A 72,089-nucleotide genomic window follows, 5' to 3' on the forward strand; every position below is an offset into this window, starting at 1 on the left:
TGGACAAAAAAATAAGAAAGCGTGGAATCCGCTATTTTTCCTTTTCATCAGGTTTCTGTATGTGGGTTGAGGAATTAAGAATAGTATAATGAGTTACTGGGGGATGGGTGTGCTTCCAGGGGACTGACAGAAGCTCCTTTTGAATGTGATGGAGTCTTAGCAGGATGAACTGTGATTCTCACTTTGGAAATGTTTGGTCATGTGCATCTTTATCCGTGGCACTATATGCTATCAGCTGAGTCCTTTTTCATACAAGATAATAACTACTTCCCATTTTCACAAGGGAGTCGCTGTATATTTGTACTGTATTATATTTCTGATTAACATCTTAATACCAGGCTCTCTGGAAATTAAAATTTTCTCTACATGCTACAGAATATTCACCCTTGTATACAGGTCAATACAAATGGGACATGACACCCAAAAAAGTGATGTATTTTTCTTGAAGGATAATAATGGCTTTCTCTCAATAATTTTGGTCTTATTTTATTTTTTCGATAAACATTAACTTCAGTGTACCTCTGTGCAGAAGAATATTCTTGTATCTAAAAAATGGAATTACTCATAGGGTTAAAGTGAATGTCTTAGTTTGTGTCCTGGCCTAATACAGAGCATAGCGCACTGATTTCCTTCTCTTCTATTTTCTGGCTCGCTTTCTAGTTCTCTGGTCTTTCTTTTTGCTTTCCTTTGGGGGTTTATCTTCTTCTGTCCACCTTTTAAATATTGGCCATTCTAAAGATACTGTTCTTGTCCTTTCTTCTCACTGAAACTGCTCTCCTTAAACACTCTTTTTTTATTATCATGGCTTTAACTATCACCTCATGCATATGATTCCCAAATCCATGTCTTTGGGCTAGATATCTCTAATGAACTCCAAAACAGTCTGGTTAATTCCTTATTAGTCACTTCTACCTATATGTGCCATAGGCACATCAGACACCTCGTATTAAAAATGATGTAAAAACTCTTTTTCAGCCCTTACCGTAATTCTCCCCCAGGTATTCTCTGTACAAGCGAATGAGACCATCTATATACAGCCACGTAAGCCGGAAACCTGGGAAGAACCCAAGATCTGCTTTTTGCCTCAGCACACACACGACATCACTAAATACTGATAATCAGATTTCACATGCATTCTCTCTCCCCATCCCCTTGGTTATCTCCCTAACTCAAGTACTCATTGTCTCTCACTAGAACATACCAGCTCTTCAGATAGCTTGGCCTCATGGTCTCCAATCACCTTCTTTTTTTTTTTTTTTTAAGATTTTATTTATTTATTTGACAGAGAGAGACACAGTGAGAGAAGGAACACAAGCAGGGGGAGCAGGAGAAGGAGAAGCAGGCCTCCTGCTGAGCAAGGAGCCTGATGCGGGGCTCAATCCCAGGACCCTGGGGTCATGACCTGACCCAAAGGCAGCCACTTAATGACTGAGCCACCCAGGCACCACCAATCATATTCTTTTTTTTTTTTTTTAAGATTTTATTTATTTATTTGACAGAGATCACAAGTAGGCAGAGAGGCAGGCAGAGAGGAGGAAGCAGGCTCCCCACTGAACAGGGAGCCGGATGCAGGGATCGATCCCAGGACCCTGGGATCATGACCTGAGCCGAAGGCAGAGGCTTAACCCACTGAGCCACCCAGGTGCCCCAGCAATCATATTCTTTTAAACAGACTTATACACTAAGCAAGAAGTAATCTTTGCAACTACATATTTAGTCATTTAATCCTACTCTTTATTCAAAAGGAAAACCAAGATCTTTGACATGGTGTAGAAGCTTGTTTGTGAACCCCCTTTCCAATTTTGTTTTTTGCTTTTTCCTCCTTATGCCTTCACGGACCTCCTGGCATGTCCTACACACCTTACATCCTCCTGAAGAATGCTTAAGTATCTCATTCATGGCAAAGCCTGTACCAGTTCCTTTTCAGAATGATCTAGCACACCTTCCTTCAGTCCCAGGGTATACTGTGCACACTTCTGTCACAACTCCTATATTGCTTATTCACATGGCTCGCTCTGAAGGAGACTGGAAAGCCCTTGAAGGTCAAGGGAGTATCTCATTAGTGTTTGCTTTTCCAGTGTGTAGGACAGTGCCCTCATATAACAGAAGCTCAGTAAATATAAACTGAATGAGTGCTTGAATAAAAGAATGACTTAAATTATTAAGTATCTACATGTAGGTAATTATGGATATAAAGTATCCACATATGGATACTATATAGAAGCTAAAAATCCTCTTGGCAATATATTATTTAGTTCTCCAGTTTCAGGTAGTCAGTAAATTTATCTTAAATGCTTCAGTTAATTTTCTAACCACTTTATAGAGCTTCTCACTCCTTTTCAGGATATTTATCCCTTGAGCTTCTTTTTTCTGCCCATGGAAATCCTGGGCTTTGAATCCTTGACTAGCCTGTCAGTCAAAATCCATAAGCATATATTCTTTCTTCCCTTATTAACAGAGAACTACATTGTTCACACTTAAACAACCCACTTCTCCTAAGTAAGTAACCAAATGTGATCTGGTAAGTGAGTTTTGGATGTTTCTCTCCAAAACTTTGTCCATTGAGAAAATAAACACACATAAATACACACACATACACATATAGGACTGACACACATAAGAGGGAAAATCAGAAAAATTTTCAAGAAATTCTGTGTTTATGTTTTATCCTGTGAATCTAAAGTCAGCACCTCAGTCCAAGGCATTACTACATTAGAAGATTCACTGAACTTCATGAGTATATCATAGTAAAGACGTGCTGCCCCCAAACCTCAAAGCTTCAATCAGACACCTCTTCAAGGTCAGATTTACTTTGGTTTCTGTTTTCCCTTACTTCCAACACCCCATATCAAATCTCAGGTACCACATGGAGAGGACTCAGCACAGTGTGGGAAGGTGGACAGAAGAGTTTTCTTTGTGTACCATCACCCAACTTAGAATTATCTAGGGAGGAAAGAAAAAAACATTAATGCCAATTTTCAACCCATTGCCTCATGAAGATGAGGCTCTGCCTCCTCCAAGCTCCACAAATCCATCCGGGACAAGATAAAGATCCAAGAACCTATCACCATCCAAATACTTGGGGGGTATAATTTGCAATGTGGTCCCAGGAGTATGTTTGTTCTTATTACTATACAAGTTTCATGTGTATGGATTCGGCTGGGTATTAAGTCATCATTTGCCAGCTCTTTTTTTTCTGAATGGCCATCCCCAGGGCCCAGAGAAATGGAAAGAGAAAGACAAACAATTTTGGTTCTCCTGATAGAGGTGTGTGTCCTTGTCTCATCACCCCCAGGGACACTCAGAGACAGTCTGGGTGGGCTTGGGTGCAGATGAGCTTGCTATAAAACCTTTACTGCTGGTGCTCACGATGAGCAGGCCCCAGTACCTGCATCAGCCTGTGTCAAGGGAACGGGGACAAGCCCTGCACTTCAAAGTCCCTCTTTCAGAGACAGTTGGAGGTGCAGGATCATCCAGTCTCACCTTCAAAATCTGCTGACTTCCGTGCAGTTTCTTCTAAATCTAATCCTATCTCTAAGATAAGACAAAGGCCGGTATCACAGTGAGTAAGGGGCCTTTTTCAAAGTGTGTTAGTTGAGAGAACCTGGGGTCTGGAGGAAAGAAGAACTCTAGAAATTAGCATCCTGAACAAGAGGCACGTGGTCAACGTATGGACAGGCAGCTTTCTGCTCTTAAACAGGGCTGAAATTGGGGACGCCTGGGTGGCTTAGTGGGTTAAATAGGGCTGAAATTTTCAGAGTTGGAATCATAAGCTGCTTATTGAGAATGACCAAGTATACCATGAATTGTCATATGATAGGTGTCTATAATTGGTTCTATGGAACATTTCAGGACTCCCTCTCTGTCATCCCTGTGGCCATATGGCTGGTGGAATGGCAGCCAGAAAAAAATGAAAGAAGAGTCAAAAGCCTTGATTAAATTCTGGGATAGGCACTTTGGGTGTTATTCCTAATGTAACGCCTTCCATCCATCCATCCATCCATCCATCCAACAAATGGGTGCTATATTGGGTACTGTCCAAATGCAGGGGGACCCAGAAATAGCATCTACACAGAACCAGGGAAGCAGTCCTGCAAGAGAGTGGGGGTGTGGCAGATATAGAAACATTATATAGCTAAGTCTTCACATGATAACCACTTTCCCTGACCCTATACCATAAATTATGTCTATGAATGTTGGCCAGATTCATGATGTTGCTCTACCCATGCTCAAAAGGGAAACAGTCAGATTTTCCTATGTAGCATCAGGAGTAAAAAAAGTCAGTGCCAACTTCATTTGCCAAAGCCCTAAAGCTAGTGAACAGAGAGAGAAATAATCCTCCTTGAAGTTATATTTATAAATCTTATTCCCTAATTCATTCATTCATTTATTTATTCTATCATTTATTGAGCACCTGCTATGTGCAATGTACTCCACAAGTTATAAAATAAGAGCAAACCAAATGATAAAGAGAAAGTGGAAATGAAATCTTAAAACTAAACCAATTAGAACATAAACATATATGACAATATGGCTATGGAACTTTCCCCCAAGTGAAATAATTGGTCATTTCTGGAAAACAAATTATTCTGTGACTGCCATCATGAGAGTAAATATGTGGATCTTGCAATCAAAGTCAAATAAAATTCTGTAGACAACATCAAAATAGTACATGCAATCTTGCGCTCACTTACACTCCTTAAATAGGTTTTCTTCCTGCGTTACTGTGGATTAAGGATTTGACATAATGGCTCTGAAAAGGATCGCCAGCTGAGGTAACACACGGGATATACTTTAACCCCCTCTTTCTGTTTGAGAACTAACCCAGATCTGTGTTCACTCCTCAGCACACAGCCTCCCGCAGCAGCAGAGACTGGTACAGATACTGTTGCCAGGGAATGACGGAAAACCAAACATGGGTCACAGAATTCATTCTCCTGGGATTCCCGCTCAGCCCAAAGCTGCAGGTGCTCCTCTTTGGGTTCTTCTCCCTGTTCTACGCCTTCACCCTGTTAGGGAACAGCATCATCCTGGTGCTCATCTGGTGGGACTCCCGACTGCACACCCCCATGTACTTCTTCCTCTCCCATCTGGCCATCATTGACATAGCCTATGCTTCAAATAATGTCCCAAAGATGCTGGCAAACCTTCTGAGCAAGGAAAAAACTATCTCTTTTGTCCCATGCATAATGCAGACCTTTTTATACATGGCTTTTGCTCACACTGAGTGTCTCATCCTAGTAATGATGTCCTATGATCGGTACGTGGCCATCTGTCACCCCCTACATTATTCTGTCATCATGAGCTGGAGAGTGTGCACGGTTCAGGCAGTCACTTCCTGGGCATGTGGCTCCCTGCTGGCCCTGGTCCATGTGGTTCTCATCCTGAGGCTGCCCTTCTGTGGGCCTCATGAAATCAACCACTTCTTCTGTGAAATCCTGTCGGTCCTCAAGCTGGTCTGTGCTGACACGAGGCTCAACCAAGTGGTCATCTTTGCTGCTTCTGTGTTTATCTTAGTCGGGCCCCTCTGCTTGGTGCTGGTGTCCTACTCACGCATCCTGTTGGCCATCCTGAGGATCCAGTCCGGGGAGGGCCGCAGGAAGGCCTTCTCCACCTGCTCCTCCCACCTCTGTGTGGTGGGGCTCTTCTTTGGCAGCGCCATTGTCATGTACATGGCCCCCAAATCCCGCCACCCTGAGGAGCAGCAGAAGATCCTTTCCCTGTTTTACAGCCTTTTCAACCCTATGCTGAACCCACTGATCTACAGCCTGAGGAACGCAGAGGTCAAGGGCGCCCTGAAGAGAGTGCTGTGGAGGGAGCGATCAGTGTGAGGGAGGCCAGAGACAGTCTTCAAGGTGGAAGGCTTGTTTTCTATGAGATTTGAAAGAACAGTAATACAAACGCTTTAAGAATCTAATGTCTCAGATTTTCAATATTAAAAATATATATTGAACTGATTCGGTCCCTAAACATGGGATACTTCCAGACCACAAAGTCCAGGCCGTAAGAGAAAAATTGTGTCCTGGTGAAGCACAGAGTAGAGCCATGGACTCCTCCGGCCGGGTCCCAGTGCTACCTAGGATCCAGTTTCTTTTCTTTTCTCTCTGTCTCCCCTTAAATTCATCTAAGATTTCCATCTCCCTTATTGCTGTAAGTATATGCTAAAAATGCCACCATATATTCTGTACAATGGTGCACCTCTAATAAGAGAATAAAACTGATCTTGTTATGAAGTCCCCTCCTGGGAAATGTACTAAGGAACTTCAAGTCTAAGGATGATGACATCAGTTCTGAAAAATTATCTGAATCTGAGCCCACAGAATCTATTTCTGTGAAAAGCAAAGTTTAACTTTCTGGGTTGTTTTTTTTTTTTTTTTAACATATATGTGACAGGCAGAGAACGGTCAGGATCTTTGTTTCATTTTATTGAATTCTGCTCTGTTTAATTTAAGTGAGTTTGTGTTTAGAATAAATATGAGAGTCAGGTATTTGAGAGAGTTACCTTTTGCAGCGTTCAGATTCAAAGCCAGGTGTAGGTAACCATTGACCATTAAGATGATGGCATAAAATATCACCAGAGTAAGAAAATCTTCTAGAAGGAAAACAACATGAAGGGAGGCCAGTAGCTTAACATCATGTTGTAGAGCCACGTTTGGAACCACTAGCCCGACAAAGTCCGGTAAAGACTTGTAGGAACCTCAACAAAATTCCAAGAGCATCTGGTCCAGGTGATACTGTTTTGGGCCCAAGTGGTCAGAATGATGAAGTATAATTTTTTTTTCACTTCTAACACATGTCTGGAAACTAAGTGGCCAAAGGCGTATGAAAACAGTGATTTCTTTAACACAAGAAGTATGTCATCTTTTGAATTCTCTTCCTCTCTGGTAGGCTCGTGTGCCATTCCAGTGTGTGGTATATATGATCACATATTATTATCCATGTTCTGTAGATCTTTCTATTTTTTTCACATCTTCTCATGTACCATTATCAGTCCCCATTTTTCTTCTTCCACAAAATTAAGACGCACAGGAGAAACTTTGTCTTCCATCTCTCTCCTAATGCATGAGTTTCCTCTCGCTTCTTAAAAAACCTCGTTGCTGATTATTCATCTCCTTGACTATTCTACTCATTAGTTAACTTAGGCAAAACATTTTTCTCTGGCCATTATCTGAGTCTCCATGTCTCCACTGCATCAGGAGATTGCTTGCTCAGTCCCACTCTGCGTGCTCTCCTCCCTCCCTCTCCATCTACCCCCATCTTCTTTCCCCTTCCCCTCCCCCCAAAAATAATTTGAATAAAAAAATATTAGCTCTAAATGTAACAATAAGCACGATGGAGCTACTGTGTGACCTATTTTAAAAGTAGAAAAAAACAAGCAATATTTTTATAAAAATGATATTTTAACTATACTTGGAAAATTATTATTCACTAAAATATGTATACCTTAAATTAAGGTTAAAATTCAAAGAGGGAAGAGGAAGAGGCAAAAATAGGATAATGTGTCTCACAGAAAATATAAGCTCTTGGTTTGGATTCAGAATGTTTCTACAAGGACCCATTAGGAAAACCAGGGGATTGCATTCACGTTTATGTCAGTTCAAAAATACTTGAGAAAATGTAGATCAGAAAGACCAAGCTTCTGTCAAGGTAACTGAGATGAATGAGTTAAAAAGAGATGTCCTTCAGCAAGTCTCAGAAATGGCTCTGGTTCAAAAAGGGAAAATAAAACCAAGAACTATATTTTGTCAAGAAATTACAGAAAAGCCTGAGTGTATGAGAGATTCCTCTTAATTGTTTCCATGTTTGAGGTAGAGGACTTGAATAAACAGATTCTATTTTGTTGACTTCTTTTTATGTATATTTTTTTAATGTTAGTCACAGTTTCCAGAGAGCTGAGGGTGAGAGGAAAGAGGGTGCACTTGCTTAATGTAGAGGAGTCTGGTGGGCGCTTCCCAGATGTTATCCCTTCTTTCCCCAGTGACTCTGGAATGTAGACACTGTTCACAGTGGACTTCTCCTCAGCAAAACAGGTGCCAGAAGAGAACATTCAGAATGATGGGGGGAAGCATACTCTACAATTTTACACTTGGCCAAAAATTCATCGAGGAATAAGAAAACCAAAAGAGAGAAAATCTTATGAGATAAAGTCTAGCAAAATATATCCCCCACAGGCCTTTGTGGAAGAACTCTAAATGGATGTACCTGGGTCTTTTTTGGAGTGAAAGCGTATGATGTAAGGAAAACTTGCCAAGCACACAAGTTGCTAAAACATGTTAGTAAATGTAGCTGTTAATGTGACAAAATTAGCTTTTTTTAAAACAAATTAGCTTTTTATATGAAAAAAGGGAAAAGGGAAATGTTTATCAGCCATGAAAAGTTGATTAATACCAATGAGTCATTGAATCAAAGTAAGTCCCTTGTCACGGCTAGCAAGAAGATGAAAATCTGGAATAATTGTAGATGTCATTAGAAAAATTTAGAATTAATGTATGTGTTAAACATTTAATGGGGTGCCTGGATGGCTCAATTGGTTAAGCATCTGCCTTTGGCTCAGGTCATCATCCCAGGGACCTGGGATCAAGATTGAGCCCCACCTCGGGCTCCCTGCTTCTCCTTTCCCTATGGCCCCCCTCCCCCAATCATGCTCTTTCTCTCAAATAAATAAAATCTTTTTTAAAAAGTTCAAAGTAGATCACCTTTGCTGCCTCTGAACTCCTGCCTCATCAGGTGGTTGCTGTAACTTCAAAGTCTACCCACCCAACAGTGATGCCATGGACTTCTAGCCACAGACAAGGACCATGGTTCTAGTGCATACAGCTCCTGAATTCTGTTCCCAGCTGGGTCAGATCAGTGTCTATGCTGCCCAGCTGCCCTGACCCCAGTAATCCTGACCTCCACGGAGGATTCTTCCCAAAGGATTTGAGGCAAGGATGAATTTCATAGGAACTTTGGAAGGGGCACCATGGAAATGGGCACAGCTAGCTAAGATTTTGGGGATTTCCTGATAAGACCAGCAGGTCTGATGTTCTAGGGTAAGGTAAGCTAGCTAACCCTGAGTTGGAGGATTGTGATCAGTGTACGTTAGAATTCCTCCATAGGTGTTTCCTGCAAGTGAAGGACTTAGGTTTAATTTTTGACGTGGGTCAGGCCACTGGGCTAGCCTCTGTGTTGTGGGTCCTGATATATGAATTAACTATCACAAATATGTTGGTGAGGAGATTGAATAGGGTGATCTTTATCTGAGGAGGCAGAATAAGCACATTTTTGAGGAGTGATGAGGGATAGAAGATGAAAAATGTTCACTGTTAGCCCAGAAAGGTGACCTATAGCCTGCATAGTTTAGATAAGAATCAAATACACACTGGTTTCTACATTCTTAAAAGGTCTCATGATTGCCTGTACATCTCACTGATAGTTAACATGGGGCTGAATGATAAGCACCAGAGAAATCTTGCAAAAGTAGTTTTATGAGAAGAAATTCAAGGGAACATTTATGATCTAATACTCCCTGCATATCCCCTTGAGCACTAAACATATAACCACCAGCTTCATACAGCAAAACTTGAAGCTCTTTCTCCTCCTGGATCCTGTCCCTGTGCTACTTAAATTAGCTTACAAAGTTGCACCATAAAATGTCTCAAGAATTCTTTCTTGGCCACTGGGCTTGAAGACCGCACAACAAGCAGTTGTATTTTTCTTTGAAGGCGTTCAATTTGTGACTGAGAATTTTGCCTTTCATTTGAGAATACTGATGATGTTAACCATAAGAACAATGATATTGACAACATTCAGCCCTTGCCTGGAATGGATTAGCACCCAGTTAATGTCATCAAGATACTTCCAGAAGAGTGAGCCCAAGTAGAACAAAATTAATGATTCTAAAAGAAAATATGCTGTTCTCTATTAATCTGCTAGATAAGCAATGGAATCTATCAGTGTGGTTTATGGACCTACAGGAAACCAGGTGTTGAAATGAGAATTTTTGAAGGGATGAAAGAAAAGACAAAGACCAAGGAAGAGAAAAAAAATGAAAAGAAAAAGATAATCTCAAGATATGGTCCTTGCCCTTGGCTGACCTTGGGAATTGCCTGGGAGCTTTAAAGAATCCTGAGGCTTAGGCAACACAAATTAATTAAATCAGAGTCTCCAGAGATGTGTCCCAGGTCAGCATTTTTTTAAGGCCCCAGGTTTAGTTAGGTTTGAGGACCACTACTCTAAAGAAGTACTTTATTTTCTTGATGATTTTTTGAGAATGGGAAGTTGCTTAGAAAGAAGGTTCATAAACAGGATAAAAATATCCTAGAATCCTAAAATATGTCCCAGTTAAAACAAAACAAAACAAAACAAAAAAACAGATTCTGGCAAGCCTAAAATTTTCCTGGTAGGATTTCTGTTTCAGCCCAATGAATATTTAATAAGTGAAATATTGACCTGTGATGTGATTTATAAGAAATGTGTTTGGTCTTCATCCACGCTTCCTGGCTCACAGGTCCCAAAACTTTTATAATTTCCTGAAGGATAAGAGCAATGGGAGAATCTTTTATTATAACATTCAGTCTCTTGTCCTCAGTTCCTGAAATTACTTTGGAGCCATTAAGGTGAAATGTATGTCTTGTTATTCATAATAAGCCCCTTTCCACCACAGCCGTGCTTATGTTAATGAGGTGACTTTTGGAAAACACCTAAGGTGCAGGCTGGTTGCCAGGAGAACCAGAGGGGCTGGATGTCGGATCCATCACCAATGGCTAATGATGTAATCAGTCATGCCTGTGCAATGAAGCTTCCATTAAAACCCAAAAAGACAGGATTCAGAGAGCTTCTAGGTTTGGGAGCCAGAACTCTTCCATGTCCAGATCGTCGTCTGTCCAGGACCTCACCTTATGTGTCTGTTCATCTAGCTGTTGATTTGCAACCTTTTTGTAAGAAATCAGAACCTAGTGAGTAAATCTGTTTCCTGAGTTCTGTGAGATACTCTGGAAAATGAAGCAAACCCAAGGAGGATGTCATGGGAACCTCTGATTTATAGCCAGTTGGTGAGAAGCACATGAGTTAGGACATGGACTTGTTGTTGTCCTCTGCAGGCCGAGGAGGCAGTAGTGGGAACTTCTGGTCTGTAGCAGGGAAATCAGAAGCCCAGGATGGACTTGGGATTGGCATCTGAAGTGGGTGGCAGTCATATGGGGGCAGAATGCAAAATCCAGAAATCTGACACTATCTCAGGGTAGATACTGTCACAACTGAGTTGAACTGTGGAACACCTGGCTGGTGTCTAGAGAATTGTTGCATATGTGGGGGAATCCCCCAACACATACATGGTGGAACTGGGTGCAGAACCCTTCTGGACCATAGCAAACATAATGAGGTCAGACACAGATAATTCTCATCCTTTCTTCTTTGATAGGGCAAAAATTACACACCACCTCATGTTTCTAATATTGATGAAAGAAAAACTCTCTTTCTTTGTAAATCACTATAATTGTCCATAAACTCTGTTCAAACCAAAAGCCTGATTTATGGCCTGCCAAGCATGCATTGTACATCAGCTTTGTGAATGAGTAGCCTGAGGGAAAGCCATCTTATCCTTGAGATATTGATCAGTGTTCCTACTCCCTGCATTCCTTGAGTTAAAACCCATGATTCCTGCCTATATGCTAATGCATAATCTTTTGAGCTTTTACTAGATGTAAAAAAGTATATTACCCTGTTTATTCTCTGGAACACTTTCTTCCCTGTGAAGATTGTGTCCCACTTGGGCTCTCCTACCTTGGGTTCTGATAAAACTCTATTTCTTTTTATATTAGAGTTTTCTCTCTCTGCTAAATTTGTGCTGACAATTGGATATAAAGAAAGGAAGTCACTCTGGAAACTACAATAAACAGCAGAAATGTCAGCCATGTGGAATTACCAAACATAGAGTAGAAAGAGTCCTAGTGACTCTTGCTTTGAATAATTTTGTTCTTCTGAAGCTCTTCAGCATGGGGACCTGTCAGCTGCTGTCAATGTTTTCCTTCTGCAGATTATGAATTGGGGTACTTTTCCAACAGGAATAGTTCCGTGATAATGTAATTAATGAGAAAGCCTATTGAAAATAACGATGACTGAGATAAAGAAGCCCAAGATGAAGGATTTTTGGTAGGAACACATTTAATAATTATAAAATTTTGCTTCTTTGAAGATTTTTTTAAAAACTTTATATGATCTTGGAACTTTATATGATCTCTAAGGAACATACTCAGTAGTACTGTAATGGCATTTTATGGTGACAGATGGTGGCTACATTTGTGGCAAGCATGGCATAGGTACAGAGTTGTGGAATCACTATGTTGTACCCCTAAAACTAATGTAACACTGTGTGTACACTGTACTTAAAAAAAAAAAAAAACAAAAAACCTTTGTATGACAGGAAAACTAGTCATAGTAAGATTATCTTTTTTTAACATTATAGTGTTAATTGTTTTTACTAGCTGGAGTATAATACCTTTGAAACATCAGTATTGTAGAATGGGATTAGCATTCACTTTGAATATAAATCAGGTAACATTTCATGAAAAAACAAAACCTCTATCAGACTGTGATTCTCTTTTGGGGGTCCTGACTGCATCTGTCAGAGAGTCTGTGTGACAATGAACATCATCGTCAGGTAGGAAGACTACCGTATTTACAAAATGTCAACTAACATTTACTGACCTTAAGTGGAAGCTAGTCTAGAAACAACAATATAGTACTTACACTACAGTACTTTTTTGAGAGTGTTGGGTAATGTTTGTGTTGGGGATAATGGTGTATGATGGAGGTGATTCCCTTGGAGGAATCAACATGGAGGGGATTCCTGACTGTCAGCTTCTGAGACACGGCTGTGCTTGGCTTCCTGTCTTCCCCTCTCCTTCTCTCTGGGGGTCAACTATCAACACGAAGCACACATTTTCCTCTGCCCCTCTGTGCTGTAAGTTGTACGTAGGCTGTGTCTTGTAAGGAAGGCCAGTTTTATGGTGTTTCCTGTGTCTTGGCAGTGGGTCTGTTCAGGGTAAGGAGTTAATAAATCATTTGGATAGCACTTTTTTTTTTAAAGATTTTATTTCTTCATTTGAGAGAGAGAGAGAGAGAGCATGCACAAGGTTGGGTGGGGATGGAGGGGCAGCGTGAGAGGGACAAGCTGACTCCCCCCTGAGCAGGGAGCCAGATGTGGGACTCAGTCACAGAGCACTGAGATCAGGACCTGAGCCAAAAGCAGATGTTTAACTGACTGAGCCACCCAGGGGCCCTTTGGGTACCACATCTAAACCACATTCTCCACATAGTCTTTCTTCAATAACTCTTGCGGCTCTTCCTTAATTAATTCTCAATAGGAGTGATGTAGAAGCTTGTTCTTTATTGACAAGCTTAAAAACCCCAGCATATCGTACCCAGGCTTACAGTAGAGATTAACCACACTTGGGCATTTGGATTATTGGTTTCAGTGGCTTACAGTTGCATGTGCTGTGTGGGTAGGGAGCTCTAAAAGACACTGGGAGCTGGGGCTAGGGGGACAGGGACTTATTTCTTCCTGCTTGCTTGCTGGTCTTGTCAAGATTGCTCAACCCCTCTTTACTTGGCCGATGGCAGCTGGTGCCCGTTGCTCCAGTCTTTATTTTCTGACTTCCCCAGAATGAGCCTCCTTCCTTCCCCTGGAGGGCAACAGTGCAACCTGGGGAGCACCTCCCCCTCAGAGGTAAAGTCTGAACCCTGACTCCTCTGACCTTCTGGTTTGTAACCACGCCAACCTCTGCTCTGGGTCTTAGCCCTAGGGATGGTGGCTGCTTCACTCAGCTCCTATCTGTATCACAGAGCTCCATTTTTAGTGTTGAAACTCTGCAACATCACTTTAACCATTTTGTTACATTTAAATCTCTATTGAAATATCTGTGTGACTTCTATTCCTATGGGATTCCCATCTGATTCAAAGAGAGGTTTGAAAAACACTCTGAAATTTGGGACAGTTATACCAGTGATTACATACAATATCTGGGCAGGTGTGAGGGTTAAAGAACAGAAAATTACTATGTAATATTTCTAAAATTACCTAATGTGTTTCAAGACAATCCAGTAATTATTAGGTGTGGTGTATGGTACCTATGCCTTGAGCGAAATGCCCACGACATTTATAAGTTTTGTTTACTAAGTGAAGACAAAACAATGAAGTAAAAAAATAAATAAATAAATAAAAAGCGGGCACCAGATCAGACAATGGTACAGTATCTCTTTTTAAAACAAGCAGAAGAAAGAAACATAAAGGTCAAGAAAAAGAGTGTTGAACAGAAAACAGAAACGGTAGATAGTCTAGTTATCTCAATATTTACACTGAATGAAAATATATTACATTTTCCTATTTCCTCATTGATATTTTCAAAACCCATAAAATATAGCTTTATATGTTTATAAGAGCAACTAAACCGGGTCACAAAGAAAAGCTAGGAATAAGGGTATTGAAGAACATATCCTGTGCAAATATATGATGAATTGAAGCAACAATGTAAATACTAGGCAGATATTTGCATTTATGGTTATATAAGGCAGAAAGCATTAATATAGATAGTTACTATATACAAATACACATAATAGGCTATCAAGAAGATGTAACAATCATAAATATGTATGTATGTGACAACATAGCTACAGTATAGAAATAGGGGGGAAGAAACCCAGAGAATTATCATGAAAAGTTTTTTAAAATCCAACTTGGTAGTGGGGGATTTAGCAAAAGTTCTCAGAAACAAACTAACAATCTTAGAAAAAAAATCAGAAATACAAGTTCTGAAAAAAGGAATTAATAAGCTTGATGTAATACATAAAGAATCCTACACCCAAGAAATAGAGAGGTGGTTCAGTCAATTAAGCATCTGACACCTGATTTTGGTCATGATCTCAGTGTTGTGAGATTGAGCCCTGTGTTGGACTCTGGGCTCAGCATGGAGTTGGCTTGAAATGCTCTCTCTCCCTCTGCCTGTGCCCCTTTCCCCGCTCATGCTTGCTCTCTCTCTCAAAATAAATAAAACCTTACAAAAAGCAATAGAGAACATACATTACGTTCAAATAATATAAAAATTGCAAAATTTGAATATATACAAAGCAACAAAACCTCTCCAATTTCAAAGAAAAATATTACAAGGATTCATTATTTTACCATGGTGATAATATATTTTAAATTAATAATAAAAGGTAATATAAATATTTGGAAACCTAAAAATGTACTTCAGCATCATGTGTATTTTAAAAATGAAGTTAATAGGGGCGCCTGGGTGGCTCAGTGGGTTAAAACCTCTGCCTTCGGCTCAGGTCATGATCCCAGGGTCCTGGGATCGAGCCCCACATCGGGCTCTCTGCTCAGTGGGGAGCGTGCTTCCCCCTCTCTCTCTCTGCCTGCCTCTCTGCCTACTTTTGATTTCTGTCTGTCAAATAAATAAATAAAATCTTTTAAAAAATGAAGTTAATAATGATAAAAGTTCCGAATACCACACTTGAGATGGATGGCTAAAATGGTAGAAAAAAGCAAATTTATATCTCAGTTTACATTTATTAAAAAAAAATAGGACACAAAAAGTAAGTTCAATAGTCAACTCAGGAAGATGATCAAGAATTAAAATTAAAAGGGGCATCTGGGTGGGTCAGTCACTTAAGTATCTGCCTTCAGCTCAGGTCGTGATCCTGGAGTCCCAGGAATTGAGCCCCACGTTGGGCTTCTCACTCAGTGGGGAGTCTGCTTCTCCCTCTGACCACCCCCCCATGTTCTCTCTCTCTCTCTCACTCACTCTCAAATAAATAAATAATATCTTTTAAAAAAGAGAATTAAAATAAACATAGGAGTTTATGTAAGAGCAAACCTTACTGATGAAAATAAAGAATTTTGAAGATCATTAAAATATAAACCTAGTTCTTGTTAAGAATACCAATAAAATAAATAAGATTTATGAGGGAAAGAAAGAGAAAAGATCTATATATAAAATGCTAAGTATAATACATTATCAAACCAAAAAAGTAGAGACTAAAAACAGAATTCTATGAAAAAAATTTGTTTTGATAAATTTTAAAGTTAGAAATGTTACTAAAACTTCCTTATGTAGAAATAGAAAATCTGAATAATAAATATTCAAGAAAATTGAATCAATGACCAAAATTATCCTACAATCAGGGAACACTAAGTCAAACAGTTTTAAAGGCAAATTTTTCCAATCTTCAAGAAATGGCTAATTTTCCTATCATGTAAAACCTTTTTGAGAACGGAAGAAGAGGGACAACTACCCAGTTATTTTATGAGTCAAACACAACATGGATGACAAAACTAGTAAAGGATGGGAGAAGAAAAGTAACTTACTAAATAAATCTCAAAAGGTAAAATAAATACAAAAATCTTAAATAATTAGTAAAGCAAACACAGCATTTTCAATATCAAACAGAAGATATTTTTCAGATAAAATAAAATATTAGCAAAAAAATTTTTTGAGAAAAATAGGAGCTTTAAATGCTAGTAGAATTAGAAAATGAAGAAATATGGTAAATTTATATGTTTAATAAATTGGACCGTGAAAAACATACAGGTAATGGTGACTGTTTCTCTCTAGGCATCAAAGGCCCTTGGACATTATCAGTATGGGAGAGTAGCATCTTTCCAGCATGTCAGAGTACAAATCTGGATGCCAGTTACCAATAGGCCTCTCCTTGAACAAGTGTGTTGGAGAAAAACCCATTTCAGATCTACTGCAGGTCAGTGCTCTCAGGGTAAAAAAAATAACTGGTCTATCCATAATTTTCTTGATTGGCACGTACACTAAAATAACTTTAACTTGGGAAATTCAACTTCTTTTATATTTGAGTATAAGATAGATTTGAATAAAAGAACAAAAGAAATTTAAGTCACAAAGTCACCATGAAATTGACTCTGTTGTATTCCCTAATATTATACGGTGGAGCTTTAAAATGGAGTTAATTTCCATTTTAGGAAGAAGAGAAAATGTCGTAGTTACAGACCTACGGAGGCTTGGTCTTCCCACCCACTTGAGCTCAGAATCTCTAGAAATTAAAAAATAGAGACTGTTTGCTGCTGAGAATATTCCTTCCCTTTCTGTACTCTAGTTAAATTCTACAAAACAGGATTTAACAAGTCCCATTGGGATACTTTATCCATTTGCTGACTCTTCACCATGTTCCCCATAGCTACTATAGGTCCTGCTACCTGGTCTTACTTTATAAATTGTATTCCTTGTGGTGACCTGATGAAAAAAATAAGATGCATGGTTAGTTGGGTCAGATGTAGTATAAAGTTTAGACAACACCAGAGAGCATGGGAAAAATATATGAGTTTCATCTGCCCTAAATACCACATAATCTATTTGCGGGGGGGGGGGTGCATGGGGCTGGGGGGACGTTGACGTTTTTGAAACTGAAATCCAAGATTGTGTTAATTGTGATATACGAAGGAGCCTGGGAGACATCCTCATACTCCTTACATTTAGGATCATGGTGGACCCCACAGTGAGTGAAGAAAGCAGCAGCAGCAGCATCTCGTCATGAATGTCCCTGTAAGAAAACCAGAGGTAAGTGCAGTGACAGCCCCTCTTCTCCAGGAGCAGTAGTTGGCAGTGTGCAGGGTGGGTCTTCATCTCTCCCCTTACACCAAACACTCAAAAACATCTTGAGAGGTGGGTGTACTGAGCAGAGAATGAAATCCTCTCTTCTGAAAGAAAACCCATTGCCTCTGTTGAGAAATTTTTCTTCCAAGAGATGGTTGGAAGAAAATAATTTCAACACTAACGTACAGATCCTGTTTACTTTATTGGCACACTTGTGCTTCACCCAATTTCTACCCAGTTTATCTCCTCATTTTTAGCTGAAAATCTGAGATACGTTGATTATCTAGCCTTTGTTCTCTGTACAACATCAGACAGGCTATAATGAAAAATCGCAATACAAAATGTAATTGCTAGTGTCTGTCAGTGCCAAATTTCTGCTATTTGTAGACTTAGCTAATAGGATAATTCAAAAGTTATCATCTCTTTTAGATACACTTACTATGTGTCATTTACTCTCCTGAATTTATTGCTGAGTTTCTTGTTTAAATTATAACAGCTGTTTGAGAGATTTGCTTGAAACCCTTTCCATTGCCTCATGAAATTTAATGGTGTTTTCATGAAATAATGGACTTGATTGACCAAAAGGGAATTTGTTACAGAAGAGGAGTGTCCTGAAGGTTTTATTTTTAAAATATGAAATTTCTTGTGGTGATTTATTTAAATATAAGAATTACCATCTTTGCAAATCCTTTTAACAGTGCTGTCATTCCAGCCAGCTGGTAATATACACCAGCAGACATGAACTGCCTTATATGACATGAAGCAGGACATAGACTATGTTCAGTAAATATCTGTGGATTTTAGATTTTGTCTTTTAGGTATTTGCAGGTAGGAGGAAGATGAGGTAATCATTGGTCCTTCTACTTGGGCTTATTGTGTGTCTTCATCGTATGAAATCTTAGAAATAGCTTTGTGATCTTCATTGGCTCTAGTTAGCGCAAGAAAGTTGAACTGAAGACTAACACTTTTCTATACATTTAGGGCCAGTGAATCCTATCGTTGGAAGGGACCTTAGCATTCTTCTGGTTCAACACAGGAATGTTATCTTGAATAGATGGTTGGTCAATTTCTGATTTAAAACATTCACTGACTAAAGCCCACCTCCAATAAAACAGCTAGTTTTCAAGGAGGTGATTCCAATTGTTACAGCTATTTTTTGAACTAAGATAAAATCATCCTTCAATAATTTCTACTATGAATTCTGATTCTGTCTTTGAAGCAAGGCAAAATGTTAATTGCTTTTATTTATGAAATCTTTCAAATATTAATAGAAAAGTTGAATGGGAAACTGATAGATAGGAACTCAATTATGAATTCTTCTAGGATTCTTATTTTAGTGAAATTCAGATGAATTCTGGACTGAAGAAAGATATAGAGTTAGACAAAATAGAAACAATGGCTTAAAAGTTACAATGATTCAAACTTCAGAGTACCTACTCTGTTATGGAAAGATTCTTTTAAAATTTAATAAGCCACAAAAACCTAAAGATTCATGATAAATAATAATAATCTTTTATGTAGTGTTAAACTATAAAATATGCTAATGATCCTATGACTATGACTCCATAGTCAGGGCTCTTGCTCTAATCTTGAATAGGGACCAGTACTTGTTAGGTCCCAGGCTATGATCCACCCTGAAATCATTCAACCAACATTTTTGCTAATTAAGTAGAATAAAATAATATAGAAAATACATTTCACCTAATAAGGACACAAGGATATGTATGTGTGTGTGTGTGTGTGTGTGTGTGTGTATACACTAATGCATGTATGTACGTAGTAGATATTTCTTACTATGGGATGTGGCAAAATATTTGGGAAAAACTAGATAGGTAGGTAGGCAGGTAGATAGATATAGAATTTAAATGTAACATAGAGTATAAGAGGGGTGACAGAGGTAACATCCTGATGATGAGAGAACACAATCAGAAAGGAATATCTGTAGGTACAAAATCAAAAGATAAAGGTCTCCATTTGAAATCTAGCCAAAGTCGTGGCAAACAGCCTGCCATTCTCTTATTTCGTTCAAGATTATGCTCTCAGTAAAGATCTCAAGGCTAAAAAATAATTAATATATTGAAAGCACAAATTCATGGGAAAACCTAATGAAAGAATCACTGGCATGTACCTTCGCTTCTTCCCATCCTCATATGTGAACACACATGAGCCATCCTGTGATAGAATCATTACAAACTGAGGGAAGTACCCAGTCTTATGAAGGCAATTTAAGTATTATTAACATTTTGTACTATGGTGAAAGTTGGTCAATAAACATAAGATTTACTGAAGACTGTAATAGAATGCTAGGATTTAGCTTATTGCTGTGGAAAAAATTTCCTTCTGTGTCATTTGGAATGTATCCTTTTCACTTAGTAAGTGACAAACAGGACAAACATCTCATTGAAGATGTTTTCTTAGGAAATAAATGATGACACACAGAGGCCCATCCTGTTTAAACACTTCCCTCAGGCATTCAGACTTGGTGAGCTCTGTTATCTCTTTCACAGGGAAATGGGGGGAAATCAGACCTCTGTCACAGAGTTCATCCTACTGGGATTTCCCCTCAGCCCAGGGATTCAGATGGTTCTCTTTGGGCTCTTCTCTCTCTTCTTTGTCTTCACCCTGCTGGGGAATGGGGTCATCCTGGGGCTCATCTCGCTGGACTCCAGACTGCACACCCCCATGTACTACTTCCTCTCCCACCTGGCCATCGTCGACATAGCCTATGCCTGCAACACCGTGCCCCAGATGCTGGTGAACCTCTTGAAGCCAGACAAGCCCATCTCCTTTGCTGGCTGCTTGACACAGACTTTTCTTTTCTTGACTTTTGCTCATACTGAATGTCTTCTCCTGGTGGTGATGTCCTATGATCCGTACGTGGCCATCTGCCACCCCCTCCGGTATTCTGCCATCATGAGCTGGAGGGTCTGCATCACCCTGACATTGACTTCCTGGATTTTAGGAGTCCTCCTGGCTGTAGTACATCTAGTGTTACTCATACCATTGCCCTTCTGTGGACCCCGGAACGTTAACCACTTTTTCTGTGAAATTATAGCTGTCCTCAAGCTTGCCTGCGCAGATACTCACATTAATGAAATTGCGGTTTTAGCTGGAGCAGTATCTGTGCTGCTGGGACCATTCTCCTCAATTGTGGTGTCTTACATGCATATTCTATGTGCCATCCTAAAGATTCAGTCAGGGGAGGGACGCCAGAAAGCCTTCTCCACCTGCTCATCCCATCTCTGTGTGGTTGGACTCTTCTATGGCACAGCCATTATAATGTATGTTGGGCCCAGATATGGGAACCCCCAGGAGCAGAAGAAATACCTCCTCCTCTTTCACAGCCTCTTTAATCCCATGCTCAACCCCCTGATCTATAGTCTGAGGAACAAAGAAGTCAAAACTGCTCTGAAGAGGATGCTTGAAAAAGAGAGAACATCATGAAAACCTGTAGAATAAAATAACCGAGTTTAAATGGGCCTGAGAAATCATCTCATCCAATATTTACCAGGATTCATAAGGGTGCTCTAGGGCATCCTTTTCATCTTCAGATTTTCCTACCACTCTCTCCCCAAAAGATCATTCTACTTTCCTCCCTCTGGCATTGAAAGTCAATGTTATACAAGAAAATGAAAATAACTTCCTGCTAGCTGCACTGTAGACACACTTTTAAAAATTATATGAAATATTCTGAATAAGAGGAAATAAGTTTGTATATTTTTCTGTAATCAGGGCTAGTAGACAACATTTTATAAAATAAAGCAAGGTATTGTCAGAACGTTTAAGATACAGCAATTGGGAGAGGTTGATAACATGATAATTTCAATATTTGAAATTCAGCAGTTGTCATCTCCTTCAAAAATAAGTCTACTTTTAAAATGAAATTCCTGTATAAATTCCTATGATAGCAATATTTTCTTAGGCAAAATCAACAAGTAGGGAAGAGCATGAGCCATGGCTTCAAGGGAAAGAGAATGAAAAATGTAACTGTGATGCTGCTACCAATAACAAAAAACCCCAAAGGAAGTCTGGCTAGTAAATATATGGACATTGGAGCTTTCTCTGTTATTTGTTTTCTCTGCTTGGGGAATGGAGGTGGTGATACGTGGAGGAGAAGAGAGCAGAATGGTTGGGTCATTTGTCTCCAATGGGAAGTGACCAACACTTGGAGAAAACTTCCTAGCAAATGAGAACAGACTATAAAGCACTTAAAAACACTGGATAAAATATTTTAAAAACCATAATTTTTAAGTACACAGCTGGGCTTGCAAGAGCATAAATAAAATTCTCAAAGGACAAAGATAAGGCATAATCACCAACTGAGTGGTGAGACTGTAAACCAGCACCTGGCTTTCAGGTCACTTTGAATCCCTAGGACTCCAGGTTGCAATGACTGCAATAGGCCCATGAGAGATACAGCTTTCCCTTCTGGAAGGCAGGAAATTAGAATAAAGACTCCTTCATGAAACTGGACCCTTCCTCCATTACCATCGGGAATACAGTAATAAGCAGTTAATTGAAAAGCTAACTTCCCAGTGGAATCTACAGAAGTCAGAGGACAGCGGGAGAATACCTTTAAAGCACTGAAAAACCGAGGTCACTCAAAAATTTTATATACAAAAGAGTACCCTTCCAAAACCCAAATGAAATAAACACATTCCCACACAAAAACAAAAATAAAACCAACAAGCAAACAAATGAATTTGAGTCTTTATTACCAGTAGGTCTACACTGCAAGAAATCCTAAAGAAATCCCTCTTTCTAGCTGCAGGAATGCTCCCTGATCATAATGGGTATAATTTTTTTTCTCTAAATATTAAGAATATTTAGTTTATCTTTGGTTTTCAAAAATGTTACTGCAGTATTTCCAGGTATCTTTTATATCAATTTATCCTGGTTGTGATTTGCTGAGATTTCTGCATTCATGGGAGCATACTTCATCATGACTGGGAAAGCTCAGAAATAATTTCTTCAAAATTTGCTTTTCTCCCCATTATATTTTTCTTTCCTCTTGAGAATATGTTAGAATTTTTTTACCACACTCTTTCAAAAAATCTTTCAGATTCAACTTCATTTTTCCATTATTTTTCTTTTTATGTTTTTATTTGATAGTTTTCTGTCCATCTTAATATGAGATCTTGGTCCTGCTCTCCATTGGAGACAATCATCTGTTAAATTCATCCAGTGTTTTTTCAATTTATTATATATTACTGTTTCAGAATGAATATTTTATTCTTTCTGTAGATTCTAATACTTCACTGAAATATTACATTTTTTATTCTTTATATTTTTATTTTCCTTTCCTTTGACAAATTATAGTTATTTGAGTTTTTATTTGTAACTTTAGTATCTGTTATATCTGGTATCTCTACTGTTGACTATTTTACTTCTTGATTATTGATAACTTTTCCTTGCGTTAAATGATTCATTTTAGAAGCTATAAATTATGTCAGAGCCCTATAAAGATTATTGATGTGTTTTGTTTTTCCCTGAATAAGCAGTGAATTTGTTGAGGACCACCTTGTTTCTCTTGGGGTTCTATTTTAAGTTGGCTAAAACTAACCAATTTCAGTTTTACCCCTACTGCCCAGGCATCATTTCTGTGCCTACACCAAGGTTTTTATGATGAGGTCTCCATCCTGGCTAGATTGTACTCTAAAATCCCCTGAACATTTTGCAACTTCTGAAGTTTCTATTCAGCTCCCTTCAGCTCCTCTCGGTTCTCCTCATCTTTTGGCACTTCAGCCATTGTTCTCTGTTAGGTTTCAGCATCCATGTACTTAGGATTAAGAAATGCCTAAGAAAATTCCCAGCTCCTCTCACAGAGTTCCCTCCTCTTCCACATATCTAGGCCAACTCAATTCCCAGTTCTCTTATTTTTCTGTAACTCCAGTTTCTGTTGCTTGCACCCAGCAAGACTGCCCCTTTCTGCTTGGACTCTATTTTTACAGCCACTGTTTGGGAATATCTTCTGGAAGAAAGCCTTTGTGAGTGTGGGCTCATTTTGTATATCTCTTTTCCTCAAGGAGCACAACCCTGTACTGTTGGTGTTTACTTCCTAAACACCCTCATCTAAAACCTAATTCATTTCCAGTTATCTTAGCAACTTCACCTTGCTCAACAAATCATTAAATATTATCAAATAAAAATTTTGTGAGAAATCGATCTCATTAATGGTTAAAGCAGCATGAAAATGATTTTGCCAGTTTGAAGAGGCATTTATATGTAATTCACCCAAATGGCAAACTGCTCCAGTTCACAGTTTTGTTTTTAGTACTGAAGTCTCTATTTATTGGCAAGTAAGAACTGGGGCAATATAATCCTGAACCATATTCCAAAAGATATGATTCTGAAATATCAAGTCATGAACTTGAGAAGTAAATGTTAAGGAAGTTGATTTGTGGTTGTTAATCATAGATACCGTGTGATAAGTTTTCATTGTCTGAAAAGCGAGTAATTAGCTGGATTGGACTGAATTGTGTTCACTCAAATTTATATGTTGAAATCATGGTCCTGTAATACCTCAAAGGGGGACTTTTTGAAGATGGGGTTTTTTAGAGGTAATTATATCAACATGAGGTATTTAGAGTAGCTCTAACCAATACGCTGGTGTCCTTATAAAAAGAGATTAGGACACAGACATAAATATGTGAAGACTCAAGGAAACAGTAGCCATCTACAAGAAGACAGACTTTGGAAGGAACCAACATGGTCCACACCGAAATCTCAGACTGACTACTAACCCTCGGGACTGTGAGAAAATAAACTTCTATTGTTTATGCATCCCATACTGTGGTATTTTGTTATGGCAGCCCTAGCAAACTAAAAAAGAAGTGAAATAGCCAAATGAATATTAATTAGCAGACAGCTAAGCATTGTTTGGTACAAATCAGTTACCGAAGATACCATTTAAGCAGCTACTGGAAGATACTTCACCATGACAAAGAGTTTATTTTAAGTTTGGAACAACATTTTTTTTTCGTAATTGTGAAAGTCTTTTATTGAGGTCTTTTGGAAAGAAATAACATCTCTAGTATCATTACACAAAACTAATATCTTAGATATTTTCAAGTTAATGTTCATTTTATGAAAGCACAATGAGGGGCGCCTGGGTGGCTCAGTGGGTTAAAGCCTCTGCCTTCAGCTCAGGTCATGATCCCAGGGTCCTGGGATCGAGCCCCGCAGCATCGGGCTCTCTGCTCAGCAGGGAGCCTGCTTCCTCCTCTCTCTCTGCCTGCCTCTCTGCCTATTTGTGATCTCTGTCTGTCAAATAAATAAATAAAATCTTTAAAAAAAAAAAAAAAAGAAAGCACAATGAGCACAACAAGACTATTTATAAATTTGCCCAGCATTGCACTTCTCTGAGATGCTCTAAAAGAATCATATAAGCAAAATTTACCTTAAAAATTAAAGTCATATGAAAGTAAATACCATTATGGGCAGCATGGATGTATTTTGATATATATCTATTTTTATATCTGTATCTCTATATAGATGCAGATATATATATTCTTCAGTCACCAAACCATGTTGATGATTAACAGATTGAATTCAAAAGAGAAAAAAGGAATCCCATCCATGCTAACTCTTCCCTAACTTCATGTTTTAAACACCAAGCGCAATAAAGTTTGGAGAAGTCGTCAGAAACCTAGTTATAAGGTTTCTAAACATACAAGAGTTAGATATGTGAAGAGCTAGAAAAGTTTCTTTACATTTTCTAAGCTTATATGATGTGAAGAGTAGCTGTATGTTATCTGTGGAGACAGGAAATATGCTTTTTCTTCAAAAAATTATAGGCACCGTTCAATAGAAATAATGTAGTAAAGATCACCAAAGTCCTCTGCTCCATAAAGAAAGAAGTACAATGACAAATTTGTAGAAATCGGCTCTTTCAGAACTCGGGGTGGGGGATGCAGGGAAGACAATAATCTGGGGAATGTACATGTAAGAACTGCTGATCTTGTTAAGAACCATGAACTTTGGGATGGTTCAACTTGCTGTGTTTCCATCACAAACTCCCCAGCTTTGCAGTATCCTCGAAAACCAACAGCTACACAAATGCATCTCTGCAGTCTCTGGAGGGAGAAAATAAGGTTGAAGCAGTAAAAGAGCAAAGAATTGGTAAACTATTAAAATTAAGTTGATATTAACCTAAATCATATTATTATAAATTAAAATGGCAATCATAATCCCTAGGGGTATCCACTAAGATACTAGGGGTATCCACTATATATATATATATATATATATATATATACACACACACACACATATATATAGTGTTTGTGTGTGTGTGTATATATATATATATAAAGAAATGACAAGAGAATTAAAGAAACAAGAGAATTAAATAGTGCACTACAAAATATTTAACAAAAAGAGGCCAGTAATGAAGGAAAGAACAGAAGAACAAAACACTGTAAGATATATGGGGGAAAAAATAGCAGTTAGTGTACAAATGTTGATGTGGGGTTGAGTGCACCTGGGTGGTTCAGTGGGTTAAGAGCAGGTGGCTCTAGAGTTTGGCTAGGTCATGATTTCAGAGTCCTGGGATTGAGCCCTGCATGTAGCCCCTCATGTCAAACCCCCCCCCACTGAGCTGCAATTTGGGAGTCTGCTTCTCTCCAGCTCCCTCTGCCCCTTCCCACACTTGCTCACTCTCTCTAGAGTAAATAAATAAATCTTTTAAAAAATTAAAAAATAAATGTTGATGTTTTGGGCGTAGAGTCTAGGTAGGTCTTAGATCCTGTACTATTACACTCTCATCCAAATGGTGGAATTAAGACTAAATTTTATCAACATTGGAGAATATAATTAACACTTTGAATTAACACTTTAATTAGCAGTAAAAAATTACACAAAGTTATAGTAATCACAAAAGACAGCTAGAAGAAGGGAAGAGAGAAAGAATAGAAGATATAGGGGTATAGAAGTGCATTTCTTAATGTATACTGCGGAACGGTCTCCATATAAAGCAGGCACTCTCTCAAAAGCAACAGAGGGAAGGCATGAGAGGAAGCTTATAATTGGGGTCTTCTAAGTGGATTTGAAGATGTTGAATTTACTCTTTTGAGATAGGAGATCAGTGGGCACTGCTGATTCACACTGATGTGCACTAGGCTAACATTCGGTCTGGAACACTGCATTTGGGAAGAGGCCTGGTGGGACATACTAACTGAAGTGTTATCAGCATGAGAAATGTAGTGAAATCCTTGGGACTGATGAGGTTCCATAGAAAGTGGACAGAAAATAGATACAAAGAACAAACCTTGAAAAATGCCAGTCTTCATAGGTCGGGGAAATGAGGAAAAACCCACCAAGGAGACAGAAAAGGAGCAGTCAAGAAGGTAGAAGGACCACAGGGGGGGCAGAACATCACAAGAGTGGAGGGAAAGGAATGCTTCAAAGAGAGAGCACTGTTGGCTGAGTTATATGGTGCTGGCAGGTCAAGTCGGATAAGCACGGAGCACTGGTCATTGGGTTTAAACAAAGTCAAGATAATTAGTGTCTTTGAGAAAAAGAGTTTCACATGCTGACTGGATGTGTTCAAGGGAATAGGAGCAAAGACATTTGAGACAAATTGCTGGAGAGAAGTTCTTGAGTAGGCTGGAGGGATGGGACTCATAGTGTAAGTGGTGGGTTGTCCTTCATGAGGGTCAAAAGCAGTGACTTCACAGTAACAGCAGAGGAGTTGGGAATGAATGCAGATCCAGGACCCTGGTCAGTGTTTTTGTTAAGATTGTGAACTATTATCTGATAACTTCTGTGTTCCCAGTGACTCTCAGTAGCTGGGACTGTGGGTGGGCAGACTCATGGGAGGTTTAAAGAGAGAAAATATGGGGAAAAATCGTCTTGGAGAGAAGACTAGGGAAACAGGATGAGTTCTGGTGGCATCAAGGCCAAACTGATGTGAACAGTCATGAATTTAAAGTGGCCTGAGTCATCAGGGTTATGTGTTTTTCTCCAGATTTGTGGAGCCGGGCAAAGCCATCCACCATTTAAATTCAGTCTAACACCTGATGGCTTAGAACAGAAGCATTACAATTACCTCTGTAAGTGCAGGATGGAAAAAGAAATCTTTTAAAAAAATGGACAATTTAGGGGGTGGCTTACAACCAAAGGAAGACAGGAAAGTACTGAGGGAATAGGATTCAATCTCTGAGTTTCCATGTAGAAATAAATATTTACAATGGAAATTTTTGATAATTCCCTTTACAGTAACACTTTTCAGCAGACAGAGATTATTCACTCCCTAGGGAGGATATAGTCCTTTGAGGTGCTGCCTTAACAAGCCCCATGGGGGGCACCCATATATCATAACATTTAAACCATTCCAAGAGGGGACATTGAAGCAGGCACACTTGAAAATCAAGTCCATAAGAAGTCTGAATATTTGAGGCTTGTACTATGTGACATAAGCCATCAAATATGACTCGTGTCTGTTACATTTTCATGCCAATGTTCTCCTGAGTAGGATCACTCATGCCATTCTTCCTGAGTTCTCATTTTTCTGCATAAGCAAATGTACACAGATGCATACACGTGGGTAACAGAGCTGGAGAACTCTGCACAGGTTTTACACTGCTCTGTAGGGAAGCCGTAGAATGGTGGGAAGACACTTTGTAATGTGTTCCCTGGATGCCACAGGTATGCCTCTGGGGAATGGGTTGTTTTTAGGTGATCAGAGTATATAGCCCTCCCACCTAGCCACCTCCTGAGCAGCCCTGAGTACTGTCCTCTTGGTCAAGGTAGAAAGGATACCTGGGACTCATCATCCACCAAACCCACTTCACGGAGTAGGTGACTCATTTGCTCATCTCTGTGAGTTTTCCTGTACATTCAAGCCGAGTTTAAAAGATATACCAGAAATAGCATCTCCCTTTGTATAAATCATTATAGAGAAACTGGTTGATGAGTAACAGAAGAGCAAGGCAGAAGGATGGCAGAAATCATCAGGTTTAAAGAGAAGAAGAAGCAGCCACTTTTGTGAGACCCCTTTCTCCCACTATGCTGGGGATCTCAGTCATACCAGTATTACCACTACGCTGTCACAAGCCCTCCTCAGTCTCACCTATGGGAAGAGGCAGGTGGAATTAGAGGTCTGTGACTCATGGTATCAAACCGAAAGGGGCATAAGTACCATCTAGTCCATTTGCCTCTTTCTACTATTGAAGAAGTTGAAGCCAGAGGTCTTACACAATTTTCCTTGAACTATCATTTCTTCCCGGGCTGCACTATCTGATCGTACCACATCTTAGAAATATCTTCCACCAGGGAAGGGAGAACACGGGGGGCTCCTTTTATATGCTGCCCAGGAAGGAGGTCTTAATCAGTGGCAGGGAGAAATCCTATTGTTATTTGATAAATTTCCATTATTATTTTTTGTTAATCGGTAAAGCCGGAAGAGGTTCCAGATTAGCTTTTTCTTAGTTGGTGTCTCAAGCTTGCTTTTCCAGGATGGTAGTCCTCATCCTAGGGGTGAGGTTCCCTAGGGGAACACGTTGATCCTAGAATGGAATTATGTGATCACTTACTTACTTAGGAACTAAGTATAGATGGTGGAAATATGGTAAAACACACACACGCACACACACACACACACAACACAAAAAAACACTACTACAGAGTTTCTCTGTTTCACCTCTGTTCTGTATCTGGCACCATATTCAGTGAAAACATTTGCGCTATAAAATTTTAAAAATTTAGGGGCGCCTGGGTGGCTCAGTGGGTTGAGGCCCCTGCCTTCGGCTCAGGTCATGATCCCGGGGTCCTGGGATCGAGCCCCGCATCGGGCTCTCTGCTCAGCAGGAAGCCTGCTTCCCCCTCTGTCTCTCTGCCTGCCTCTCTGCCTGCTTGTGATCTCTGTCAAATAAACAAATAAAATCTTTAAAAAAAATTTTTTTTTAATTTAAATGCTCTTTACTTTTTAAGTCACTTTTGAGAAGTGTGGCTTTTTTTCAACAATGGAACTAAAGTGAAAATGTGTTATTCTTAAATTTAAAAAATGCAAAAAGAAAAATAGGAGAATCCAGGTCAGTGGGTGTAATATGATGTAATGAGATGATCTTCTCTTTGTTTGGATTCTGTGTAAGGAGTATTTGCTACATTTAGGATCCTCTCATTTGTATTCTGACAGGTTGGTTTTCAGCTCTCATATTTAGATCTAAAACCTCCCTGGAATTTATGTGGTGTATTATGTGAGGTAGGGGCCATGTTCTCACTTTGTTCCACACGGATAGTTAACACATTATTAAATACCAGTGCCACCTTTGCCGGAGATGGTTGAGTGTGGGTATACAAGTGCATGCGTGTGTTTCTGAATTTACAAGTTAATCAAATTTTTCCACTGATCTGGTTGTTTATCTTTGCCCCAAACACATGTTGATTTAATTACTGTGGCTTTATGATAAATGTTGGCGATGGAGTAACTGCTGCCTCATACTTCCTTCTCAAGATTTCCATGGCTATCCTTGACCTTCTGTATTTCATATACCATTAAAATGAGATTATTAATTTCCACACATTAAAAAAACCTGCTGGGATTCTGATTTGAATCTCATTGAAAGTACAGATCGATCTGGAGAGATTTAGAACTTTATAAATCATCTAATCTGTAAACATACACACATACAAATATCCTTCATTTTGTCCATTGACCTTGAATTCAGAGTTTTTATAAAATCATTCTTTGATTTCAAGAGTTTACCTATGATTTTTTTTTTAAAGATTTTATTTATTTATTTGAGAGAGAGAAAGCATGTGAGAGAGAGCAAGAGCATGAGTGGGGTGTTTTTATTTTTTTTTTCCAATTTTCTTTCTTTCTGTCTTGTGATTTTGAATTTTTGTTGTTCTTCACCCAGCTCCATGGACCCTGCATATATACTAGGCAATATATAATACAGGAGTGTCTCGGTCTCTGCTGTTCTAATGAGAGAGCCAGAAAGCGTACTGACTTCTTTATGCAACAGCCCAATAGCTGTTTTATATCTCCTTTTATACCCAAACACTTAGTTTCAAGCAATCATATTAGTATATTCTATCTCCCAAAACTTGCCTTGACTCCGTAAGCGTTGCAGGTATAACATTCCGCTTTCATACTTGGAGCATACATGTTTCTGATTCATTTCTGGTGTTGCAAAAATGATCTCACTGTAAGCTTTGGCTATCTATTTGGGGGTTTGTATTTTATATTTTGATTTCTCATCTCCATGTGTTAGGAACTCCTCTTGAGCACAGATCTTTCTTCTTTTTTTTTTTTTAATATTTTATTTATTTATTAGTCAGAGAGAGAGAGAGAGCAAGCGAGCACAGGCAGACAGAGTAGCAGGCAGAGGCAGAGGGCGAAGCAGGCTCCCCGCCGAGCAAGGAGCCAGATGTGGGACTCGATCCCAGGTCGCTGGGATCATGACCTGAGCTGAAGGCAGCCGCTCAACCAACTGAGCCACACAGGCATCCCCAGATCTTTCTTCTTAATTAAATATACAACCAGTAGTGTAGTACAATGATAAAATTGTTAGTGTCAATTATTATTGTTCATATTTCTGGGAGAAAATAGAAATTAGTGGAAGCAGAGGTAAATGAAAGAGAATCTGACCCTATTTCCTTATTAGCTTCAGCTGATTATTGCTTACAATGAATTTCAAGAAATGACATTTCTTCTATTTTTGAAAAGCAGCCAGAGACCCTAATTTGTATGTGAAATCAACTAATTGTTAATATTGGTCAATAACTAAATTTATTAGATATCTCTAAAAGCAAAATGTACAGATCAGTATCACAGACTTTGGCCTAGATCAGATCCATGAATTACCGACTTGTGGCCTTTGCGTAAATTCTTACTCTGTACGAATGTATCATTCCTTTCTCCTTTTCTATCACTCAGCTCCAAAAATCCCGTGCTAAGTGCAGCATTGTACCTCTCTGCCAAAAGAACATGGGAAGCAATCAGACATGGATCACAGAAGTTATCCTGCTGGGATTCCAGGTTGACCCCAAACTTGAAGTTTTCCTCTTTGCGTTCTTCTTGCTATTCTATAGCCTCACTGTGATGGGGAACGGACTCATCCTAGGGCTCATCTGGCTGGACCCCAGACTGCACACCCCCATGTACTTCTTCCTCTCAAACCTGGCCATTGTTGACATGTCCTATGCCTCAAGCATTGTCCCCAAGATGCTGGCAAATCTTATAATGGAGACAAAAACCATCTCCTTTGCTCCATGCTTATTTCAGACATTTTTGTATTTGGCACTTGCTGTCACAGAGTGTATGAGTTTGGTAGTAATGTCCTATGATCGGTATGTGGCAATCTGCCATCCCCTCCATTACACTGTCATCATGAGCTGGAGGATATGTACTATCTTGGCTGCCACTTGCTGGATATTCAGCTTCCTCTTAGCTCTGGTCCATATTACTCTCATTCTGAGGTTGCCCTTCTGTGGGTCACAAAAAATCAACCACTTTTTCTGTCAAATCATGTCAGTATTCAGATTGGCCTGTGCTGACACTAGACTCAACCAAATTGTTCTCTTTGCGGGCTCTGTGTTTGTTTTAGTCGGGCCTCTCTGCTTGGTGCTGGTGTCCTATATGCACATCCTGTTGGCCATCCTGAGGATCCAGTCTGGGGAGGGCCACAGGAAGGACTTCTCTACCTGCTCCTCCCACCTCTGTGTGGTGGGGCTCTTCTTTGGCAGCGCCATTGTCATGTACCTGGCCCCTAAATCCAGCCATTCTCAGGAACAAAGAAAGATTCTATCACTGTTTTACAGCCTTTTCAACCCTATGCTAAACCCACTGATCTATAGCCTGAGGAACTCGGAGGTGAAGGGTGCCCTGAGGAGATTCCTGGGGAAGAAGTCATCAGTGTGAGGGATGGTTTGGAGTATTTCAAGACTGTGAGCTTTTTCCGCATGGTTCTGGGTCCTTGAATGCACTTTTTTGTCCCTTAATTCAACAAACCCAGTACTCTTTATCTTTGGATTTCTTAAAAATGAGACTATAAATACTCTTACGTTTTAAATCATTGATACAAAACCTGAGATAAATAGTATGAAACAGAAAATCACAGTCTAATGAACAGAGATGCAAAGAGCTTAAAGAAAATATTAGTAAAATAAGTCCATAAAATAACAATACATTTTGATAAAGTTTTATCCTCCAAATGCAAGAATTATTCAACATTAAAACAATGAAAATAATTTGCCACATTAACAAATTAAAGAATATGTATCAGTAGATCCAAGAAAGTGACAAAATTCAACATCAATTCATGATAAAATTCTTTACAACCTAGTATAACAGTAAGTATTCTTTAGAGGATCTACCAAAGAACAAAAGAACACATATAATGAGTATAATACTTACTGGTGAAATGCTAGCAGATTTCCCAGTAAGTTAAAAAATAAGACAAAGATGTAGACTCTTACCACTTTTTTCCCTTGTTTTAACTTTTTTGCTAGAAACCCTGAAGAGTATAGTTAGACAATAAGAAGAAATATATGATTTGTGTGCATACACACATTTGACAAGGAATAAATGAATTGTGAGTATATACAAAATAACTGATTATATATGTAGGAAATCTGAACTGTAAGAAAGTTAAGCAAAGTAGCTTGATATAAAATCAATATGAACATGAATTACATTTTTAATATAACAACAAATAATTAAAGTGAAATTTTACACAATGTTGGTATAGACTACGGGACTTACTTTTGAAATACTTAAGAATAAATGTAACAATATACAAAATAAATTTAACAATATACAAAAACTATAAAGATACACTTAGAAAAATTTATTGAGTCCCTATAACAACTAAATACACAGATGTACAACATACGATATGCTGACTTCTTGGACTGGGAAACATAATATTACAAAGATTCCATCTCCTCAAACTGATTAATATATTTAATGTAATCCTAGTCAGTATCCCACAATATTCCAATGGTGTGGGTATGTGCAGAACTTCACAAGCTGATTTTAAAATGCAAAGGGCCAATCCCAGCCCGAACACTATTTAAAAAGATAAAGGACAAAGTGGGAGTATTTAGTTCTCCTGATAATAAAGTGTACTAAAGTGCCAGTAAATAAAACAGTGTGTTGTTCATGCAGGCGTTGACCAATAAATAAACCGAACAGATACAAAGCACAGAAGCAGACTCATGTCTCTATAAAATGACGCTTGTCATGTTAAAGATGTGGCAGGGCAGTTCGGTGGGGAAAGGAAAGGGTTCCTCGTAAATGCAGCTGCCACAATTGAGGAACCGTGTCAATACTCAAACAGACAGAAAACTCAGTTCCCAGTGTTTTCAAGACCTTAATGTCAAACACAAATTGTACAAAAAGCTTTTAGAAGATAAGAAAGGGAGGGCCTTTAAAATAATATATACAAAATTGTTAGCCCCCAAAGAAAACATTGATAAATTTGACTAGATTGAAATAACGAATGTCTATCAGTCAATAAAGAGCATAAAAAGAGTGAAAAGACAAGATGCAGAATCCTCTCCTACCACTCTTCTGATTTATCAGGTTTCAAACCTCACCTCCTCAGAGACCAGCGTATTTCAGAGTCTCGCCTGTCTGCACTAGGTGACTTTCTACCCTATCACTCCAGTTTATCTTTGTACCCAAATCACTTTACAAAATAAACAGACCTAAGGAATAAAGGCAGAATGGATCTTTTTTCTTTCCTGGACATATGGTAGATGAGGCATTTTCAGGTGTTTTGGTGGTAGAATTTTCTGACATATCAGTATTTCAAACTGATAAAGAACCAAAGAGAAACTCTTTTTGCCTGTCTTTCCCTCTTTATCAAGAAGGAAGATCTTTTCTGGAATTACTCCCCCTTGGCAGATTTTTCCTGGTATTCCGCTGGACAAAATTGGGCCCAATGCTCATCTCTAAACATCTCTGACAAAGACAATGAGATGAGAGCTTGGCTTTGATCCCTGTGGCTCAGAGTGAGAGCCACTTTCTAGATAAGTTTACTACCTGATACCTCAAGAATATCAGTACCAGCTCAGCAAGGAAGAGGTAATGGCCATAGGACAACCAACAGTATCTGCTAAATGGTTCAAGTTGTGAAGCAAGACTTCTTGAATCTTCAGTGAGAAACTCACAGTAAAGCATAATGTTTAAAACTTAATGGCTGGGTGCCTGGGTGGCTCAGTTGGCTAAACGACTGCCTTCGCCTCAGGTCATGATCCCGGGGTCCTGGGATGAGCTCCGCATTGGGCTCCCTGCTCAGTGGAGAGCCTGTTTCTCCCTCTCCCTCTGCTGCTCTGCCTGCTTGTGCTCTCTTGCTCTCTCTGTCAAATAAATAAATAAAATATTTTTTAAAAATAAAAAATGGCTACAACCTCTAAATATAATGAAAAATTGTTATATCAAAGAGATTGTATTAAGAATCAGAAGATTACGGGGCACCTGGGTGGCTCAGTGGGTTGAAGCCTCTGCCTTCAGCTCAGGTCATGATCCCAGGGTCCTGGGATCAAGCCCCGAGTAGGGCTCTCTGCTCAGCGGGGAGCCTGCTTCCCTTCCTCTCCCTCTGGCTGCCTCCCTGCCTACCTGTGATCTCTGTCTGTCAAATAAATAAATAAAATCTTTAAAAAAAAAAATCAGAAGATTAAAAAGGCTCTGAATTAGAATAATTTAGTTACATAGTAGGTACTTTTTCTTCTGCTAGATTAAAAAATATATACACTTAAAAATAGCATGAGAAGTATGAACCAATTTTCACTAAAACTATCTGTCTACCCTTCCCTCCTTTTATTTCTCTAAACATACGGAGATATATGGGAGTCAACTAACAAAATGTGTGGGTAATGTATTTTTATGAATTGCTTATTTTCATTTGGGGAAAATATTCCTTTTACACAAAATAAGAAGTCAAAATACTTTCCTAAAACATCATGTGGTTACATTTTATTAGCCCTGAATCTGTATATTTACTTCAAGAAAGCTCTGGGATACTGAGTTATTTAGCCATAGTAGTTACCTCCAAGTGCTCTGTTATGGAATAATTTTAGATTTTCTATGTACTTTTCAGGATTGCTTTTTTACACATGGAGCTCATTTCCTATTTACCACAAAGAATTCCATTTTTTCTCCTAAAAGTGGGTAGAGAGAGGCTGGTAAAGAAGCATAGAGACTTAAAGAAAGAAGGTAACATGAATGCAGCTCTCCTGTTTGCTACTAGGATGTGAGCAAAGAGAATGCAGATTTTATCTCGATCAGTTTTATCCCTTAGTGTCTGACACATTACTGGTCTATGATGAACATCTGATTAGGGAAGATAGTGGTGGTAAGCACCTACTCTCTGATCCTGAACAGGGTACAATGCAATGTTGTTTTCCCATTGATCAGCCCAACAAAGGAGATGCGATTTCAGGAAAAGTCTTTGGGTGGAAGAAAGAGAAACAACACCCCATTGGAAGCCCATTCGTCCATAGCACATCAGCAGTGGCAAAAAGTTTGTATAGAAGAGAGAAAGGGGGAAGGAAGGAAGGGAGGGAGGGAGGGAGGTTGGGAGGGAGGAAGGAAGAAAGAAAGGAAGGAAGGAAGGAAAAGAAAGAGAAAGAAAAAGAAAAGACAAGACTCAAGTCTCTGAAGGAGAGTTTTCTGTCTCATTGATGGCAAAATACTAAAATGATATTTAGGTGCAGCTGTAGTTATTGTATTTGTGGTCTGCAAACACTTCTCTCTCTAAATTGACATTCTTTAATAGAGGTCCATCACTAATGATAGAGCCAAGTAGGCTTTGTAACATTTATTCTTACTAAAATATTAATCAATATAAATATTGATAATAAAAGAAGTCCAAGACTCCTCACAAGAAATGCTTTTGCTTTCTCCACTTCAAAGATTAGAGACAAAGAAGAGAGAGAGAGAGACAAATCATGACACCTCTTTGCATCAACAATGTGCTGTGTTAAATATCATATTGTTCAACCAAAAGAAATAAAAGTGGTAAATAAACATATTTTTTTAAGAGGGAGAGGTGGGGAGGGGCAGAGGGAGGGTCAGAGAGAGGGAGAGGGAACATTAAGCGGGCTCCAAACCCAGTGTGGAGCTCAACGTAGGGCTCATTTTCACAACCCTGACATCATGACCTGAGCTTAAGTCAAGAGTCAGACATTTAACTAAGCCACCAGGTGCCTCTAAATATGCATATTTGAATGAGCATGCACCAACTTACTATCCTTGGTTCTATCTGTGTATTGGTGAGTGAAATTTATTTCTCTGTAATAATCTTGTTTTCCTTGTAAAATACAGGAAATACAAACAATTAAAAAATAATAAAAGTATGCAATTACTTAAGCACAACTTGATAAGTGCTTTTAGTCTTCCGGAGAAGGAAGACCAGTCTGGGTTTAGACAGTCGAAGAGAGCTCCCTGAGTGCTTTGAAGGATTGTTATTATATTTGAAGTCAAATGGGTACCAGGACAAAATTGAATTGGAATAAGGAAAAGTATTTCCTGAGTGGAGCAATTGAGTAGCACTTGAATGAAGTGGAGTGTCTTGTAGAATGAGAAGGTATGTGGAGTGAGGCTCTATCCAACACAGATTACTTTAGGAAAAGAAATAACTCCAATATCCTCTCCTTAAATATATTTTCTCTGCTGCCCAATAGATTAAATATATTACTTTTATTTTGAAGTGGTTTTTCTACCAGAGTTTAAGAACTAAGACTCTACATGGGCACTCTGGAAGTTAGAAGTGGAAGGACTTTACAATCATCAAACATCACTTAGCACACAAGGTTGGGACCCATTATTTATTTGTTTGAAGAGAGAGCACAAATTGTGCTGGGTGGGGGGAGCAGAGGAAGAGAGAGAAGCAGACTCCCTTCTGAGCAGGCAGCCTGATGCAGGGCTCAATCCCAGGACCCCAGGATCATGACCTGAGCCAAAGGCAGATGCTTAACTAGACTGAACCCCCTAGGCACCCCCTGCCCTTAATTTTTTCCAAAGGTTTTATTGTGATTCATTTTAACTGTAGGCCTTAACCCAGGATGGAGAAACAAAAATGGGATTCAGAAATCTTGAGAAATTTGAAATGGAGATCAAGCTAAAGAAAATTAAGGGAAAAGTGCATCTAAACTTCCAAGTGGGAAATGTGCAGTGATTTCCTGGCAATAACATTTCTCCACTGGGAGAAACCTGTTTCTCTAAGATGATGTATTAACAGGGTCCATGGCATCCCTACCATGAAACATCAAGAAATCATAGCTTCTCTTCTACAAACAGGAAGAATTACAGAGTGGCGCACTTTTAAGGCTGATAAAATACATAGGGAGAGAAATTAATTTATGACATGATCTTGAATTTTTTATTTTCTGTGCCAGAATCTTGTATAATTTAGAGACATTCTGGCCTCACTCAATCCCAAGCAAACACAAATCCCAAACAAATGCACATTAAAAATCCCACAGGACCCTGAAAGATCAAAATTAATACACATGAGAAATGCATTTATTGGTTCACCTGCTGATAGGAAAGTGGCAAACTCTTCAAATCTCTCTGAGGAGAGCATGAGTGGATGTAATGCCACCGGGTTCTGTCCCCTGCATCATTATTTGTGTCTGTGGGGACGGAGGTGGGTTCAAATGATGACAGAACAAAGCCCTCACTTGCAGAAGTGAATCCATCATCAGGCTCTGCCATGAGAACTGTGTATGTGGGCTTCCCCTCCCGATGAGTTCTCTTTAGACAAGAGGCTCATTCCCGGTCCTTCCCTGTGAGATTTCTTCTAAACCCAAGGCCACATTTGAAGAAAAGAACACAGATTATACCACTGTAAGTAAATGTGGTTCATTAGCGGTAGGATGGGGTTTGCAGGAGAGAAATGGGAAAAGGCAGGTGGGAATGAAATCCCTGGCTTTGGGCATCAGTGACTAAATGGTTTTCATGTGTGGCCCTAAGCCTATCTTCATGACTAGGGCCCTGATAGGGATCTCTAGGTACCACTACTAATTCCCATGGTATAGCCATGACACCTTTGACCCTCTAAGACCCTCAATCCACATTCCTCTCATCATCCCTCATGTGGCAGCTCTTGGCTTTGTCATGACTTTGTCAGAAAAGAGGAATCCGCTAACCATCCAGTAGGATCTGATCTGACTGACGAAAAGCTTCCAAAGAACTTTAGGGGTCACGTGGCCCAGGTGCCTCCCCTTACAAATAATCCTGAAGTCGGAGGTAAGTGGTTTCTTGCCCTGAGACTTATCTTCCTTCCCTGCTTTGTTAACTGCCTGCCCCTGAAGATGCTCAGAAACACTCCCTGCCCCAATAGGACCCACTTGTCACTTGCCTGAATGACATTCTCTCATAGAGGAAACCCTGGTCTGTCGGTGTACAGATTCTCTTTTTGTTCCCTGTTTTAACAGAGGAGTATAGCGATTCTCAACGTGTTTCCTTACGATTATCGGATGCAGAAGTTACTCAGTGTGTTGGCTTACAAATCCCTAATATGTCATTAAGCACTTACTGTCTTACGTGAGTTAACTCACGTTTATTGTTCACCCCACTTAGCAGCTGGTGGAGGTGAGGGCCAGAGAAGGTCAGAGGGGTCACAAGACCAGCATGCGGCAAAGTCGGGACTTGAACACAGGCCGTTGAGCTCAGAACCCATGTTTCTTTGTTACACTCTGCTACTCATTAGGACCAAGCTGTGTCTCTAAGTAAGTATTGGAGATGGTAAGCAATTTCTGAGTAAGTGTGAAAGTTGGACAGATGTGTTCTTCCCCAGAACACCAGAACCCAGGGCTCTCACTCAGAGTGGTCAACAGAACCTCTCACTGGAGGTCAGTGCGAAATATCCAAAGTATGGCCTCTTTTCCTGTCAAGAGGTTTTTGAGTTTTAAAACCTGTGTTTTCCTCTTCAATCCATGAGTGAGTTTCCTTTAAAGGATTTTTCCTTTTTCAAAATCTTTTTGAAAATTAATTTTTTAAAATCAGTATATAAAAACATTAACAGAAATGAAAATAAAATGGGGTGTGTGTGTGTGTGTGTGTGTGTGTGTTTATTTGTTTGGTGTGTTTTCTATTTAAACTCAAAAAATAACCAAAGGGAAAGGCAAAATAAATGTGAAAAGGTTTACAATACCATGACTTTGTTGGATTTCTAATCCTGATGATTTGGACTCTTTCTTCAATTTGTGGTCTTATTAATATTGTTAATAACAATTCACATTAATATAACTCCTAGTATATTTTCGTGGTTTCGTGGTCATTATCCTTACATCAGCCCTTTTAGACACTATTGTCATTATTTTATGGATGAAGACAATGAGGCAGTGACTAGAGTAAGTGGCTCCAGGTCATAGCATTCACCTTGCAGAATGGAGATTGGAACGATGCTCTGACCAGCACTGTTAACACTGTTAACCCTGCTGATTTCATCCTGGCTCAGGGATCTTGCTGTTTTCAGTCCCTGTGAATTTTTATGCTACGGAAGAACAGAGAAAAGTATCCATGAAACTGTCCCTTATTCTGTGCCCTGAGGACTTTTCTTTAATATGGAGCTGGAGCTGGAGCAGATACTTAAGTCATTTATGATCTCTCTTTGTTGTCATCTGTCCCAGGCTTTTTCTCAGAGGAAAAAACAAATCTGGTTTCTTGAACTGTGAAATTCAAAATGCAAGATCATGCCAATATTTAAAAGGAAATAATGCTTTCACCTCATGTATTTTCTACTTCCCTTGCTCCGCAAATGAGCTGACTGACAGTGTGTGTAGATAGTGACCGTTACAGAGTGGTCTCCTTGTGATCTCCCTACAAAACTATAAAAGGGTGCAATTGGCATCCAGTGTGACCTGTAGTTTCTTCATAGCTCACGTTTGATGAAACACGTTGTTTCACTAAGAATTCTGTTTACCTCCTTTATTCCTGACATTTTGGAAATTGGTTACTGGATTCTCTCAGAAATATCTCGGGGGAAAAAATTACACATAAAACTCTATAATTTCAGATTATTTTAAGTATGAGCTTTGATTAGTCAAACAATTTTAATCATTTCGGAGAGGGAAGCTAATAACTGGAACATCTGAAAGCTGAAGGATCCCTGTGTCTGCTGTCCTGGGTCACTGGCCTGGGTGTACCAGGAACTCAGAGCGACACATCACAGATGAGCCCACCAGGCTTTCCTTGGATCTACTCTCAGCATCCCATCTCAGGCCCAGACAGGCTTTCTTAGCCACAGGCCCTGGGCTCAGCCTGCCTGGCCTTCCTCTTCAAGCTCATATCACACTTCCCTTCCAGGAGGTCTCCCAAGACTCATCCAAAGGTGACCCTTGGAAAGAAATTATCTTTCCTGCTTCCTGTGTCTTTAGTAGCTCTAAAGACATGCACACAAGTCTTCTGAAAGCATGATCTCATTTTCCGTCATTACTTGTGCCTTGCTTTCCATGGTGAGAGAATGTGCTTATTTCAGAAGAGCCTTAAAAACTTACAAAATGTCATATTCCTGCGGCTTGATTCCTTGGGACCCATTTTCACAATATTTGGTCTGTCCACAAAATGCCATATTCTGTTCAGACAGAAAATGTATTGTTCAGACAGAATTTGTATTGTCCAGTTTACAGTTTCCTGTTTCGTACCTGCTAATTAGTAATTCAGTATAAATCCTTCAGCTGTGCTCTCCTTGCATGAATTTAAAAGTAAGTCAATAAGTCAAAAGTACATCTATCAGCCCATATAAAATCAGTAATATTTGAGTGACTTTGTAAGATATTTTACTGATCATAATTCGCAGCTAGTTCCTGGGTCCTCCAGTGAATGTCCACCCAAAACTTGGGAAGTTAACTTAAGACAACCACTTCCTTTTAAGGGAAACACCAAATTCACAGAGGCATAGACACGTAAGTTCACATGAAAGAGAGCAAATGCCTCTCGAATTTACAATTTCATTGCTCTCTGCATAAATGTGTCTGCTAGTAAGCGTGTTGGTCAACCACATGATTATAAACAAAGGGAATTCACAAAGGCAGACATTAGTACGCAACATCTGAACAGTATCCAAGGAAAGAGGAGGCCTTCATGAACTCGCTTGGGACAACTCCCACTAGTAAGCAACTGATTCTAAGTGACTTTTTCTAAGATACTGATGGGCCGTTTCCTAGCTGACAGCTAAATTCTCTGTCCCTTCTGATTTGCTTACAGGTACTGGTTTTATTGTTGTTTTCAGTGTTTTGGTCTTTAACTTCAAACCCCTAAAAGCTACATTGCAGATAAGGAAATTAAAGGGGCTTCGCGATGTGCTTCTCTGAACGACAGACGCCACTCTCTCTGACCTCTGCCACATCCCAGCTCTGCCTGTGCTCGCATCACATTTTGGTGGGTGTTGCAATAGTTTTCAACCTAATTTATGATCTATTTCTACTTTAGTCCATAGAAGATCTTGATCTTTTTCTCCGTTAAGACAATTCACAGAAAAAAATCTGTATGAAAAAAATTGAATTTGAGGTTTTTAGTTTCCCCTTTCCTGTCAAAGGTTAACTATTTTTCATAATGTAGTGATTAATTGCTCCCGTATGAAACTGTAAGAAAATCTGCTTAGATTTGAGATTGCTGTTAACATTTGGTGAGGATTACTCTCAAGATGAGCAGGAATAATATGCATCTAAAAATAATAATAATAATAATAATAATAATAATAATAACAATATGCATCTTTGGTTGAATATTACATTGTGGATTTTTCCAAAATGAAAATATTTTGCTTTTTTTCTCCCGGTAATGCATGGAGTTTATTAAGCAACGAGCAAATAAGCAAACAATTTATACAAAAGACAAATCCCCATACAATCTTTTGCTCAGTTTCCTTATTCTCCATCATTTGGTCTTCTGTATCACTAATTCTCTCTTCTGCCTCAATTATCCTAGCAGTAAGAGCCTCCATTTTTTATTGCACCTCATTAATAGCTTTTTTTAATTTCAGCTTGGTTAGATTTTAGTTCTTTTATTTCTCCAGAAAGGGCTTTTATTTCTCCAGACAGAGTTTCTCTAATATCTTCCATGCCTTTTTCGAGCCCAGCTAGCACCTTGAGAATTGTCATTCTGAACTCTCGGTCTGACATATTACCGATGTCCGTATTGATTAGGTCTCCAGCCTTCGGTACTGCCTCTTATTCTTTTCTTTTGTGGTTAGTTTTTCTGCCTTGTCATTTTATTCAGATAAGAATGTATGAACAAGAGAATAAAATACTAAAAGGGTGGCAAAGACTCCAGAAAAATGTATGCTAACCAAATCAGAAGAGACCCCAAATTGAGGGTAGAAGAAAGGGGGTAAAAAGAAGTATAAGAAAAAGATTTTTTTTTTAAATTAAAAAGTACATATATATACTAGCCTGGTGAATAGAACAGAGTCACCCACTTGATTTTGGGTGTATTTTGGTCTCTTAGAAGAAACTACCTCCCTAAATTTTAAAAAAAGAAAAACTTCTATATATACAAAAATAAGGGTAAACACAAAGAAGGGATGGAATATGACTGTAAAGATGAAAAAATAATGTTAGATACAATGAAGCATAAAATATGACTATAATAGTGAAGGTTTAAAAAGATTTTTTTAGGGCACCTGGGTGGCTCAGTGGGTTAAGCCTCTGCCTTCAGCTCAGGTCATGATCCCAGGGTCCTGGGATCGAGTCCCACATCGGGTTCTCTGCTCAGCAGGGAGCCTGCTTCCCCCCCACCCTCTCTGCCTGCCTCTCTGCCTACTTGTGATCTCTCTCTCTCTGCCAAATAAATAAATAAAATCTTTTAAAAAAGATTTTTAGAAAGGTATTGTTAAGATAAACTAGTTAAAAACGTTAAAAGAGGAAAAGTTTTAAAAAATTATTATAAGAAAAAAAATTAAAAAACTTTAATTAACTTTGCAAGACTAAAGAATCATGGGGAGAAAACCATGAATTCCATGCATTGCTTTCCTCTAGCTCTGGAGTTCTGCTGTTCTCCTTGATCAGTGAGCTTGGTCTTGGCTGGATGCTCTTGCTGATCTTCTGGGGGAGGGGCCTGTTGCAGTGATTCTCAAGTGTCTTCGCCTGAGGTGGAATTGCACCGCCCTTGCCAGGGGCTGGGCTAGGTAATCTCCTTGAGTTCGCTCTCAGCAGCTTGTTTCCTGAACACTTTCCGTTCCGGAGGACAGGAATGAAAATGGCGGCCTCCCAATCTCCGGCTGGGAGGAGCCGAGAGCTCAGGGCCCCACTCCTCAGTGCGCCCTCGGAGAAAAGCAGTCAGTCACTCCCATCTCCTTGGCCTCCGGCCGTGCTCCAAGCTCACCCGGCCTATGACTGAGCATTTCTGTCTCTGGCACGGGGTCCCGCTGGAGTCTCCAAACCCGGCAGATCCTGCCACTCTGCTCTTCCGGCAGATGGAGGTGGGTCTCCCCAGATCTGCCTGTTGTGGAGTCCCTGCTCAAAGAGCAGTGACCTAACTGTGCGGCGGATCACAGTTTAAGGTAACCCCAAGCTGAGCGCTCACTCCTCGGCTCCGTCTCTATAGTCAGCTTCCCTGCTCTGATACCTGTGAGCTCTGCTACATTCAGACACCCCCCATCCTTCTGTGACCCCACGGGACCTGAGGCCACACTGTCCCCACGAGGGCTCCACCCTGCTAAGCCTCTGGAGCAATGTCCCTCAGTGGAGCAGACTTTTAAAAGTTCTGATTTTGTGCTCTGTTGCTCTGCCACTTGAGGGGAGCCGGCCCCTACCCCCACAGTCTATCCTTCCACTGCTTCGGATTCGCTTCTCTGCATGTTCTACCTTTCAGAAAGTAGTTGATTTTCTGTTTCTAGAATTGCTGCCCTTCTTCTCTTCGAACTCCTTTTGGGTTTGTAGGTGTTCGGAATGGTTTGATAACTATCTAGCTGAACTCCTGCAACCTGATGTCATCTCAGTCTGCTACTCCTCTGCCATCTTGACTCCTCTGGTTCATATATTTTTAATGGTTGCCTTGTATTCTATGTTATAAAAGTAGCCAAATATCTGAATCCATCTCCAACTTTTAAACTTTATATCAATTCCAAAATTTTTAAAATATAAGCAGGGTTATAATGAATATTTAGAACCTCATGGTCATTACGGTTCTGGTACACTGGATATTTTTCTATTTTTTTTCTAAGTCCTTCCTGCCCAGGGATTTTGTCTATACTGTTCCCTGTGTAAGGAACAGTCTACTTTGGCTGTAGTTATGGTGGACTCCCCTTCATCATTTGTATTCTGCCCATGTGTCTCCTTGTTAGAAAGATTTTTCCTGTCAGTCCCATCTAAAGGACCCCCCTTCATACCAAGTGACTTTTAGTCATATTACCCTGTTAATTTTCTTCATTGTACTTTCCACTATTAACAAATACTTTATTTCTTTGCTCCTGTTGTTTTAGGGATGATAATCAACCATGATGTCTCCTTGTTCCTTATCTGAAGAAATAGAGAAATAAACCCAAGAATCAGGTAGAAATTAAAAATATATGCTTTCTTAGTGAGGCTTATTAGAAAACATTATCTATAGCTTTAACAAAATGTCTCTCCAAATTAAAATCACAATCATTAGCCTACCTCCACCCCCTAAATAGGACAGTACATGCTCCTCTAGGCTTTAGCATGAAAAAATAGAAATGCATAAGACCAAAAAAATAGAGCAGAGAAGGGGCATCCTCACTTCCTGTTTCCTGTTCTACAAATCCTATAAATAAGAGAGCAGGAGAGGGGCAGGTATCCTCCAGTGTTTCCATTCAGGGGAAGAGAGATTCCTCCCCTAAAAGGAAACATGAAGAGTAGATGACAAATACACTACCTGACTTCTTCACTATCCGTTTCCCCCGTAGAATGTGTCTACTTTCCCTCTGCTGTTCTTCCAGAGTTTAAAAGAGAGGCTGGAACAGATGATGTGCTTGAGGACTATGTGTTAAAGAATTGTTGAAATATAAATTTAAACTATATAAAACTACTCACATATTCCATTTTCAAAGTTGATAAAGGGAGACATTGGTACATTTTTCCTGCAGGGAAGCTGACCATAGGTGTCACAAGCTTTGAAATGTCTATATATGTAGCCTCTGCAATTTGACTTTTAGAATATATCCTGAAAAATGAACACAGACCAAATTTCAGTTTGAAAGAATATTTATCTTGATGCTAATAAACCTAAAAGAGATAAGAACCCCAAAGTTTTCAACAGTAAGAAATAAAATAAATTGTAATATTAATAAAATATCACACTAGTTTTAAATAATGCCTATAAAATATTACCTTAATACATGAAAATATTTATTAAATTAAGGGGAAATGGTAGTAAAAAATTGTCTCTATAATATGATCCTGATTTTAAAATATGAATTTGAGGATTTAAGTTTTTACAAAGAAAAAATGAAAAAATTTTTTTAATATTCTGTTGGATTTGAAAGTACAGTCTAATTTGAAAGTAAAGGTAGTTCTCAGGTTGTTTCTGGGGACAAGGTGAAGAGAGTGCAAAGGCACAGCAAGCACCAGTTTACATGGGTTCAAGACCGTTCCATGACTGTTTTTCCTCTTGGATAGACCCAGCCACCTCCCAGGAAGAGCTTCCTAAAAAGAAATATCCAACCAGTGCCCCACATGTTCCCACTCCCTGTTACCCTTAGAACCCATCAGAACAGCAGGGGCCAGTGAGCATGGTAACAGGTGAAGAAGGTCTGAGGGAAGTTCATGGCCACAGGAGTTGCCAAATCTGGGAGGATATCATGATGACAATTCTGTCACACCAGAAAATAAGATAAGCTCCAAGATTTTTCTTGGAGAGAAAATACCCCAAAAATAACATTAACAGCTATGTTGTCGTTGTAATTCATTTTCCCTTTTGAGATTCATTGTTGAGAAAGCTGTAGAAATGTCCTCCTTATTTACCTGAATTCAGGATATGTACACGTGTTCATTGCAAGTAGCCAAAGAATTCTTTCTCTTATGCCTAAATTTCAGTATCCAGTGTTGATAAAATAGGCGATAAAACTCTCAAATAAAACTGCAAACACTGGAGATGGAAAAGAGGTTCTGGAAAGAAGCTTGTAGGGAGGATTTGTAGCTGAAAATAGGGGCTTACAAAGTAATAAAGATACTATAAAATTGAGACATTATTTAGAAGGCATTTCAAATCTGAAATAAATAGGTAGAAAAGCATCTGAGGAGGTAAATTGATAAGGAAGCAACATATGAAGAAGAGAGGGCCCTAATTACCTCATATCATGGGCCAAGAAGACAAGCAACCTTAGGAAACAAAACTACCTCCTGTTGCATACACTCTGTCAGGGCATCTCTCTTCTAACTACATTAGCAATCAAGATTCACACCCTTGAAGGGAAGCCAGAGCACTTTAATTCTCCAAAACAACATACGTGTGCATGTGTGTATGTGTGTGTGCATGTGTCTGTGTGTATGCTTTAGTTACAGAATGTAATCATGTATATTATGTTGTAGTATATTTTATTTATAATAAATTATACACAGCTATATCCTGTCATTCCATTGATACAAGGGGAATTTTTTTCTGATTTATATGAGCACACTGAGTTTTTTAGACATATCTAAAATAAATGGCAGAAAATCAATCCAGAGTAATATATTTCTAAATGATCATTCTGTAATATATAGTGATATTTGGAATCTTGATTACCCTAGAGCTCTGATCTTTCTGTTGTGAATGTGGACTTGTCAGTCTCTACCATAGGAGCATGGGAGGCAACCAGACATGGATCACAGAAGTCACCCTGCTGGGATTCCAAGTCGATCCAGCACTGGAGCTCTTTCTCTTTGGACTTTTCTGCCTCTTCTACACCCTCACCCTTCTAGGGAATGGAGTCATCCTAGGGCTTATCTGTTTAGACTCTAGACTGCACACTCCCATGTACTTCTTCCTCTCTCACCTGGCTATTGTTGACATCTCCTATGCCTCCAACAATGTCCCTAAGATGTTGGCAAATCTTGTGAATCTGAAAAGAACCATCTCCTTTGCTCCTTGCATTATGCAGACTTTTTTGTATCTGGCTTTTGCTCATATAGAGTGCTTGATTTTGGTTGTAATGTCCTATGACCGGTTTGTGGCAATCTGCCATCCCCTACATTACACTGTCATCATGAACTGGAAAATATGCATGGTCCTGGCTGGCACTTCCTGGGTGTTTAGCTTTCTCTTGGCCCTGGTCCATTTAATTCTCATCCTGAGGCTGCCCTTCTGTGGGCCTCATGAAATCAACCACTTCTTCTGTGAAATCCTGTCGGTCCTCAAGCTGGCCTGTGCTGACACGAGGCTCAACCAGGTGGTCATCTTTGCAGCCTGTGTGTTTATTTTACTGGGGCCCCTCTGCTTGGTGCTGGTGTCCTACTCACGCATCCTGTTTACCATCCTGAGGATCCAGTCTGGGGAGGGCCGCAGGAAGGCCTTCTCTACCTGCTCCTCCCACCTCTGTGTGGTGGGGCTCTTCTTTGGCAGCGCCATTGTCATGTACATGGCCCCCAAATCCCGCCACCCTGAGGAGCAGCAGAAGATCCTTTCCCTGTTTTACAGCCTTTTCAACCCTATGCTGAACCCACTGATCTACAGCCTGAGGAATGCAGAGGTCAAGGGTGCCCTGAGGAGAGTGCTGTACAAATGGAGGCACATGTGAAGGATAGCAAAAATCAACATGGTGAGGGGCCTTTTGCTCCCCATGAAATATAGTAGGTGGCATTTTTTCACCTTATGCTACAATAAATGCCACATTAAGGTAGAATATTTTCGACCTAAACACACAAACTGAAGCCATACAGACTTTAGAAAATAGATGAAAACCTTCAGGACCGTGCATATGCAAAGATTCTTAGAGATGAACCAACAAAGCGCAAGACAAAAAATTTGAAGAATTGATAAATTCTTTTCAAAATTAATCCTTGTGATCATCAAAGTCACTATGAAGAGAGAAGAAATGCAAGTCACAAACTGCTTTGTATTTTTTTAAATGCAATAGTGAGTTGGGTATGGCCACAAAAGGAGACACAGGGAAGTGCCTGGGAAACACAAAGTTTGTTGTCCTCTTAAGTTCTGGAGAAGGAGGCATGTACGCCTTGCAGGGCCATATAGGAAAGATACCAGGGTGGTCAGGAGACAGAAGACAGGGGCAAGGGAAGGTTTATATCATTGCCTTCATGAGCATTTCCACAGAAAACACCCAATAAATTGTTGTATAAGAGCAAGCTGGAGTTCCCATAATGGGTAAATCATTACCATGTATAGAAAGGGCATCATGAAGACAGTGGGCCAGGAGAATTCTAAAGCTGAAAATTTCTGTGATCTTCAGAGCTGGAGTTACCTTACTTCCAATAATCTCCTTTAACTCCATTTGGCTTCACAGGGCACCTGGGTGGCTCAGTCAGTTGAGGGTCTGCCTTAGGCTCAGGTTATGATCCCAGGGTTCTGAGATCAAGCCACTCATCAGGCTCCCTGTTCTGCAGAGAGCCTGCTTCTCCCTCTCCTCCTGTTGCCCCCCTACTTGTGCATGTTCTCTCTCTCTCTCTTTCTGTCAAATAAATATATAAAATCTTTAAAAAAAAATAAATATATCTGGCTTCTCTTCAGCCTTGAACTATAGAGTGCTGTCTAATAGTATGTCCTACTGTTTGCCCTTACTTTCTCAAAAACCAACATGCCCAATTTTGACCTTCATACAAGTGGGATGGATTTCCTCTCAGGTCACCCAAACCCCTGGTATTAAAAAAGAATTATAATAAACCATTTTCAAATGCACAGTTTACAACTGCAAACTTCAAAGTCATGAAATGTTGAATCACTGATCTCTAAAAGCAAAACAAAATGAAGATAAATAAATACCTTTTGCTTGGAAATGGAGTTTTTAAGCCCTGAATAATATAGTAGATGATCTCTTCAGATCTCAAAGCAAATTTCTAAGACACTGCCTCCAACTATGAGAATAAAGTAAAACAAACAAACAAACAAAATCCAGTCCTTTTGTCACCAAATTGTAATTACCGAAGGTGAAAACAATAATGGGGCTTTTCAGGGGGTATAGCTCAGTGGTAGAGCATTTGACTGCAATAATGGGGCTTTTCAGTACCACAGCTGAGAAGGGAAGGTTTGTGAGGCACTCACAGCCATGCAGGCAGGATGGTGCTGAAGACTCCAGGCCCTATTGAGAGCTTCTTCAAAGAGCAACAAAGCCCATGAAGTTTTTGTCTATTTGTTTTTGGCTTTTTGTTTGTTTTTTATGTTCAGTTAGCCAGCATATAGTACATCACAAGTTTTTGTTGTAGTGTTCAGTGATTCATTAGTTGCGTTTAACCCAGTGCTCATCCCCACACGTGCCCTCCTTAATATCCATCACCCGGCCACTCAAACCCCCCACCCTCCTCTTCTGTAATCCTCAGTTGGTTTCCTGGAGTCCAGAGTTTTCATAGCTTGTCTCCCTCTCTGATGTCTTCCCATTCAGTTTTCCTCTCCCTTCTCCTGTGGTCCTCTACTCTATTCCTTATGTTCCACATGTGAGTGAAATCATATAATTATCTTCCTTTGCTTGACTTATTTCATTTAGCATAATCCCCTCCAGTTCCATCCATGTCAGTGCAAATGGTGGGTATTCGTCCTTTCTGATGACTGAGTAATATTCCATTGTATATCTGTACCACAACTTTATCCATTCGTCTGTTGAAGGGCATCTTGTTTCCTTCCACAGTTTGTTTATTGTGGACATTGCTGCTATGAACATTGGGGTGCAGGTGCCCCCTTCTTTTTACTACATCTGTATCTTTGGGGTAAATACCTAGTAGTACAATCACTGGGTCATAGGGTAGCTTTGTTTTTAATGTCTTGAGCAAACTTCATACTGTTTTCCAGAGTGGTTGTACCAGCTTGCATTCCCATCAACAGTGCAAGAGGGTTCCCCTTTCTCTACAATCTTGCCAACACTTATTGTTTCCTTTCCTGTTAATGTTGGCCATTCTAACTGTTCTGAAGTGATATCTCTCTCTCTCTTTTTCTAAGGTTTTATTTATTTATTTGTCAGAGAGATAGAGAGAGCACAAGCAGGGGGAGCAGCAGAGGGAGAGGGAGAAGCAAACTCCCCACTGAGCAAGAACCCCAAAGTGGGACTCAATGCCAGAACCCTGGGATCATGACCTGAGCTGAAGGCAGATCCTTAAATGACTGAGCCACCCAGGCATCCCGAAGGTGATGTCTCATTGTAGTTTTTATTTTAATTTCCCTGATGGGTACTGATGAACATTTTTTCATGTATCTGTTAGCAATTTGTATGTCTTCTTTGGAGAAGTGTCTTTTCACATCTTCTGCCCATTTCTTGACTTATTTTTTTATTATTTTATTATTTGTGTTTTGGATGTTGAGTTTGATAAGTTCTTTATAGATCTTGGATATCAGCCCTTTATCAAAAATGTTATTCGCAAATATCTTCTGCCATTCCATGGGTTGCCTCTTAGTTTTGTTGACTGTTTCCTTTGCTGTGCAAAAGGTTTTTATCTTGATGAAGTCCCAAAAGTCCATTTTTGCTTTTGTTTCCCTTGCATTTAAGACATGCCTTGAAAGAAGTTGCTGTGGCCAGTGTCAAAGAGTTTACTGCCTATGTTCTCCTGTAGGATTTTGATGGATTCCTGTCTCACACAGAGGTCTTTCATCCGTTTTGTGTTTACCTTTGTGTATGGTGTAATAGAATGGTCTAGTTTCATTGTTCTGTATATGGTTATCCAGTTTTCCCAGCACCAGTTGTTGAAGAGACTGTCTTTTTTCCATTGGATGTTCTTCCCTGCTTTGTCAAAGATTAGTTGGCCATAGAGTTGAGGGTCCATTTCTGGGTTCTCTGTTCTGTTCCATTGATCTATATGTTTGTTTTTCTGCCCATACCATACTGTTTAAATGACTACAGCTTTGTAATATAGCTTGAAGTCAGACATTGTGATGCTCCCACTTTGGTTTTCTTTTTCAACATTCCCCTGACAGTCCGGAGTCAATTCTTTCCTGATTAAAACTCTTCAAAGTACAGGGATAAAGGGAACATACCTCAATATCATAAAAGCCATTTATGAAAAGCCCACAGTGAATATTATTCCCAATGGGGAAAAACTGAGAGATTTTCCCTTAAGGTCAGAACAGGAAAAGGATGCACACTCTCACAATTATTGTTCAATGTAATACTAGAAGTCCTAATTTCAGCAACCAGACAACAAAAAGAAATAAAAGCATTCAAATTGGCAAAGAAGTCAAACTCTCTTTCTTCACAGATGACATGGTACATTATGTGGAAAACCCAAAAGACTCCAAGCCCAAGTTATTAGAATGTATACAGCAACTCAGCAATGTGGAAAGATACAAAATCGATGCACAGAAATCAGTCGTATTTCTGTACACTAACAATGTAATTGAAGAAAGGGAAATTAAGGAATCAATCCCATTTACAACAGCACCAAAAACCATAAGATATCTAAGAATAAACCTAACCAAAGAGGTAAATGATCTATACTCTAGAAACTAGAGAACATTTATGAAAGAAATGGAAGAAACACAAAGAGATAGAAAAACATTCCTCATGGATTGGAAGAATAAACCAGTAAAATGTCTATCCTGCCCAGAGCAATTTACACTTTCAATGCAATCCCTATCAAAGCCCATGAGTTTTTAAGATGTATGAAGGTGATCAGATGGGAGGAAAAGGAACTGCTCTGAATAACACCATGTCCTCAATGATATGTAATGATACACAATAAAAACTAGTTTCAGTACAAGCCTTTCAACTGAGGTAGGGTAGCTGGTTTTGTCTTTGTTTGATTGGAACTCAGAAATCAGTACACCATGGCTAATTGTAATGACACCTGTCATCCTAATAATCTGGGATATGGACAAGGGCCAAATCTGTTGGACTGTCACAGCAAATACCTCTGTAATTCTTACTGATTTCTTCTGTAATGAAACCAAATGGTACCATGACCATACTCTGCTGTGGGGTGCCATTGGCGTGATTGATAAAATTCAACTACCTTATGTAAATAAATGGTATGTCCATGCAGATGCTGATAACCAAACATACTGAGATCAAGTTAAAGCCTCCTCAAGTTGTAATGTCAAAGGAAACTGGCTAGTCTGGGGAAGCACTTGAGTTGGCTGGCCATCAGCTCATTTCTATGCTAAATAGTTCTGTTCAAGGTTATTACAAGGTACAAACAACATAGCTCCAAGGGGAGCAAGTAATCAAATAAGTACAGAATGTGAAAACGTATGCCATGGCTTTCAAAGACATTGCTCTTTCTTTGAATCTATCCCTCGTCTCCACTGGCTCCTCCAGACATGGGGTACATTCATGTTCTTGCTTTATCTATCCTATTCAGTAAAACGTTGCTGTCCCTGCTACCTAAGTGCTCTTGAAATGTAGGTGCTCAGAAAAATATGGTCCTTTTGCTGTAAGAGCACCTAGGCTGAGAACCAGGTGTGTGGACTGTGCCATAAAAAAGGGTTAACTCAGCTATATTTGTATAAGTTAGGAATTAAAAGGAACTTTAAAATATTCTAATCCTAACAGTTAGAGTGAGGCACGGAAATGGAAACTGTGTCCCTCTGAGCTGGGATTCAGAATTACTTTGATAATTAGGGTTAGGAGTCCTCGAGACACATGTGGCTGATGATGAAGAGCCGTGACAGGATAGCCTGTGTCTGAGGAAAATCATGGGATCCAAACGCTGCTCCTTGGTTAAGAGGAAAGACTACAGGTGGCAGGATTCCCAAGATGACCCCCTAAGGTACATTTCTGCCCTTCTTTTTAAATCAAGTGTTGATCTGGGCTCTCTGTGGAGACATTTTGCAAAACAGTGAAGAGAGTAGGTATGTTTTACACTTAAAAATATTTATTTATTTGAGATCATCGCGGGGGGAGGAGAAAGAGAGAGCAAATGGCAGAGGGCATGGAAAGGGCAGAGGGAGAGGTAGTTGGAGACTCCTTGGCCAACTTGACACTGAGCAAGAAACCTGACAAGGGGCTGGATCTCACCCCCTGAGATTACTCCCTGAGCCAAATTCAAGATGCAGACACTTAAACAACTGAGACACCAGGACAACCCTGTTTACATTTTGAACAATCGTACATGTTGGATTAAGCAGGGAGAACTGAATTCTCTATTTCTGCTGCATTCTATCTGACGCAATATCACAGGTCATGTCGCCTCTGGAAAACTCCACAGGGCACTCATGAGAGAGGGAGGGTGAAGAAGGCAAGAAGTGTAAATAAAATTCTGAAAATAGTTTTGATCATATGGACCCTTTGAGAAATTCTCAGACATTCCCTCCGGTTGCGGGACCACACTTAGAGAAGCAATGACTTAGTATATTCAAGCTCAGTCTCCACATTCATAAAATGGTAATGCTGATCAGATTAAACCATGTAATCAGTATAGAGCATTTGGCACATTTTCTGAAACAAGACAAGGCTCAGTAATTGCTGCTTATGAATAGCAGAAACCTTCCTCATTTGTATTTACCAATCCTTCCTACAGACAGAGATACATCTCAGCTTGGGGATCTGTTCTCTCTCAGGCTTTCCACAACAGGTTCCATGGGAATCCACTTCTCAAGCACCTGTGATCAATTTGAGAGTTTGGGCACAGTAATTTGTGCTATTTGTCTCACATTTATAACCCTTGAGATAGTTGGAAGTTTGTGCAAACAGTGTGATGCCAATATCCACCTTGTTTTTCCCCAGAATTTTCCTCCAAGGACCATCAGACACAACCTTAGGTCTCCCCTCAGAGGAAATTCAGGAAATCCCCCCCCCAATCTTAGAAAAAAGAGAAATAGATATAATATCATAAGATCATTCTGGGAATTTGAATTCTCAATAGAAACTCAAGAATGTTTTGAATTCGTCTGACTCCAAGATAAAAGCTACACTCCTGGGGTTCTTTGAAGAACCTTCAGCAAGTCTGGTGAGTGACTGCTTCTGTATCTGGGACTTAATCCTCTGAAAGCTACCTAGGGAACAGGACCCTGCATCCATTTTAGAGGTACATCTCTCAACTCTGTGGGTTTTACTGTAGGTTAAAATTGCTTCTTGTGAGAAAACCCAGGGCTGACATGTCCTTATGTAGAAGAGATTATTAACATATGCTGGGAGATGATTTTCAGTATGGGTGCTGACAAAGGACAGGTTATGTGGCCAAAAATGACATTCCTGGGTAAACTTCCCTCCTGACTCACACTTTCCTCCTGATTTCCCCCCTGACTCTCCCTCCCCTACCTTAGGGACCATCTGTCCACTGTGTGGTGGGCAGACATCCTTGAGTTCCCCCGGCATCTCTCTCACCATTTCCTCCTAATGTAACTGAGTAGTGAAGGGCAGAGCTAACACAGCTGTCTCAGGGCTGTGTGAGGGGCTCAGACAACGAGAAGTGTTACATTCAGCCATTGCCCCTACTGACTGAACAAAGATTTCCTTTTTGAGCTGCTATTATTTCATTTACTCCACTGGCGAGATGAAATTTTAGGTATCACTACCATGACATTTTCTTCTCTATTCCAGTACTGTATCTGCTTAAATTTTTTTTTCTGGAAAGAGAAGGTGGGGGGAGGATACAGAGAGAGAGTCTCAAGCAGCCTCCAGGACCAGTGCATGGCCCAAAGCTGCTCCATCTCAGAACTCTGGGATCATGACCTCAGCCAAAAACAAGAGTCAGATGCTTAACTGATTGAGTGACCCAGTTGCCCCATTGCTTCACAGTTTTAATACAGGTTTATTCTTATTTTTATTTTTTTTTATGTTATTCATTCTTCTAACAGCAAGATGGTGATAATGGTAATGAAAATGAGAGTGAGAAGATTCACTAATTCAGACACAAAAATAACTAGGCTAAAAAGTTATTAAACAAATGTTCCCACTGAATAGTGATGGATTCAATGCCTTCAACAGTATTTTTATCCTTTCTGTTCACAGAATAAATGTGGTTCAGACATTGCTTATTGTATCCCACTGTGCCTCTGTAGAATTCTGCAATACTGATATTGCTGTCTCCCACTTTACACAAGGTAGGAATATTCCTTAATTGTAGCAAAAAGCCGTGTCACAAACATAAGGCACATTTACAGAGAAGCTTCCCAAAGGCAATCATACTCATGGAGGTGAAAAAAATCTATGATTTTTGTCTCTCTTTAATTTTCCAGTGATCATATTCTAACTTCTCTAAGGAAGGAGAAATGTCAAATGAAACTGGCAGATAGAACATCCTTAGTACATCCATTTTTTTTAAAGATTTTATTTATTTATTTGACAGACAGAGATCACAAGTAGGCAGAGAGGCAGGCAGAGAGAGGGGGAAGCAGGCTCCCCGCTGAGCAGAGAGCCCGATGCGGGGCTCAATCCCAGGACCCTGGGATCACGACCTGAGCTGAAGGCAGAGGCTTTAACCCACTGAGCCACCCAGGCACCCCAGTACATCCATTTTTTGAACTAAAATGACAAGCATCCATCTAACAAACATTTCCCGGGTGCCTGTTTCATTTAGCACTTTACCTGTTATTTTGAGATGCAAAGATGTTCAGGACATATTAAACACCCAAAAGACTTCCTATTTGGTGAGGGCATCTCAGGTCAAATACAAGACATTTGGTATAATCTCCTTTTTATCTTTGTTTTCATCTTGAGGATTATCCAGATCTTCATAGTGAGGATCTACCTCTTCACTGTTAGTATTGACCAAGCCCAGACATTTCATAGGTACCTGAAGAGCCTCTTCATGTGAATCTACTCTGATTCACAAGAGTAGAAAAGACCCTTTTTTGCGGGTTGTTTTATCATTCATGTTTCAGTGGGGCCAAGAGAAGATCAAGTAGGCTGCCTTCTTTCTCTTTGTAGTACTTAGTGGTACCTACAATAAAATGGTTCAACCAAGGAGGACTATGACAACACCCATGGCAACACCCACCAGAATTATACAACGAGGGTAGTGATGCACACAGTTTGTAACCACACTGATACTTTTGAATGTCCCATTTTCATTTTCCAACCCAATATATGCTAGATTGAGAATTTACAATTCTCGAACCCTAGTATGCTCTTCAGTGTTATACAATAATTCTCAGTATTTAAAAAGTTACTGAATTCATCCTACACTCAGAAAAGGCACACGATGGCAGAGAAAAAGAGAATAAGGTAAATATGAAAGAGATACTAAAATTTGTTGAATCTGTGTGAAGGCATTTGGGAGTTCTTTACCTAATTCTTGACCCTTTCTTGTAAGTTTAAACTTTCACATCAAGAGTTCAATCAAGAAGGTAACCCATTCTGGGGAGTAGGGGGAGCTGGCTAGTAGATATAAAGATAGAACCTTTCTCCAAACTCGTTTTGAGATCAGTAACTCTAAATTTGTTGATTCTCCAGCTCTGACCTTTTCTCATACTTCCGTCCTTGATAAACTATCACTGAGAAATGGGAAGCAACCATTCCTGGGTCACAGAGTTCATCTTGGTAGGACTCCAGCTCAGTGCAGAGATGGAAGTATCCCTCTTCTGGATCTTCTCCCTGTTCTACATCTTCAGTCTGTTGGCAAATGGCATGATCTTCGGGCTCATCTGTCTGGACCTGAGACTGCACACGCCCATGTACTTCTTCCTCTCTCACCTGGCCATCATTGACATGTCCTATGCATCCAATAATGTCCCCAAGATGTTGGCAAACTTAGTGAATCAGAAGAGAACCATCTCTTTTGTTCCATGCGTCATGCAGACATTTCTCTATTTGGGTTTTGCTGCTACAGAGTGCCTGATTTTGGTGGCGATGTCCTATGATAGGTTTGTGGCAATCTGCCACCCCCTCCAGTACACTGTCATCATGAACTGGAGAGTGTGCATTGTTCTGGCTGTCATTTCCTGGGTGTTTAGCTTCCTCTTGGCCCTGGTCCATTTAATTCTCATCCTGAGGCTCCCCTTCTGTGGGCCTCATGAAATCAACCACTTCTTCTGTGAAATCCTGTCGGTCCTCAAGCTGGCCTGTGCTGACACGAGGCTCAACCAAATGGTCATCTTTGGGACCTGCGTGTTTATTTTACTGGGGCCCCTCTGCTTGGTGCTGGTGTCCTATTCATGCATCCTTTTTGCCATCCTGAGGATCCAGTCTAGGGAGGGCCGAAGAAAGGCCTTCTCTACCTGCTCCTCCCACCTGTGTGTGGTGGGGCTCTACTTTGGCAGCGCCATTGTCATGTACATGACTCCCAATTCGAGCCACCCTGAGGAACAACAGAAGATCCTTTCCCTGTTTTACAGCCTTTTCAACCCTATGCTGAACCCACTGATCTACAGCCTGAGGAATGCAGAGGTAAAGGGCGCCCTGAGGAGAGTGCTGTACAAGCAGAGGCACATGTGAGGGATAGTGAAAATCAACATGGTAGGTGGCATTTTTTCACCTTATGCTATAATAAATACCATGTTAAGATAGAATATTTTAGCCCTAAATATACAACCTGAAGCCATATAGAATTTAGAAAATAAAATAGATTAATAGCTTCATGACCATCGGTATGCAAAGATTCTTAGAGATGATCTAAGAAGCAAAGACAGAAAATATGAAGAATTGGTAAATATTAGGCCTTTTCAAAATTAATCCTTGTGATCATCATTGTCACTATGAAGAAACAAGAAATGCAAATCACAGACAAAGTGTTCTGTATTTTTTTAAATGGTATGGTGATTTGGGTATGCCACATAAGGAGACACAGGGAAGTGTCAGAGAAACACGAAGTTTGTTGTCCTCACAGGTCGTGGTGTAGGAGGTCCTCACAAGTCCTAGAGAAGGACCTCATAGGTCCTATATGCATGCCTCACAGGACGATGTAGGAAAGACACCAGGATGGTCAGGAGACAGAAGACAGCAGCAAGGGAAGGTTTATATCATTGCCTTCATGGGCTGTTCCACAGAGAGCACCCAATAAAGGGTTATATAAGGATAAGCTGGAGTTCCTATAATGGGTAAATCTTTCCTATGTACAGACAGGGCATCATGGAGACTGATGGTCCAGGAGAATTCTAGGGCTGAAAATTTCTGTGATCTTCAGAGCTCAAGTTACCTTACTTCCAATAATCTCCTTTAAATCTGTCTGGTTCCTCCTCTGCCTTAAGCTATTGAGTGCTGTGTAATAGTATGTCCTTCTTTTGCACTTTCTTTTACAAAAATCAACATGCCCAATTCTTACCTTCACGCAACTGAGATGGATTTCCTCTCAGGTCTCCCAATCGTCTGGTATTAAAAAAGAATTAAAGAATTATAATAAACTATTTATAAATGAACAGTTTATAAATAGTTTATTATAATTGTAAACTTAATAATAATTGTAAACTTCAAAGTCATGAAATATTGAATCTCTGATCTCTAAAAGCAAAACAAAATGGAAATAAGTAAATACCTTTTTTTTTTTTGGAAATGGGATTTTTAAAAAATTATTTTTATTAACATATAATGTATTATTTGCCCCAGGGGTGCAGGCTTGTGATTTGTCAGGCTTACACACTTCACAGAATTCACCATATCACACACCCTTCCCAATATCCATAACCCGACCACCCTCTCCACACCCCCAGAAATGGGATTTTTAAACCCTGACTGATACAGTAGATAATCTCTTCCGATTTCAAAGCAAATTTCTAAAATACACTGCCTCCAACTATGAGAATAAAGTAAAACAAACAAACAAAACCCAATCCTTTTGTCACCAAATTAGAAATTACCAAAGATGAAAACAATAATGGGGCTTTTCAGTACAACTGCTGAGAAGGGAATGTTTGAGGCACTCACAGTCATGTAGGCAGGGTGGTGACAGAGACTCCTCCAGGCCCTACTGAGAGCCCCTCCAAAGAGTAACAAAGCCCATGAGTTTTTAAGATGTATGGAGGTGATCAGCTGGGAGGAAAAGGAACTGCTCTGAATAACACCATGTCCTCAATGATATGTAATGATACACAATAAAAACTAGTTTCAGTACAAGCCTTTCAACTGAGGTAGGGTAACTGGTTTTGTCTTTGTTTGATTGGAACTCAGAAATCAGTACACCATGGCTAATTGTAATGACACCTGTCATCCTAATAATCTGGGATATGGACAAGGGCCAAATCTGTTGGACTGTCACAGCAAATACCTCTGTAATTCTTCCTGACTTCTTCTGTAATGCAACCGATTGGTACCATGACCATACTCTGCTGTGGGGTGCCATTGGCATGATTGATAAAATTCAACTACCTTATGTAAATAAATGGTATGTCCATGCAGATGCTGATAACCAAACATACTGAGATCAAGTTAAAGCCTCCTCAAGTTGTAATGTCAAAGGAAACTGGCTAGTCTGGGGAAGCACTTGAGTTGGCTGGCCATCAGCTCATTTCTATGCTAAATAGTTCTGTTCAAGGTTATTACAAGGTACAAACAACATAGCTCCAAGGGGAGCAAGTAATCAAATAAGTACAGAATGTGAAAACGTATGCCATGGCTTTCAAAGGCATTGCTCTTTCTTTGAATCTATCCCTCGTCTCCACTGGCTCCTCCAGACATGGGGTACATTCATGTTCTTGCTTTATCTATCCTATTCAGTAAAACGTTGCTGTCCCTGCTACCTAAGTGCTCTTGAAATGTAGGTGCTCAGAAAAATACAGTCCTTTTGCTGTAAGAGCACCTAGGCTGAGAACCAGGTGTGTGGACTGTGCCATGAAAAAGAGTTAACTCAGCTATATTTGTATAAGTTAGGAATTAAAAGGAACTTTAAAATATTCTAATCCTAACAATTAGAGTGAGGCACGGAAATGGAAACTGTGTCCCTCTGAGCTGGGATTCAGAATTACTTTGATAATTAGGGTTAGGAGTCCTTGAGACACATGTGGCTGATGATGAAGAGCAGTGACAGGATAGCCTGTGTCTGAGGAAAATCATGGGATCCAAATGCTGCTCCCTGGTTAAGAGGAAAGAGAAAAAGAGAAAAGACTATAGGTGCCCTCCTCTCTTTTAGTTGAGTACTAATCTGGGCTCCACTGTGGAGATATTTTATAAATCAATTGATATTAAACTATGGAGCTATGTTGGTGGGCCAACCCCAGTCAGGTGAGGTTTCTGAAAGCAGGGAGTTTTCTCATGTAGCAGCAGAGGAGAAGGTCAGGAGATCTGATGTGTGAGGATGGAGGGTGCCGTGTTCAAGGACTGCAGGTGAGGACTGCAGAACAGGCCGTGTCCTTGATGTCAGCCTGTGAGATAGGTGCAGAGACCCCAGGTGCCCCATCCTAGGACTCTGACCCATGGCAACTGGGACAGAATGCATATGGGCTTGTTTGTTTGTTTTTTTAAATGCATCTGGTTTTTGTTTTTTTTTTTTACATTGTGTATGTATATATATATTTTTTTAATTTGTTAAAAATTCCAATATAATTAACATACAGTGTCATGCTAGTGTCAGTTATACAATATAGTGATTCAATAATTTTGTACATTATTCAGTGCTCATCAGAAGTGTACCCTTAATCCCCTTCACGTGCTTCTTATCTCCTTCCACCCACCTTCCCTCTGGTAACCACCAGTTTGTTCTCTATAGTTAAGAGTCTATTTCTTTGTTTGTCTCTTTTTTCCTTTGTTCATTTATTTGTTTTGTTACTTAAGTTCCACATACGAGGGAAACCATATCGTGGTATTTGTGTCTCTGACTTATGTCACTTAGCATGATACCCTCTAGGTCTATCCATGTTGCTGCAAATGAAAAGATTTCATTCTTTTTAATGGCTGAGTAATATTTCATTGTATATAGATACCAGTTGTGTGTTGCTTTAAGCTGCTAAGTTTGTGTTCAATTGTGGAAGCAACAAGAGAAAACTATAAAAATAATTTTGATATCAGATAAAATCCATTTGTTTACTATTCTGCCCCGGCGAGATTGGTAATCTACCATTTAGTGCAATGGTACTCTACTTTTCTGGCCTTGGGAATTCTCTGAACTCATAAAAATTACCAAGGACCAAAAGATATATTATTTATGTGGTTATATTTGTCAGTAGGTATCATATTATAAATCAAAAGTAAGAAGTTATTAAATACTTTAATTAATTTTGAATTATTTCTATTATATATTAATAAAATATATTTTATGAAAAACAACTTTTATAAAACAAAAAAAATGAGTGGAGAGAATAGTTGTGTTTGACATTTAAAAAAACATTTATTTATTATAGAGAGAGAGAAAAAGAAAGACAGAATGGCACTAGAGCATGGAAAGGGCAGAGGGAGAGGTAGTTGGAGACTCCTTGGCCAACTTGACACTGAGCAAGAAGCCTGACAAGGGGCTGGATCTCACCCCCTGAGATTACTCCCTGAGCCAAATTCAAGATGCAGACACTTAAACAACTGAGACACCAGGACAACCCTGTTTACATTTTGAACAATCGTACATGTTGGATTAAGCAGGGAGAACTGAATTCTCTATTTCTGCTGCATTCTATCTGACGCAATATCACAGGTCATGTCGCCTCTGGAAAACTCCACAGGGCACTCATGAGAGAGGGAGGGTGAAGAAGGCAAGAAGTGTAAATAAAATTCTGAAAATAGTTTTGATCATATGGACCCTTTGAGAAATTCTCAGACATTCCCTCCGGTTGCAGGACCACACTTAGAGAAGCAATGACTTAGTATATTCAAGCTCAGTCTCCACATTCATAAAATGGTAATGCTGATCAGATTAAACCACGTAATCAGTATAGAGCATTTGGCACATTTTCTGAAACAAGACAAGGCTCAGTAATTGCTGCTTATGAATAGCAGAAACCTTCCTCATTTGTATTTACCAATCCTTCCTACAGACAGAGATACATCTCAGCTTGGGGATCTGTTCTCTCTCAGGCTTTCCACAACAGGTTCCATGGGAATCCACTTCTCAAGCACCTGTGATCAATTTGAGAGTTTGGGCACAGTAATTTGTGCTATTTGTCTCACATTTATAACCCTTGAGATAGTTGGAAGTTTGTGCAAACAGTGTGATGCCAATATCCACCCTGTTTGTTTCCCAGAATTTTCCTCCAAGGACCATCAGACACAACCTTAGGTCTCCCCTCAGAGGAAATTCAGGAAATCCCCCTCCCCCCAATCTTAGGAAAAAGAGAAATAGATATAATATCATAAGATCATTCTGGGAATTTGAATTCTCAATAGAAACTCAAGAATGTTTTAAATTCGTCTGACTCCAAGATAAAAGCTACACTCCTGGGGTTCTTTGAAGAACCTTCAGCAAGTCTGGTGAGTGACTGCTTCTGTATCTGGGACTTAATCCTCTGAAAGCTACCTAGGGAACAGGACCCTGCATCCATTTTAGAGGTACATCTCTCAACTCTGTGGGTTTTACTGTAGGTTAAAATTGCTTCTTGTGAGAAAACCCAGGGCTGACATGTCCTTATGTAGAAGAGATTATTAACATATGCTGGGAGATGATTTTCAGTATGGGTGCTGACAAAGGACAGGTTATGTGGCCAAAAATGACATTCCTGGGTAAACTTCCCTCCTGACTCACACTTTCCTCCTGATTTCCCCCCTGACTCTCCCTCCCCTACCTTAGGGACCATCTGTCCACTGTGTGGTGGGCAGACATCCTTGAATTTCCCTGGCATCTCTCTCACCATTTCCTCCTAATGTAACTGAGTAGTGAAGGGCAGAGCTAGCTCAGCTGTCTCAGGGCTATGTGAGGGGCTCAGACAATGAGAAGCCTTATATTCAGCCATTGTCTTCGAACAAGGTTTTCAAATGGCCTAATTAACAAAAGGACGGTGTCACCTAGCCAAAATGAAGACCTTGATTTCTAGAGCAACCTGTCTCAATGGGAAAAAATGTTCCAGTAACAGTTATAGTAAATCTTTGCTGAAACGCTGTAAAACGTTAAGTTTGCCGTACAGTTATCCTTTTTGGAACCATCCCAGGTTCTCCCTCTTTTGTGATGATTTTCAGAATTAAAGTTTATATACATGTTTATATACATGTCTTTCCTATAACAAATCAGGATAAAAAGGAGTGCCAATGGTCCTGACGAGGGTTGGAGAAAGAGATATAGCTCCCTCAATCAAGAAACATTCTGGGCTCCAGGACAGCCCATAGAGAGCTGCCCCTACTGACTGAGCAAAAGTTTCCTTTTTGAGCTGCTATTGTTTCATTTACTCCACTGGGGAGACGAAATTTTAGTTATCACTACCATGACATTTTCTTCTCTATTCCAGTACGGTATCTGCTTAATTTTTTTTCTTGGAGAGAGGGTGGGAGGAGGGTAGAGAGAGAGAGAGCGTCTCAAGCAGCCTCCAGGACCAGCGCGTGGCCCAAAGATGCTCCATCTCAGGACTCTGAGACCATGACCTCAGCCAAAAACAAGAGTCAGATGCTTAACTGATTGAGTCAGCCAGTCGCCCCACTGCTTCACAGTTTTAACATAGGTTTATTTTTATTTTTCTTCTATCTTTTTATGTTGTTCATTCTTCTAACAGCAGGATGGTGATAGTGGTAATGAAAATCTGAATGAAAAGATTCACCAATTCAGACACAAAAATAACTAGGCTAAAAAGTTATTAAACAAATGTTCCCACTGAATAGTGATGGATTCAATGCCTTCAACAGTATTTTTATCCTTTCTGTTCACAGAGTAAATGTGGTTATTCAGACATTGCTTATTGTATCCCACTGTGCCTCTGTAGAATTCTGCAATACTGATATTGCTGTCTCCCACTTTACACAAGGTAGGAATATTCTTTAATTGTGGCAAAAAGCCGTGTCACAAACATAAGGCACATTTACAGAGAAGCTTCCCAAAGGCAATCATACTCATGGAGGTGAAAAAAATCTATGATTTTTGTCTCTCTTTAATTTTCCAGTGATCATATTCTAACTTCTCTAAGGAAGGAGAAACCATGTCTTTGTCAAATGAAACTGGCAGATAGAACATCCTTAGTACATCCATTTTTTTTAAAGATTTTATTTATTTATTTGACAGACAGAGATCACAAGTAAGCAGAGAGGCAGGCAGAGAGAGGGGGAAGCAGGCTCCCCGCTGAGCAGAGAGCACGATGCGGGGCTCAATCCCAGGACCCTGGGATCACGACCTGAGCTGAAGGCAGAGGCTTTAACCCACTGAGCCACCCAGGCACCCCAGTACATCCATTTTTTGAACTAAAATGACAAGCATCCATCTAACAAACATTTCCTGAGTGCCTGTTTCATTTAGCACTTTACCTGTTATTTTGAGATGCAAAGATGTTCAGGACATATTAAACACCCACAAGACTTCCTATTTGGTGAGGGCATCTCAGGTCAAATACAAGACATTTGGTATAATCTCCTTTTTATCTTTGTTTTCATCTTGAGGATTATCCAGATCTTCATAGTGAGGATCTACCTCTTCACTGTTAGTATTGACCAAGCCCAGACATTTCATAGGTACCTGAAGAGCCTCTTCATGTGAATCTACTCTGATTCACAAAAGTAGAAAAGACCCTTTTTTGCGGTTGTTTTATCATTCATGTTTCAGTGGGGCCAAGAGAAGATCAAGTAGGCTGCCTTCTTTCTCTTTGTAGTACTTAGTGGTACCTAAAATGGTTCAATCAAGGAGGACTATGACAACACCCATGGCAACACCCACCAGAATTATACAACGAGAGTAGTGATGCACACAGTTTGTAACCACACTGATACTTTTGAATGTCCCATTTTCATTTTCCAACCCAATATATGCTAGATTGAGAATTTACAATTCTCGAACCCTAGTATGCTCTTCAGTGTTATACAATAATTCTCAGTATTTAAAAAATTACTGAATTCATCCTACACTCAGAAAAGGCACACGATGGCAGAGGAAAAGAGAATAAGGTAAATATGAAAGAGATACTAAAATTTGTTGAATCTGTGTGAAGGCATTTGGGAGTTCTTTACCTAATTCTTGACCCTTTCTTGTAAGTTTAAACTTTCACATCAAGAGTTCAATCAAGAAGGTAACCCATTCTGGGGAGTAGGAGGAGCTGGCTAGTAGATATAAAGATAGAACCTTTCTCCAAACTCGTTTTGAGATCAGTAACTCTAAATTTGTTGATTCTCCAGCTCTGACCTTTTCTCATACTTCCGTCCTTGATAAACTATCACTGAGAAATGGGAAGCAACCATTCCTGGGTCACAGAGTTCATCTTGGTAGGACTCCAGCTCAGTGCAGAGATGGAAGTATCCCTCTTCTGGATCTTCTCCCTGTTCTACATCTTCAGTCTGTTGGCAAATGGCATGATCTTCGGGCTCATCTGTCTGGACCTGAGACTGCACACGCCCATGTACTTCTTCCTCTCTCACCTGGCCATCATTGACATGTCCTATGCATCCAATAATGTCCCCAAGATGTTGGCAAACTTAGTGAATCAGAAGAGAACCATCTCCTTTGTTCCATGCGTCATGCAGACATTTCTCTATTTGGGTTTTGCTGCTACAGAGTGCCTGATTCTGGTGGCGATGTCCTATGATAGGTTTGTGGCAATCTGCCACCCCCTCCAGTACACTGTCATCATGAACTGGAGAGTGTGCATTGTTCTGGCTGTCACTGCCTGGTCATGTGGATTTACTTTGTCTCTGGTACATGCAATTCTCCTTCTAAGGTTGCCCTTCTGTGGACCCAGGAAAGTGAACCACGTCTTCTGTGAAATTCTGTCTGTGCTGAAGCTGGCCTGTGCTGATACATGGATCAATCAAGTGGTTATCCTTGCTGCCTGTATGTTTGTCTTAGTCGGACCACTCTGCTTAATGCTAGTCTCATACATGTGCATTCTCTGGGCCATCCTAAAGATCCAGTCAAAGGAGGGCCGCATAAAGGCCTTCTCTACCTGCTCCTCCCACCTCTGTGTGGTGGGTCTTTTCTTTGGCATAGCCATGGTGGTTTATATGGTCCCAGAGTCTAAACAACGAGAAGAGCTGGAGAAAATACTGTCCCTATTTCACAGTCTCTTTAACCCAATGCTGAACCCCCTCATTTACAGCCTGAGGAATGCTCAGGTGAAGGCTTCTTTGTATAGAATATTGCAGAAAAAAACCCATGTGAAGCATAGATAGAATGTTGTTTGAGTAGCGTTTCCTTTTAAATTCAGTGGTTTGCTGAAGCAAAAACACAGAAAAAATTCCCACTTAGAAGTTTGAATTAAAAATGGTAACTGTCCATCTTTTAGCTTTAAAAATAGGGAAAAGTTCGATGAAAAGCATATCATCTAAAATTGAGAGGCCGTATTGGGATTTTTTTACATCTAAATTATCAGAATATTTAGTCTTTTTTAAAATAGATTCATTTATTTTTCTATTTGAGAGAGAGAGAGAGACAGAAAGAGGGAGAGTAGGGGAAGGGACAGAAGGAAACAATGTCAAGCAGACTCCCCACAGAGTGCAGAGCCTGACCCTGGCCCAATCCCCGGATCCAAGAGATCATGATCTGAGCTGAAACCACAAGTTTGTCACCTAACCAACTGGGCCACACAGACACCCCAGTCTTTCTTTTAAAAAATATTAAATGTTCTTTATTTTTTGAAACCAGGAATATTCATGTATGGAGAAAAAAATTTAAGTGTAAAAAATTACATCAGTGCATTTCTCTGGCTTATGTATTTAGACATATGTGATTTTTTAATCACCTTGTGGTAGCTAGAAACAGCACAGTAAGATTAATACCATAAGACAGAACTTCCAGAGTAGATCTGAAATTTCAGTAGAGAAAATGTTGCAGAATTATATGACTCTATCTTACCAATTGTGAGACCAATGAAGTAAGAGTTTAGAGAAACTTTAAATTCCTTGATGGAATAATTTATGAGTAAAGGGGAGAAAGTTAGGGAAAGCTCTAGTCCAAGGAGAAACCATACAAAAGTATCCTAAAATATATTAAATGTTTAGGATTTGGTGACATGAAGAACATTCATTAGTAAATGTTTAAATGGTTCTAGAGGTAAGAGTTTTGAGCATTGCTCAAATATTACTTTTTTTTTTTTAAGATTTTATTTATTTATTTGACAGACAGAGATCACAAGTTGGCAGAGAGGCAGGCAGAGAGAGAGGAAGAAGCAGGCTTCCTGCTGAGCAGAGAACCCAATGCAGGGCTCGATCCCAGAACCCTGAGATCATTACCTGAGCTGAAGGCAGAAGCTAAACCCACTGAGCCACCCAGGCGCCCTCAAATATTACTTTTATTATGGGGTTATAATAATTTCATTGTTTAAAATAATTTCTAGTAAGATTGAATTACCTGTTAAAGTTCTTCAAATAGTTCCCACCAACATTTTTTGTAGTATTTGAATCAACTTACTTGAAGATGGTTTGGGGTAGCACCAAACATCATAAGACAATTATGATTGGATAACATCGTCTTTCTTTCATGGTGGTGGAAGTTCCTCTGAATTTACCAGATTGAACAACTGTCTTCATGATGCTAATGGTGATAAGATAAGTAATTGCTGCTTTTTTATCATTCAGTATTTGTAGATATTGCAAAATGATCACAATAAGTATAATTAACACCTGTCACCATACATAGTTACAAATTTTTTCATGTATTGAAAACTTTCAAGATCTGCTCTCTTAAGAGAAACTTAAACATGCAATACAGTATTATTAACTATAGTCACTTAACTGTGCATACATCTCCGTAAGTTATTTATTTCATAACTGGAACTTTGTGTCTCTTGACTCTCTTGACCCATTTCACCCACTCCCCACGCACTGGCCTCTGGCAATCATCAATCTGTTCCTTGTATCGATGAGCTAGTGGGTTTTTTTTCTCTTTCTCTTTCTTTCTTTCTTCCTTTTTTCTTCCTTCCTTCCTTCCTTCCTTTCTTTCTTTTCTCCTTCCTTCCTTCCTTCCTTTCTCCCTCCTTTCTTCTCTCTCTCCCCTTCCCCCTTTCCCTCCCTTTCTTCCTTCTTTCTCCTTCTCTCCCTCCCTCCCTCCCTTTTTGGTTCCACATATAAGTGAGATCAATATGGTATTTGTCTTTCTCTGTCTGATTTATTTCACTAGCCTAATGCCCTCAAGATCCATCCAGGTTGTCAGATAGCAATGCTTCCTTCCTTTTTGTGTCTGATTAATATTTCATTTTATACATACCACATTTTCTTTATCCATTCTCCCATTGATGGGCACTTATGTTGTTTCCTTGTCTTAGTTATTGTGAATAGTGCTATCGTATCATGGGGGTACAGATATCTTTTTGAGTTAGTGTTTTCATTTCCTTTGGATGAATACCCAGGAATGAAATTGCTGAATCAAATGGTAGTTCTATTTTGAATTTGTGGAGGAACTTCCATAACTGTTTTTTACAGTGGCTGTACCAATTTATATGCATAAGGGTCCCCTTCTCCCCACATCTTCACCAACACTTGTAATCACTTGTGTTTTTGATGATAGCCATTCTAACAGGTGTGAGGTGATATATCATTGTGATTGTGATGATGACGTGTGATGTCAAGCAACTTTTCATGTGCCCGTTAGCCATCAGGATGTCTTTGGAAAAATGTCCATTCAGATCTGCCCGTTTTTAAAATGGATCATTCGTTTTTTGCCATTGAGTTATATGAGTTCTTTATATATTTCAGATATTAACCCCTATTGGATAAGTGATTTCCAAATATTTTCTCCCATTTAATAGGTTGTCTTTTCATTTTGCTAATGGTTTTCTATGCTGTGCAAAAGCTTTTTAGTTTTATCTTAAAATGTATCATGATGTTAATTATCCTCTATTTTTTGACAAGTTATGAAAACTTTAATTAACTTTAAGAGTTATAAAATTCTGCTCCACATCACTCGGCATCAGGGAAATACAAATCAAAACCACAATGAGATACCACCTCACACCAGTCAGAATGGCTAAAATTAACAAGTCAAGAAATGACAGATGCTGGTGAGGATGCGGAGAGAGGGGAACCCTCCTACACTGCTGGTGGGAATGCAAGCTGGTGCAACCACTCTGGAAAACAGTGTGGAGGTTCCTCAAAAAACTGAAAATAGAGCTACCCTATGATCCAGCAATTGCAATACTGGGTATATATCCTAAAGATATAAACATGGTGCTCCGAAGGGGCACGTGCACCCGAATGTTTATAGCAGCAATGTCCACAATAGCCAAACTGTGGAAAGAACCTAGATGTCCACCAACAGATGAATGGATCAAGAAGATGTGGTATAAATACACAATGGAATACTATGCAGCCATCAAAAGAAAGGAAATCTTGCCATTTGCGACGACATGGATGGAACTAGAGGGTATTATGCTTAGCAAAATAAATCAATTGGAGAAAGACAACTATCATATGATCTCTTTGATATGAGGAAGTGGAGATGCGATGTGGGGGGGTTGGGGGGGAGGTAGGAAAAGAAAAAATGAAAGAAGATGGGATCGGGAGGGCGACAAACCATAAAAGACTCAATCTCAAAAAACAGACTGAGGGTTGCTGGGGGGAGGGGGGAGGGAGAGGGTGGTGGGGATATGGACATTGGGGAGGGTATGTGCTATGATGAGTGCTGTGAAATGTGTAAACCTGGCGATTCACAGACCTGTACCCCTGGGGATAAAAATACATTATATGTTTATAAAATAAATTAATTTTTAAAAAAAAGAGTTATAAAATTCTAGAATAGGTAAAAAATTAAGCATAATTAACTTTCATTAAAAATATATAGTACTCAATTAAATATATATATGTAGTACTCAAAGCATATAATATATAGTATTCAACAATATAAGCAAATATATATGCTGAGAAAGATAATCAAAGACATTTAATAAGCTTAAATAAGTAAACACATAAATAGAATTCACTTTACTTAGCAGAGGACCATCATCTATGTCCACTGCCTGTTTGTTGCCAGTTTTTTCCATCATAATTTTATGTCTAAATTGTTCACATGTGCTCCCAATACATGGTTGTAACTATAAAAATAAAGGCAATTCTATGCTTCTTCCACTTTTCTGAGCAAGATAATTATATTTCCTTGGAATATAAATTGCCACCATTATTAGAGCTAGAAATTTTTCAAAGAATAATTAAATCCTTGCTGAAACATGAAATAGAAGATGGTTCTAGAGAAGATGACCCAGAAAGTGACTTCATTTCATTTCAATTCAGTGCTTCGAATGAGAATTAAAAATTTGCCTTAACTGTTGCCCAAAGTCAATATCTCAGATTCTAAGATGTCAGACTATATATTTGGAATGAGCTTATATATTCAGCAATATAAACAAACTTCATAAACTATAAAAGTTATTCAAGCAAATCAAATGTTTATTTTCTATATATAATTGAAAATAGGAAAAGTCATATTGTTCTAATATTAACCACTTAATTAAGCACTTTAAAGTAAAAGTTTAAAACATTTCTCCATTGTCTCATTTCTTGTATAGAAAGAAAGAATGGAAAAAGAGAAATCAAGTTATTTAAAGCTCTTAAAATAAGGCTATAAAAAAATCTGTGTTTCTAAACTATTATCTGGTTCAAAATTGTTATTTGTAGGGTATAATTTTTAGAGTAGAATTTCATTTTTACACTGGTGCTTAGCTATATACACTTTGGAGGGGTCAGAGCTGTGTTTTTGCTGTTCCAACATCGTCATGAATACTGTACTGTAAGCTGCATTAAAGGAAAGCCTATAGAACCTTCTATCTGAGGAAGAGACCAGCAGTGGCAGCCTTCTGGTGATCAGAGGGTCTTCCAAAAGTTACGAAGGGTCTGCGGAGTCACAGCAGGGACAAGCTGTGCCCCGCAGGCTCACTGATATCTCTCATTCTCAGGAGAAAGCCGCGGAAGGTGGAAAACACACACACACCTGGACACCACACTGGCCTTAGAGGAAGCCAGTAAGATACCCCAGAGGTTAGTGAGAGGTCAAGAATTCCGAGGTACATGAGGTTAAAAGAGCAGACCCCACCACTAGATTGGAGTCAGGGAGACAGGAAGGAATCTCATTTCCCCTACGCACTGTGTGGCTGGTGCAAGTACTTAAAATACAGAGTCCTCGTCATGAAATTAGGAATAATACTTCTGCTCCAGTAGATCAAGGCCTGCCAGCAGGACACGGCATCAGCACAGGGCGCGACACAAAGACACCCCGAGAAAATGACACTCACATACTCAGTATCCAGAGACCAGAGTTAGGCATGAAGACTGAGGACTGTTCCCAGTTGTAGACATGACATGATCAGATCATGTGTTCCTCTGCCCCAAAGTCTCTTTCCACTTGAGCTCTGCCTCAAAGGGCAGAGTCTCACTATCAGGACTGTCAAACTTAAAGAAATGGCTTTATAGGGAGCAAGTCTATGCTTAGTGGTTATCACTGGCGTGTCTGATCATTATTCTTTTACCACCTTTCAAGTCTTCAGAGATCTCTGTTTTCCTGTCCTCAACATGGATCCTTTCATTCTACTACCTGAGACAATGATTTTTTTAAAGCTTCAAGAAAATGTCAGGGGCTCTAAAAACATCAAGG

At 39.6% G+C, this 72,089-nt stretch overlaps 5 protein-coding genes across 5 annotated transcripts; all 5 read left to right on the plus strand.

Annotated features, from left to right (window-relative positions):
• Positions 1-4,898: 4,898 nt before the first annotated feature.
• On the plus strand, positions 4,899-5,831 carry LOC308352071 (olfactory receptor 2A5; the record flags this gene model as incomplete). Its single annotated transcript, XM_080818120.1, has 1 exon — positions 4,899-5,831. One exon carries the CDS (start codon positions 4,899-4,901, stop codon positions 5,829-5,831), a length of 933 nt encoding a protein of 310 aa, XP_080674246.1.
• Positions 5,832-20,114: 14,283 nt separating this feature from the next.
• Positions 20,115-48,238, plus strand: LOC308352111 (uncharacterized protein; the record flags this gene model as incomplete). The annotated part of the gene is made up of 4 exons (XM_080818168.1): positions 20,115-21,037; positions 38,687-38,805; positions 38,994-39,102; positions 47,302-48,238. 4 exons carry the CDS (start codon positions 20,115-20,117, stop codon positions 48,236-48,238), a joined length of 2,088 nt encoding a protein of 695 aa, XP_080674294.1.
• On the plus strand, positions 31,537-32,469 carry LOC308352068 (olfactory receptor 2A12; the record flags this gene model as incomplete). The annotated part of the gene is made up of 1 exon (XM_080818117.1): positions 31,537-32,469. The coding sequence occupies one exon, from the start codon at positions 31,537-31,539 to the stop codon at positions 32,467-32,469; it is 933 nt and encodes a 310-aa protein (XP_080674243.1).
• Positions 48,239-57,037: 8,799 nt separating the features above from the next.
• LOC308352069 (olfactory receptor 2A5-like) lies at positions 57,038-57,985 on the plus strand (the record flags this gene model as incomplete). Its single annotated transcript, XM_080818118.1, has 1 exon — positions 57,038-57,985. One exon carries the CDS (start codon positions 57,038-57,040, stop codon positions 57,968-57,970), a length of 933 nt encoding a protein of 310 aa, XP_080674244.1. The 3' UTR covers positions 57,971-57,985.
• A 7,755-nt stretch (positions 57,986-65,740) lies between these two features.
• On the plus strand, positions 65,741-66,682 carry LOC308352112 (olfactory receptor 2A2-like; the record flags this gene model as incomplete). The annotated part of the gene is made up of 1 exon (XM_080818169.1): positions 65,741-66,682. The coding sequence occupies one exon, from the start codon at positions 65,741-65,743 to the stop codon at positions 66,680-66,682; it is 942 nt and encodes a 313-aa protein (XP_080674295.1).
• Positions 66,683-72,089: the final 5,407 nt, after the last annotated feature.

Source organism: Martes martes (genome assembly GCF_963455335.1).
Source record: "Martes martes genome assembly, chromosome: 11".
Classification (NCBI taxonomy): Eukaryota; Metazoa; Chordata; class Mammalia; order Carnivora; family Mustelidae; genus Martes; species Martes martes.